Source organism: Cryptomeria japonica, chromosome 7, assembly GCF_030272615.1.
Source record: "Cryptomeria japonica chromosome 7, Sugi_1.0, whole genome shotgun sequence".
NCBI lineage: Eukaryota > Viridiplantae > Streptophyta > Pinopsida > Cupressales > Cupressaceae > Cryptomeria > Cryptomeria japonica.
The window spans coordinates 263871411-263943499 of NC_081411.1; the positions used below are offsets into that span (position 1 = coordinate 263871411).

At 36.3% G+C, this 72089-nt stretch overlaps 1 non-coding gene and 3 pseudogenes across 1 annotated transcript; 1 reads left to right on the forward strand and 3 right to left on the reverse strand.

The window, feature by feature from the left end:
• Positions 1 to 20571: 20571 nt before the first annotated feature.
• Positions 20572 to 22798, reverse strand: LOC131029999 (NAD(P)H-quinone oxidoreductase subunit 5, chloroplastic-like; annotated as a pseudogene).
• Positions 22799 to 35361: 12563 nt separating this feature from the next.
• On the reverse strand, positions 35362 to 45827 carry LOC131029994 (light-independent protochlorophyllide reductase iron-sulfur ATP-binding protein-like; annotated as a pseudogene).
• On the forward strand, positions 37241 to 37315 carry TRNAM-CAU (transfer RNA methionine (anticodon CAU)). Its single transcript has one exon. It is a non-coding gene; the product is annotated as a tRNA-Met (tRNA).
• Positions 37435 to 38541, reverse strand: LOC131030031 (photosystem II protein D1-like; annotated as a pseudogene).
• Positions 45828 to 72089: the final 26262 nt, after the last annotated feature.

A 72089-nucleotide genomic window follows, 5' to 3' on the forward strand; every position in this document is an offset into this window, starting at 1 on the left:
TATCAACATGCCCAAGTGCAACAGGAAGCTCATGAATTGTTACTGAATCATTAGTAGTTGTTGCAGGAACATCACCTGTTGTTGCAAGAACTTGTATTTCATTTTGAGGAGCAAACTGCTGCAGAAACTCTTCTCTAGTAGCTGGCTTGTGATAAAGTCGTAGTCAGTGTCCATTCACTAAGAGTTTAAATCAAATAGGATCTATTGTGGACAACCAAACTGCTTCATTGTGAAAAACTTCTTCTACCTCATAAGGACCCAACCACCTTGTTTGGAGTTTTCCCATAGCATCCTTATATCTGGAATCATACAAGAGTGCCCAATCACCAACTTTGAATTTCTTTTCTCTAGTATATTTATCATGCCATCTGGCTCTTTGGTTTTGAATCAACTCTGGTTGTTGAACAACTATCTTTCTCCATTCATCAAGAGCATTTAACTACTGAATGTGTTCCTTCTGTGCTTCAGACAATGTCATATTCAGTTGTAGGGCTGTTCTCAAGGTTTTATGCTCAAATTCAATAGGCATCATTGTTGTTTTTCCATAAACCATCTCAAAAGGTATGAATCCAATTAGTGTTTTCCATGTTGTTCTATATGCCCAAATTGCCTCTGAAAGTCGATTAGACCAATCTATCTTGTGGATAGACACTATTTTTGTAAGAATAGCCTCAAGCTCTCTGTTGGTAACCTCTACTTGGCCATTAGACTATGGATGGTATGGAGTAGATTTTTTGTGTCTTATATTATATTCATTGACCAAAGCTTTTATCAATGTTGATGTAAATTGAGGTCCCTGGTCTGAGACGATTTCCCTGGGTACTCCATACCTTGTAAATATTTCCTCATAGAAAAACTTAGCTACCTTATTATCTCTTGCATGTTGCATAGCTCTAGCTTCTACCCATTTTGTCACATAGTCTGTACATACCAAGATATAAGATTTGCCATTAGAAGGTGGATCAATGGGGCCAACAAAATCTAATCCCCATTTATCAAACGGTGTAACAGATATTTGAGGATATAGTGGCATCTCATCAGATTTTGTAGGTCTACCTATTCACTGACACCTGTCACACTTCCTTAGTACTGAGCTACATTCTTGTGTTGTGTAGGCCAATAATAACCAGTATTGAGTATTTTCAGTGCTATCCTTTTGGCAGCAAAATGACCTCCACATGGTTCATCATGACATGCATGCAAGATGCCATATGTTTGATCTTCTCTGACACATCTTCGCATAACTTGATCAGGTCCAGTATAAAATAGACAATCAGTAATCCATGAAAAGTTAAAACTTTTTTCAACTAGCAACCTTCTTTCCTTAGGAGAAAAAGAAATTGGCATCTTAGTTGCAGCTAAATAGTTGGCAATATTAGCATACCAAGGAGTATGAGCCTGTATGAGAAATAAATGCTCATCTGAAAAAGTGTCATCTATCATTGTAGAGTCTTCCTGTAATTGAAGACGTGAAAGATAATTTGCAACAACATTAGACTTCCTTGGCTTATCAACAACTGTGATATCAAATTCCTACATCAACAATAACCAGTGAGCTAGTCTACCGGTGATGGATGGCTTATTCATAAGATATCTAATTGCAGTATGATTTGTATGCACAAATATTGGATATCCAGTAATATAGTGTCTAAACTTGTTAAGGGCATATATAACAGCTAGCATTTCTTTTTCAGTAACTGTATAATTCAATTCAGGTCCTTGCAAATTCTTGCTGATATAATATATTGCATTTTCCAACTTGTCAACTTTTCGTCCTAACACTGCTCCTATAGCATAATCAGATGCATCTGTATGTATTTGAAATGGTAGAGACCAATTAGGTCCTTTAAGAACTGGTGCCTGAGTCAAAGCATGTTTAAGCTTTAAAAAAGTTTCATTGCATGCTAAGGTCCATTTAAATTGTGCATCTTTAGTAAGCACTGTATATAAGGGACTTGCAATTTTACTGAAATCTTTAAGGAACCTTTTGTAGTATCCAACATGGCCAAGACAACTTCTCACATCTTTCTGCTTCACAGGGTCATTAATTTGCTGAATAACCTCAATCTTTGCTAGATCCACTTGTATGCCTTGTATAGATATATGATGACTAAGGACTATTCCTTCTTCCATCAAAATAAAACACTTTTCACTGTTTAGAGACAAGTTGTAGTCTTCACACCACTGCAAAACTTTCTTCAAATTATCCAATGCTTAATCAAATTCAGAACTATAGGTTGTAAAGTCATCCATGTAAATTTCCATTATGTCTTGAGAAATATCAGAAAAAATACTGATGACTGCCCTTTGAAAAGTGGCTGGAGCATTACACAACCCAAAAGGAAGAACAAAATATGCATAAGTGCCCCATGGACAAGTAAATGTTGTTTTCTCCTGATCCTCAGGAGCTATCTGTATCTGATTATAGCCACTGAATCCATCCAAAAATGAAAAATATCTCTTACCAACAAGAGAATCCAATACCTGATCTATGAATGGCAGTGGAAAATGATCCTTCCTTGTGGCTAAGTTCAAGGCTCTATAATCAACACATACTCTCCATTTGTCTCCCTTTTTAGGAACTATCACCAAGGGTGATACCCATTGACTATCAGAAATAGGATAGATAAATCCAGCTTTTAACAATTTCTGCAATTCTTCTTTAACTATCTCCTTCAGGGTAGGATTGACTCTTCTTTGAAGTTGTCTGAGGGGACAACACTCATCCTTTATGTAAATGCGATGAGTACAAACTGCTGGATCAATTCCATTCATATCCTTGTAATCTCATGCAAAGGCATTTCTATGGAGTTTTAGCAAGTCTACCAAGCTATCCTTTTGAGTATCTGCTATATTCTTGTTGATGTTCAAATATTTATTCAATGCAACCTCTATCTTGATAGTAAGATCAATCTGATTTATATTAGAAACATGAGAATATGATAATTCCTGCAGCAACAAGGTATGCAAGATATCAGTGGCTGCAGAAAAATCCAATCCTACAATGTTCGGAACCAATTCCTACAATTCTTGGTCTTCTATTAATTGATTTGTCAGAACCTTATAAAGGATTAATTCTTCATCATATAACTGCATGAGTGGCACTTGATTAATCATCATAAGATGATTAATAGAGTCAATCTCTTCAGATTCCTCTCCCAAAATAGGCCAAATAGCCTGCTGCTACTCAAGCTGAGGTTGTGCAGAGTAATACAAGGCCAATGTTTTTTGTGGAACTGCCATCTGAAATAGTCATGTCTTCTGATCTACACCCAATATATGCATCAGCCATGGCTAGCCATGGTCTTCCCAAAATGACTGGATATCCCCCCATTGTTGCTTTTGGGGATAAAATCATAAAGTCTTTAGGGTATTCCCAGGAATCTAGAATGACCACTATATCTTCTATCATACCATCAGGTCTTACTGCAGAGCCATCAACAAGTTGAAGAACTATGGGTGTAGCCCTTAAACTATCTATCTCTAGATGTTTCATTACTTCCCTTGTCATTACATTAATGGCTGCCCCTAGATCAACTAAAAAATTCTTTATTTGACTGCCATTAATGACTATACTCACAATAGGACTGTCTGGATCAGAATACTTTGGAATAGCAATTTTTCCTAACATAATATCAGCTAATTGACCCATAACATGAACTATTTGTGGATCCTTTTTCTTTCTACCAGGTTTCTTTAGGCATGCCTCTCTCAATGCCTTACCATATATTGGAACATCCTTTATTACTGGCAGCAATGGAATTTTAACACAAATGTGCTTCAATTGATCAAGAATATCAAAGCTTGGTTGTTGATCAGTTGAAACTTCTTTGTCTTTCAATCTTTGGGGAAATGGTGGTAATATTTGATTCTGAGGTATTACATCATTAGAATCAAAGATTGGCTACTCTTCTTGTACCTCAGTAATAACTAGTTGAGAGGGATTAGGTAGTGTTGTTCTAGATCAGAGGTGAATATCATCTAGTGATAAAGAATAGGCTGGGTATTGATTAGCATTAGCTGAATAAGCTTGTTGTTGTTGTTGAGATTTGATATTTGGATTAGGCAATGGTTGAGTAGGCAGCTATGTTGGCTTGGGAGGTGGTGCTGTGGCTACAGGAGGTGGCATTAAAACAGGAGGTTGTGGATGCTGAGTAGGAGGTTGATATCCAGAAGATTGGGATGACCATGATGGGTTTCCCCTCCATTGAGAGGTTGGTTGCCAATTCCCTTGAAACTAGTTCCCTGCACCCTAAGGTGGATACCAGTTTCCCTGTGGTTGCTGCCACTAGGGTATCTGATTAGCAAATTGTTGTCCTTGGCCTTGTGATCCATACCAATGTGGATAATTGCCAAAATTTTGAGAATACTGTGGTTGCCATTGGTTATTTGGTGCATAGGAATTACCACTATAACCAGAAAAGGAAAGTGGATCAGGTGGCATACCTTGTCTTGAAAAATTTGGTCTTCTTTGAGCAACATAGAAGACTTGTTCATCCTCCCCTTGAATTGGTTTGAAATCAGGTACTTCAACATTTGCAACCATCTTACATCTACAATCTTTCTTCCACTGCTTACAATGAGGACAAAATTTTGCAGGAAATGCATCAGCTTCCTCATGCTTCTTCTTAGCTGCCAATGTATCCAACTAAGTAGCCATATTGTTTATAATGTCCTCCTTGAAATATTTTAACAAATTTCTAAGTTCCAACCTAGAAACTCCATTTCCAGATGATGATGATGGTGCTCCTGGCTTAAAACTCCTATTCTTCTTAGAAGTAGATCTGAAATACTTCTTGCAAATTTGTTCTATTTCAACCCAAGTAGATTGTGTAATGTCACCCCCCCCATTAGATCTAAGGAATCAGTTCATTCATCACTAATGCCCCTCAAGAATATCAATTTGAGGGAATCTTCATTCAAAGTACTATGCTTGGACTTCTTGACACTAAACAAAAACCTTTCAAGATAATCCTCAAGGCTCTCATCTTCAGTTTGTGTCATTCTAAAGATATCATCCCCATGCTGATTAGTGCCTCCACAATAATCTTTATATTTTGCAAGAAACAACTATTTCATCTCATCCCATGTATTGATTGTGCTACTACCCAAGCTCATGAACCATCTCAAGGATGACTCCTTCAAAGTGGATGGAATTTTTTTGAGTCTATGGGCATCTGTAGTATAGTCAAAACTCCTACAAAGAACATCAAACTCAAACAGAAATGTATTTGGATCCTCTGTGACCAACCCATAGAAATTAGGAAGTGAAGACGATGGAATGTTCTTGAGGTTAGCATTATCACGCTGGTCAGAGATGGGAAACTCAAATGTTGGACCAGGTGGTGGTGGTGGATTATTTCCACCAGGAGGTGGGTTCCCTTGCATTGTACTTATGGGGGTTATTACAATAGGCAACTCTTCTTCTTGTGGACCAAAAAGGAGTTGAAGACCACCTTCTGGAAATTTAGACTCAGGGTGATTCAAATTTTGTGGGACTTGATACAGCTCAGAAAAAGGGTTTATATCTAAAGAACTATCTTTTGCTTGAGTAGTATGAGTGGGTAAAAATCTACCTCTGGCATCTCTTCTTCTATTATGCATGCAGATTCATGAAATTCAGACAATTAACTAGAAACTAAAATAATCATAAAAGGCTCTTAGCTTGACACCATCCCTGATAATGGCGCCAAAAATGTCTACCCCAACTATAATGACAATAATACCTCTAATTGAAATCTCAATCCGAAGTTTGGACATTCATATGGTAGAGTTTACTATTCTCATGGCTAGTGTTCATTTAGTTGTCAATCCAGGAACATAAAACTTGAAATGGGTTTGCAATATATATGCACTAAGCTCCTTAAATGATTATTCTTAATTACTATAAGAAAGGTAGGAATGGAAATCATAAAGACTAAATGAAAGCTTTTCAAAACTCTGCTGAAATGAACTAATGGAAATAACAGGAATCACACCGTTCTACCTTGGCTGCAAGAACAGTCAAAGGATCTATTTCTAGTGGCTACAAGAACAACCCAGTCATGAACTTTTACTGCAACTAAGTAAAAACTAACTTCAATAATCATAAACACGGGATCACTCAGCAAAGAATTCTTAATAGATCATAATAACATATTTTTATTCATTTCTTCCTGAAAGATGATTACATATTCAAAAAGAGAAAATTCAAAATACTTGACAAAAACTCTGCTCAATCCATTTCCATTATGTCTAACTCTCAGAAAAGAAGGAAGAGCTTATTATAAAGAAAAGACAGACTACAATGGATAACTCCAGTTATGACCAGAAGAAAAGGTGGATCACTATCAGATGAAGGGGATAATAGAGAGCTTGGCTACAGGAACTGTGGATTTGAAACTGAACCACAGTCTTTGCATGCCAAATAGATATTTTGCAGATTAAACATGCACCAGAGTTAAACTCCCATGGTGAAGTACAACTGCTCCGATTATGCCATAGATTGTGCTTGCTTGAATCTCCTTCAATTTGACCTCCAACTATCTGAACATAATTCTCTAGTCCTTAGGCGTGAAAGAGAATTATCCACCACCTCATCAATTATGATCTCACTAAAATAGAAACAATATACAAGGACATGCATATGTATCTTAACTAATACATTCATTAACTCACATATGAAATCATCCTAAATAATTCGCATATCACAAGGACAAACCATTTGGCTGCAGGAATAAATTGGTGTGGCTGTAGGAATTAACAGACAAGGTTCAAACATGATTTCTTAAGTTCAGTTTTAAAACATGGATTACATATAGTCAATTCACAATATTTTACTATCACAATGTAACCCAAAAGATACCAAAAACCTAAGAGTCTTGATAAAAAACATGTCAATACACCGACTTATCAACTATGACACCTAGGGAACCCTGGTCTAGAAATGAGTTCTCCAAGCACCCTTGTCCTCCCAAAATAAGGCAAACAAGAAGACAAATAGGAGGGCATAGTCCTAGGATAGGGTCCACTAAACAATGCAGCTAGGTGACATTAAATTTGGAGCCAAAAGGGCCAAAAGAAACCTAGGTGAGAACAATGATTGGACACACTATAGTACACATACACAAATGAGGTACGAATGTACTAGGTTATAATTTATGATGCTACAAAGTGAGTGAAATAGAATGGAGCTGTATCAATTTTGATCCCTTTCTAAATATTTCTAGTATTGGTTACTTTGATAGATCAACTCAAACCTTCATCCAAAATAATAAAGAGGAAAGGGGAGAGGGCATCCCATTAGTTTGCACCTTGTGTTGATGAAAAGAATCCACATGGAGAACTATTTACCAAGATTGAAAACTCATCTCTAGAGATACATGAAAGAATCCATTTAGACTAGCTCTATGACGAAAACCAAATTTCCTCAAAACCATCATTAGGAATTATAGTTTACCTTATCATATGCTTTCTATATATCTATCTTCAATATCACTGAGCTATGATTTTTTCCTTCCCTATGGAATGTAGAATTTCATGAGCCATGATTGCAAATTCTAGAGTTTCTCTACTTGGTAAAAACCCCCCTCCTCTTTCGATACTATTTGAGGAATTAGAGAAGCCAACCTTAAAGATATGGACTCAGTGAAGATCTTGTAGATGGTGTTACATAATGCAATCAAATGAAAATCAATAAAAGCAGCATACCTTTTCTTAGGAATATATCTATATGGGTAGTATTGAATTCCTTGAGAACACCTCTATTTCTACTAGCTTCCTCCAAAGACAAATGAGCATCCCTCCCAACAAAACTCCAACAGATCTAAAAAAATTGGATTGTATACCCATTTGGGTCAGGAGCCTTGTCAGAAGCTATTTAGAATACTAGTTTTCTAAATTCCTCTCTAGAAAATTTTGACATGAGAAATTTATTACGCTCTTCAGTCACCAGCTATGGAATATCATCTAGAATATTAGGAGCAACCAGTCTAAAAAGGAGGAGGGGAGAGAAGATTCTTAAATAATTGGATAGCTTCTACTATGATGTCTTCATAAGTGTCTAAATGTACAATAATTATTGAACACATTGAAGTAATTTATTGTACCACCTTCATAGTTTAGTGGAAGCATGAAAAAAATTTAAATTCGTATTGCCATCAGCTAACATCAGTTCTCTAGATTTTTGCTTCTAGTATTGTTATTCTTGGTAACAAGTTCCTCTAAATTAGAATTCATTTTTTTTCCTTCTCAAAGGATTCCTTATTCATACCATGGAAAATAATTGTTTCATCAAGACTTTCAACTCTTTTTGTACCATGTCCTTTTCAACAAAAATATTATTGAAATGATATTTTTTCCAATCTTTGATTTTACCCTACAAAAACTTAAGTTTCTTGCTCAATTGAAACTTTCTTGATCCATTAAAATATAGTGCATTTCTCCACCAATACTCCATCATTGGAACAAAAGAATTATCCCTAAACCACATTATTTTGAATTTAAAAGAAGCAGTACTTGAGGGTCTATTTATAGTTGTAGTGTCATAAAATCGTGACCCTTGCAATTGTCAACCATATTAGGGTCCTCACGCATGCGAACTGAATTCCTAGGCTTGTTTGGTGACCAAAGACTTTCTCGAAACATGAGAACTACATCTTTCTTGCCCTATGAACTGCCTAAACTGCATCCTATCTTGGAAAAAAGGGTAGGATAGGGGCATGGCACCCCTGTCCCCTACCCTATTTTGAGGCAGGACCCTTCAAATTGTGCTTTGGAGGTTGCACATTGAGTGGGAAAACTCCCCTAGAGTCAGCCTACGATGGAAAATCAGTCAATTAGCCCTAATTGACAAGTATATAAGTTGCATTTTCCTCTCATTTTCAAAAGTTCAACAAGTGGATAAGAAATAAAAAAGATACATGAGATCACACATTCAAGAATTCCTTTTCATCATTGAGCATTCTCAAGTCTATCTTCAAGGCTAGGTGTTGCATTCAAGTCAAGGATTCAAGAACATTAAGAGATAAATATTTACAATGGTATTTCTCTTTGCCTTCTTATTCCATCACTTCTTTTCAACAACTAGCAAATGCTTTCATCCAACAATTTCAAAATAACATTGGTCCTAAAATCACTTTGACTGATTTAATGCATTGTAAACAAGGTGTTAAAGAAAAAGTTATTGATTTCATTGGTAGATATAATAATTTGTGTGCTCAAATTTATTTTCATGTACTTGATAATGATATTCAAATAATTTTCATTTCTAATTTGCAAAAAGATATCAAGGAAAAACTCCTTTTGTCTGAGTTTACTTCCTTTCTGCAGTTGTGCGCAACACTCCACAATTATCAATTGGCTATGAGTCAAATGGAACAATCTACTCCTATGACTCTGAGTAATAAGGGGGAGAGTGTTCAATAACCATTTGTGAAGTTCAAACCAACAAAAAGCTTCATCAAGTTCAATGAGTCAAATGGAGCAATCTACTCCTATGGCTCTGAGTGATAAGAGGGAGAGTGCTCAATAACCATTTGTGAAGTTCAAACCAACAAAAAGCTTCATCAAGTTCAATGATACAATCAACAACAACAATGTGAATGCTACAACAACTATGCCTTCTATTTCTAAATTTTTCAAAAGAGAAAGACAATTTACTCCTTTAAATGAATCTTTACATAGTATTATGTCTCAGTTGTTGCAAAGAATGTTATCAAACTTCCTCCTATAAAACAATTTGATCCTTCTAAACTTGCATTCCCTTATTTTGATAACAATTCCTTTTGCCAATTTCATCGTCAACTTGGTCATGATACTAAGAAATGTTTCACATTGAACAATAAGATTCAAGATTTGATTGATAACAATACTATATCTATGGCAGGTGTGAATGATAAGAGAAATAAATTGGTAGCTCCTCCTAATCAAAATATTAAAATGTTTACTAATCCTTTTCCTTCTCATATCTCTAACGTGATTGAGACTGAGTATACTTCTTTTTCCTCTGAGGAATTCACTTCTATATCTCTGAATTTTGTAAATATGGTAGAAAAATAAGATACGCCTAAGGATTATTATATTACATTTGACCCTAGTGAGACAATTAGAGCACCCGATGGCCCTTTATACATAATTGCAAAGGTTAAGGATATCCCTTTCCATGGTGATTTTGTTGATCCCTCTTGCATGGTTAACATCATCACTGAGGAGTATCTTTTTACTTTATGATTGCATAAACCAATTTATGATACCTCTAATATAGTTGTGAAGTTATTTGATGGTTTCTCTTGTCCAACCATTGGCTCTATCACCCTTCCTATTGAAGTTCATACTAAATCTATGAATGTTGACTTTGTTATCATACCCTCTTTTGAGCAATTCCATGTGAAGTTGGTCTATCCTTGTCCATCTTCCATGAAGGCTATTGCTTCTCCAATCCATAAGTTTTTAAAATTTCCTCACAATGGTGAAATCATAACTATGAACCATAGCTTATTTGATCCATTCAAAAAAATTCCTAGTGTTTCTATTAATTTCTTTTGGCCTAAGCAATTTCAATCTCTTCCATCAAGGAGCGATTCTCTTTCTCAATCTTATAAAAAATGGAAGAAAGATATGATCTTATCCTTAAGTCAACCTAGATCCCCAAAAATTTATATTCCTATCATAGTTGAAGATGAAGTTCTTCCCCTCACAGATAGAACTAATCTCCCTCCTAAGGAAGATCTTCAACCTATTCCTATGAATGTGACTATACCTTCTCCTAAGAAGAACAACAATATTCTTCCTAAGGTTAGACCTTTACCTCTTCCTCATGATGGACTTGGTCTTCTTCCTACACCTAACATTCCTCCTTTATATGGCACAATTCCACCTCCTTCCTATTATAGAGAGAAGAGGCCTGCTTCTCCTCTTTTCCAACCTAAAAGATCCCAACCTAAACCTTCAACTATGAAAGATAAAAACATTCCTACTTTTTCAAATGTTCTTCCTCCTTCTTTGCCTTCCACTAAGACTCGATGAAGTCATTGCGTGAGAGAACACTGACGAAGATGCCATGTGTGAGCTCATGAAGTTGTCCCTCAAACTATTCCATCTCCTAAACCTCCAATAGTTGACATGATTCCCTTTTCTCCTAAGCAAGATGTTTGACCTACATCTCCAAATCATAAGTTGCACAAAACATGTGATGGTTTTTATGCCTATTCATGTACTTTCTCCTCTTTCTCTAATTTTTATTGAGGAAATGAGTGAATATGTCATTCATGATGGCGATACACCTCCTAATGCTTCTGATAGTGATTACAAATATGTTGATGTGGACAAGCATTTATGAACTGATTTTTCACAAACCCTAATCCCAGCTCCTAGAATTGAACAAAGTGACTTACCACATGAGCATAGTCCTTGTTTGGATCTTGTGATAGATCCATCTACTATGCTCGATTTCGCTCCTCTAGCATGTTGCTCGCCTTCCCAAAATAGTGATCAGCAAGATTGGGAGGTGAATTTTGTGCTAGATTAGCAATATTAGCACTATAGATCTTCTCTCTCTCTCTCTCTCTCTCTCTTTCTCTCCTTTCTTTCTCTTTTGTGATGATTCTTCTATGTGTATCCCTATTTTTTTATTTTTCCCTCAATGTCTACTTGAGGATGATGCAAAGCATTTAGATCTCTTTTGGTTTCTTTCATGTTGATTTGAAAGACATCCTCTCCTCCCTTTCTTCTAAGGTAGTGTCCTTTCTTTGGGGAATGATGATTATTATATGCACATATACATATATGATATACATGAGTTAGCATACAACATACTGACCCTGAGCTAGGGGTATTCAAGGTGATCGGTATTTCATGGTCTTTACTGATGATTGCTCAAGAATGATGTGGGTCACATTCTTGAAGGACAAAACATAATTTCTTAGCAAGTTTAAGGCATTTAGAGTCTTAGTTGAAAATGAAAGTGGAAGAAAGCTTAAGTTCTTAAGAATTGATCAAGGTGGTGAATTTAATGCAAAGGAATTCACTAGATACTATCACTAGTTGAATCTGTAAGGACTATGCTAATTCAAGGAGGTGTAGCTAATACATTTTGGAGAGAAGCTGTCAGCACAACTATTTACACAATGAATTGGATACTGGTTAAAAGAGGCGAGGATAAAACACCCTATGAGTATTGGTATGGTAGATCACCTAATTTCAGATACTTTAATATTTTTGGTAGAAGATTTTTATCAAAAGAGGTGATTAAGGAGATAAATGTTGAGCTAAGAGCATCTTCGAGTCATAATAGTGGATGCCATAATTCACAGAACTAATCATGTCATTCAAGTTTCACGTTGCTTTCTACCACATGCTTTTAGACTAATTTTTATCATAAGATAGATCTCTGATCTGATACAAAATGGATATGTAATTATGAATAGTCAATAACTCAATTTCTATAATACATTTTGAATATATATATGTATATATTCATTTCTCTAGTGAGATAGGTATTCAATGCTTCTTTAGCTGCGTACATTACTTCGACAGTAATGGTTTCAATCCCCTTTTGTCATGCAAATTTCTCAGTATTTCTTTCTACCTTTTCTCTAGCAAAATGAGGAATTTTACTTAATTCTAGTCGACTTTCAGGATTCCAAATTAGGCCTATATACATAGACAATGATTTGGATATTATTTCTTTAGTATCATGACCACCAAAAATATCTAGAAGATGGTCCTCCGTACCTAGAGCAAATGAGTTATAAACTAGATTAGCTATTTGATTAGTACCTTCGTAACCTAGAAAGGGTCGGTATCCCAAGGGAAAGTTTTGTATATGAACTGGTGCAGAAATAACTCTACAAGGAATATCAAGACATTTACCAATATGACGTTCCATTTGAGTACCAAATATTGTAGATGGTTCCATGTGAGCGATCATATCTCCTACCTCAGCATGATCATTTGTGATCAGTATTTCATCGCAGAAACCTTGAATTTTCTCTTTGAACCATTTCGCATCATGTTTGCAATAAGTACTTGCACAACTCACACGAATCCCCATTTCTTGAACAAGTATCTTAGTGATTGAAGTAGCGTGCGTTGTATCACCAAAAAAACTGTTTCTTTACCCATAAAATTCTGACAATCAATAGATCTTGAAAACCAAGCAGCTTGGGAAACAAATCGAGTTTGTCTGTCGATATAAGGTTCATAATCCAGTCTTTTACTCAATGAACTAAGAGCCAAGGTATTCACATTTTTTTGAATCTGGTGGATCCACTCTGCCATATCTACAACTCCCATGGGAGTTGTAGATATGTAAGGCATACCATATTCTTTATTTAAATACATTGCTGTCATCAAGCCCACTTCACGATAAGGAATTAAATTGAACCAAGCTTTTGGTAAATTTTTAAGCTCTTCTATAGATCCTCCTTCAGGAATTATTTGATTAATTTGGATGTCCAAATCTTGTAATAAACGTCTTAACTCATGACAATCGTGTTGATTATGAAAACCCAATGTAAAAATTCCAATTATATTGACAGAAGGCGCATCGGTTAGAAATTAATCCCATTTTTCTTGTCTATGACATCTATCTAAATAATATCAAACCACCTGTTCTAAAGTTCTATCTGCTGCTTGAATTTCATTTACTTGATAATGATCAACATCTGCAAAAATTACATCAGAATCAGAAATTATGGATGCTCTATTCACAAAGTTTTGTAAATCTTCTTGCAAAATACTAGAGGTACATGTAGGTGTCAATATGATAAGATCAGGATGTTCCTCTTTATCTTTCTAGAGAATATTATCCACAACTCTTTCTTGTGATCCACGTGATAGTACGTGATGATCTACTATGCTAGCAGTTGCAGCAGTAAAATCTCTTTCGTGTTCTAACATAGAATGCATTACATTGAAATAATCATCTCCTAGAGGAGCCTGCATAATGGCATGCACATTTTTGAAAGAACTAGCTACTCGTAGGGTTCCAATATGAGCATGACCAACGTACATACAATAGGATAATTTCATAAATTAGACTTTATCTCTATCTCAATTTGATCTGTATTCCCATCGTACATCACAAAAATATCCCTTTCTATATTTAGATCTTATTGAAATCATATTTCTATTCTATAAGTATAGTCTATGAAAGGATGAGAAATCAAAAAAGAATTTTTTTTCTTCTTATTTCTTTTTTCAATAATATTGTTCCACCTAGGACGGAAGGATTCGAACCTTTGGAATAATAGGACCAAAACCTGCCGCCTTACCGCTTGGCCACACCCCATTGTTGCTTGATTTTAATAAATTAATATCAATTGACACAATGCAATTCATTTTAATCTGAATTGCATTATTCTAATTCGATTCACTATAATTCTAGTGATTTCGAAGAGATTTTTGTATTTCAGCCAATAAGTATGTGACTACATACTGCATGCATATGAGCCTGCTTAGCTCAGAGGTTAGAGCATCACACTTGTAATGTGATGGTCATCGATTCAATCCTGATAGCTAGCTCATTTTTATTCTTTTCAGTAATGGGGGAAAGGACCGTAACATGCCACTGAAAGACTCTATTGAGATGAAGATAGACTATCAAGAACATAGAGAAGGTAGGGTGGGTAGTTGGTTAGATCTAGTATCGATCATACATGGCCCATAGTTGGAGTCGGTGGCTCTCCTAGGGATCCTTCTTCTAGGATCCTTGGGGAAGAGGATCAAGTTGGCCCTTGTGAACAACTTGATGTGCTATCTCCCTTCAACCCTTTTGAGCCCCAAAAATGGGGCAGATGGAAAAGTCATGCCATGGATCGACCCCATCATCTCCACCCTGTAGGAACTACAAGATTTCTCCAAGGATGCTTTCAGCATCCAGGGGTCATAGACTGACCACATACCCTGATTTGATAAGTGGAACACATTAGCTGTCCCTTCTGATTGGGTAGGAAGGGTTGGGGAACGACACTCTTTTTTAAGTCCAAAGAGTTGGGTGGAAAAAAGATGAGCTTTTTGTTCTTGGTTCTTCCAGAGTTTTAATTCTTCAGAACTTCAAGAATTCCTAGGGTCGACAACTTTTGCTTTTGGGAGGAGTTGCTCTTTGGAGAGCACAGTACAATGAAAATTGTGAGCTGTGTTCAGGGGGAAGGCTATTGTTGGTTGTTGACCTTCTATAGTAGACTTAATCAAGAGGGTCCAATAGATAGTGATTGATCTTGTGGTAGATGTTAGCCATTCAAGTCCACTTATCTCCATCTCGTGATGATTCTACAGAGCAGATTAGTCAGAATCGACAGTTTTATCTATTATTTATCATTCATGGATGTTGATAAGATACTTTCATGTCTTTACTATAGTAGCTCCTTAAGACGACCTTGATTGACAAGGTTCAAAAAACTAAAGGGCCTATGGTGGATACCTAAGCACCCAGAGATGAAGAAGGGAGTGGTAAGCGATGAAATGCTTCGGGGAGTGGAAATTGAGCATAGATCCGAAGATCCCTGAATAGGTTAACCTTTTTAACTATCTGTTGAATCCATAGGCAGACAAGGGGCAACTTGGCGAACTGAAACATCTTAGTAGCCAGAGGAAGAGAAAGCAAAAATGATTCCTATAGTAGCGGTGAGCGAAATGGGATCAGCCTAAACTATTTAAATGGGGTTGTGGGAGAGCAATCTAAGCGTCATGCTGCTAGGTGAAGCAGTGGGTGGAATATCGCACCCTAGATGGTGACAGTCCAGTAGCCGAAAGCATCGTGATAGCTTACACTCTAACCCGAGTAGTATGGGGCATGTGGAATCCCTTGTGAATCAGCAAGGACCACCTTGTAAGGCTAAATACTCTTGGGTGACCGATAGCGAAATAGTACCGCGAGGGAAAGGTGAAAAGAACCCCCAGTGGGGATTGAAATAGAATATAAAACCGTGATGCTCTCAAGTAGTGGGAGGAGATCTGACTGCCTGTCTATTTCTCATCTCAAGTAGTGGGAGGAGATCTGACCGCGTGCCTATTGAAGAATGAGCCGATGACTTATAAGTAGTGGCTTGGTTAAGGGAACCCACTTGAACCATAGTGAGAGCGAGTCTTCATAGGGTAATTGAATTGTCACTGCTTATGGACCCAAACTTGGGTGATCTGTCCATGACTAGGATGAAGCTTAGGTGAAGCTAAGTAGAGGTCCAAACTGACTAATGTTGAAAAATCAGCGGATGAGTTGTGGTTAGGGGTGAAATGCCACTCAAACCCAGAGCTAGTTGGTTCTCCCCGAAATCTGTTGAGGCACAGTGGTTGACTGGATCTTCTAGGGGTAAAGCACTATTTTGGTGCGAGTTCCGTGAGCGGTACCAAATGGAGACAAACTCTGAATACTAGAGATAAACAAGGGTCAACCAGTGAGATGATGGGGGATAAGCTTCATCATCGAGAGCGAAACAACCCGGATCACCAGCTAAGGCCCCTAAATGATCGCTGAGTGATGAAGGAGGTAGGAGTGCAAAGATAGCCAAGAGGTTCGCCTAGAAGCAGCGATCCTTGAAAGAGTGCGTAATAGCTTACTGCTCGAGCGCTCTTGCAATGAAGATGATTGGGACTAAGTGATCTACCAAAGTTGTGGGATGTAATAAAAAATGCATCGATAGGGGAGAGTTCCACCTTAGAGGGAAGTGTCTACACGAGTAGATGTGGACGAAGTGGAAGAGAGAATGTCGGCTTGAGTAATGAAAACATTGGTGAGAATCCAATGCCCTGAAAACCTAAGGATTCCTTCGCAAGGTTTGTCCATGGAGGGTGAGTCAGGGCCTAAGATCAAGCTGAAAGGTGTAGTTGATGGACAACAAGTTAATATTCCTATACTGCCCTTTGTTGGTCCCGAGGGACAGAGTAGGCTAAGTTAGCCATCTTTCTGGTTTGCGGTTCAAGGTCAAAAGGTGACCCCAAAAAAGGAGGGTCAAAACGGGGCAGAGAAAATACCTTGAGTCAATGTCCAATGAATTCCAGTGTGTTTCCATGCTGGGTAACCCATGCCATACTCCCAGGAAAAGCTCGAACGACCTTCAACAAATGGGTACCTGTACCTGAAACTGACATAGGTAGGTAGGTAGAGAATACTTAGGGGCGCAAGATAACTCTCTCTAAGGAAATCAGCAAAATAGCTCTATAACTTCGGGAGAAGGGGTGCCTCCTTGTACAAAGGAGGTTGCAGTGACCAGGCCTGGGTGACTGTTTACCAAAAACACAGGTCTCCGCAAAGTTGTAAGATGATGTATGGGGGTTGATGCCTGCCCAGTGTTGGAAGGTTAAGGAAGTTGGTGACCTAATGACAGGGAAGCTAGCAACTGAAGCCTTGGTGAATGGCGGCCATAACTATAATGGTCCTAAGGTAGAAAAATTCCTTGTCGGGTAAGTTCTAACCTGTACGAAAGGCGTAATGATCTGGGCACTGTCTCAAAGAGAGACTCGGTGAAATAGACATGTCTATGAAGATGCGAACTACCTGCACCTGGACAGAAAGACCCTATGAAGCTTTACTATTCCCTAGGATTGACTTTGGGCTCTTGTTGCATAGCTTAGGTGGAAGGCAAAGAAGGCCCTCTTCCAGGGGGGCATGAGCCATAAGTGAGATACCACTCTAGAAGAGCTAGAAGTCTAACCTTGCGACTGAATCTACTTTCCAAGGGACAATCTCAGGTAGATAGTTTCTATGGGGTGTAGGCCTCCCAAAAGGTAATAGAGGCGTGCAAAGGTTTCCTTGGGTTGATTGGAAACTGGTCCTCGAGTGCAAAGGAAGAAGGGAGCTTGATTGTAAGATTGACCCATCGAGCAAGGACAAAAGTCGGCCTTAGTGATCTGACGGTGCTAAGTGGAAGGGTCGTTGCTCAATGGATAAAAGTTACTCTAGGGATAACAAGCTAATCTTCCCCAAGAGTTCACATCAACGAGAAGGTTTGGCACCTCAATGTCGGCTCTTCACCACCTGGGGTGGTAGTATGTTCCAAGGGTTGGGCTGTTTGCCCATTAAAGCGGTATGTGAGCTGGGTTTAGAATGTCATGAGATAGTTTGGTTCATACCCCGTGCAAGAGTTAGAGCATTGAGAGGACTTTTCCTTAGTATGAGAGGACCAGGAAGGACGCACCTCTGGTGTACCAGTTATTGTGCCCTCGATAGATGCTGGGTAGCCAAGTGCGGAGTGGATAATTGCTGAATGCCTATAAGTAAGAAGCCCACCTCAAGATAAGTGCTCTCATAAGGTCATGGAGAGATGAGCCGTTTATTAGATGATAGGTGTCAAGTGGAAGTGCAGTGATGCATGTAGCCAAGGCATCCTAAGAGACTAGAAGATTTGAACCTTGTTACTATATGACATGACCCGATTGATCTGATCGGGTACACAGAGTATGTTTTGATATAAAATTTTACTATAGATGTGATAAAGAATAAAAAAAGATCAATAAAGGGAATCGAGTCTTTTCGACTCCTAATCAATATGTTCTTTCCAAAAAATAAGCCAAAAAAATCCAAGAAGTTTTTATTGCATAGCTCCATTCGTATCATTCCGAGTTCTCTTCTGTACTTGGAAGGGCCCAAAAAAGGCGCCCCTGCCAAGCAGAGAACTCGACAAGTAATAACCAATATCTTGTCATCTTCTTCATTTATGGTTTGAAATTTTCGTGTCTCAGGCATAGGGGAACCACACCAATCCATCCCGAACTTGGTGGTTAAACTTTACTGTGGTGACGATACTGCAGGGGATGCCTTGTGGAAAAATAGCTTGATGCCAGAATAATAAAAAAGCTTACTTCTTTTTAAAAATAAACCCAACCCCGACATTCTTTTTTTCCCATTCCACACTGGGAAATGCAATATTTGTTATCTGGTGGAGATGGGGCCTATAGCTCAGAGGATTAGAGCATGTGGCTACGAACCATGGTGTCGGGGGTTCAAATCCCTCCTTGCCCACAACAATCCACACAGAGAGACTATGAGTATCTATAATAGATATATAGAATGAAATTCTCAAATTACAATGACTGCTCTCGAACTAGTAAGAGAACTGCAAATACCAATAGCTAAATTTGTGGTTTACTATAAATGTCCCTAGACCGCATATACATACTATTTTTCATATGTTCAAGATTATATTATATATATAGTTATTTGTGTATGACCTTCTTCTATAACTCTTTCTCATTGGTGCCAGGCGTATTGGTAAGAACTAAGGGCTCTTACTCATTCATTAAGACACCTGCTTATTCAAATTAGGGTCATCTTTTTATGAATTGTAGCTTCGAGTGCTACTATATCCACTCTATTTCACAGTTTAAAAAGAAAGGGGTAGTTGCTATAGGGTAACCAGTAGGCCAGGGATAGAGAGGTCTTTGTTGGACTTTCGACAAAGTGCAATTTCAATATACTTAGCTCACTGGTAGCTCTACAACACCGTATCGATCTATCAATATGTATCTCGGATGGAGGAGGGGAGGCAGCGAATAAGATTGTGGTGGTGATTGACCGCCGTCTCCAGAGAAACAAAGGAGGGATTGCTATCATAACCTATTAGGCTTATAATATAAGCCTATAATAGGCATAAGAAGGTGGAGGTGTTTTGAATAAACCTTTGCATTGAATTTTTCAATCGTTGATGCACTTGTTATAGGTTGTTTCATTTCAAAGATATATGGAAACTTCATACCTTCGTTATTCCTTAGTAGCTTACTGGTAGAGCAGTCGGCTGTTAACCGATTGGTCGTAGCTTCAAATCCTATTTGAGGAGAGCTATTTTCTTCAAGCACTTTTTTTTTATGAACAAATAGCAAATTATTGTTTCAAATTATGAATAAGATATCGTTGATAACAGAGATTGGACCATAAGAAGTGTAAAAAATTGTCCAATTTCTAGAGTTGAATTGGAGTAACCCTCTATTCGCCCCAACACATTTTTTTTCACTTTTTTTAATTTCATTGATAATTTTATCCCAGCAATGTTACCAACATCTCTGTGTAGATTGGGAATAATCTCAACCCCCGAGGCTAGCTCGCTCATTTATTTAAAATTATGAGCGAGCTAAGGTGATTTGTTACTAGAAGTTTTTTTGAAAATACATTCATCAATTCTCTCAAATTTATTTCCATCAAGTAGGCCTTTCATCTTTCTACCTTATGCAGACTGTATAGCCTTTGAATCATGGGCTAGTTGATAAGATATGTGAAATCTTATCCGATCCGCTCAGGAATTTTATTTTGGTAAATGAAGTATTGGAAAGTCGTAAAGTATGAAAATGGATCTTAGCGATCGTACCTTCATCGGATCAATGACTCACCTATTTGTCTTTGCAAGCATTTCAATAAGTTTTTTCATAATCTTTCATTTTTATTTTTATTTTTTATTTTTTTTATTTTTATTTTTTCTCTATCTATTTGTTCCATGTAAACCAGTTGATGAAATAACTGAATCATATTCATTCACAAAGAATATCAATTAACAATATTTTATTATTGAAAAAATAAATCTAGGGAATGATATTGAAAAAGGATGCTGTTATAGACATCAATGTTGATAAATAGCACGATATATATGTATATATTCTAGTTTTCTATGGATAGAATGAAAATGAATAGTAATATATTAATATAGATATTAATACACAAAATAAGGAAAAAAATATAGACGAAGATATACATCCCCCTCCTAAGCATCTCATTCCCTCTCCTACAAAAAGACCTAAAAAACCTATGCCATTTGGGATTCCATCAATTGCCCATTGATCAAATGAATGACTTGTTTCAGCTAATCCTCGTATACCTTTAATCAAGATTATGTCATAATATATGTCTATATAAGCTTGATAAAAAGACCAATTATATATAATATTAATTGATTGGTCAATAATAATCTTCATATGAGGTTTTGTTTTATGATATACATCCTGTGATAAGAAGTAAATAGGTCTATATAGAATACAGCCAATCAATATACTGAGAAATGCTATACCAACTGAGGGGATTGCGTCTATGAAAAATTCAGACCAATTCTCTAGATGTTTCTTATCAAAAGGGGCCATCGATGAAGCAAACCATTGAGATAATATGTCATACCTCATTCTGCTTTGAAAAAAAGGAACTCCTATTAATCCAACAAACAGAGTAAATATTCCCAATACAACTAAAGGAAATAGCATTGCCTTGCCCGATTCTTTCGGATATGAAAAAGATCCTTTATAAAAGAAAGGATAAGTGACAACCAAACCCTGTATTCTTTTTGTACAATCCTTCCATCTTATTCAAAATTTGAAATACTTCTTTGGAAAAGGAATTATTCCTTCCTATAATTTGATTCGACATAGAATCTACTCTCATTCTATTTAATATCCTGGATTCCTCCTCTCCCCACATAGAATTCGAATATAATGTAATATGGTTGTTATATGAATTAACTAAATTTACATGGAAGTCCCCTTCAAAAGTGAGTAAATACATATGAAACATGTAAAAGGCAGTTAATCCTGCTGTGAACCAAGTTATCCCCCCACAAATGGGAGAATATAACTTACTATCACTAAGAATTTGGTCTTTAGACCAAAAATAAGAAAAAGGTGGAATACCGGAAAGAGAAAGTGTCCCTAAAAGAAAAGTGATTCGTGTAATTGGCATATATTTCCTCAAACCACCCATAAGAGCCATATTCTGACTTTTATGGGGGCAATATCCAACAATGGGTTCCATGGAATGGATCACTTATCTGGATCCTAGGAACAATAATGCCTTGGAATAAGCATGTGTAATCAAATGGAACAGAGTGATTCAATAGGAATCTATCCCTAGAGCTAACAAAATGTAACCTAATTGAGACATAGTAGAATAAGCCAAGCCTCTTTTAAGATCTTTTTGGGTGAGAGCCATAGTAGCTCCCAATAGAGCTGTTATTCCCCCTATCCAAGAGATAAGATACATTATTAAAGGTAGAGCTTTAAAAAGAGGAAACAATCGAGCTACAAGAAAAATTCCTGCTGCTACCATAGTAGTGGCATATATAAGAGCTGAAATAGGAGTAGGCCCTTCCATAGCATCAAGTAACCATACATGAAGTGGGAATTGTGCAGATTTGGCTACTGGACCTAAAAGTAAGAGAAAAACACATGAAGTAACAAAAAATGAACCAACCCCATCAATGTTAGTCAATTCATTTAATTTTTTAGACAAATATTGAAATTCAAAACTACCTATTACTCAATAAAAACCTAGGATTCCTAATAAGAGTCCAAAATCCCTTGCACGGTTAGTTATAAATGCTTTTTGACAAGAATTAGCCGCACTGGGTTGCATAAACCAAAAACCTATCAATAAATAGGAACACATTCCTACTAATTCCCAAAATATATATATTTGTAAAAAATTAGGGCTAATAACTAGCCCCAACATAGAAGCATTAAAAAAATTAAGGTAAGCAAAAAACCTCACATATGTTTTATCATGAGACATATAATTATCATTGTAGATCATAACCATGGTTCCAACTATTGTGACTAAAACTAACATAATGGAAGTAAGTGGATCAATCAAATAGCCCAACTCTAATGAAAACTTATTATTGATAACCCAGGACCAGAAATATCGATAGATGGGACCAACGATAATCTGTTGCAAGAACAAATTGAAAGAAAGAAACATAGCTATGCTTAACAAAAAAATGCTAATAAGAGCCCATGTATGACGAACACTCTTAGTTGCTCCTGGAAAAAATGAGGAGCCTAATCCGATTGGTACAGAAGCTGAAAGCGGAAGGAAAGGCACGATCCAAGCATATTTGTATATAAATTCCATAGGAAGATTAAATGATTATTCTAAATATTTTTATATTCCACATTCTTGGTTTCCAATCCACTAGATCCTGAAGAGAACAAAATAAAAATGATAGATCATGAATAAAAAAGAACGATAGAATATGGGATGGAAGGGATGGAATCCTATCGATTTCATATTGATTGTGACCTTTTTTCATCTGTTTTCCGCAAATACCAGATTGGAACCGATCAATATTGATACTAATCAAATATTTGTAAGATGAGCAAGAAGGAACTCTTTTTCAGTCTAGGTACTGCGCTATTAGTCATGTACAGACACATTTTTATTTTATTAAATTTTCTATTGTAGATGAATAGTAGTATTAGGAATGGAACTTAATAGAAAATGAAACCAATTGGAATTCTTAAGATAAGAAATAATTGAATCTGTTAAAATGACATAGTGGGTTTTCATTTACTCAATATTCGTGAGTATATATGTATGTAAGAGTATTTTACCACACTCCTTCTTTTCTTCTTATTTCAAGATATTTTATTTTTCTCAATCTAATCTGATTATTTTATCTTATTCGGGGTTTTATTGCCGATCCAATTATGAAATTAAGCCAGATCTACTGATCCAGAATGATCCTATATATATATATACATATATTATGAATCATTTTTCGGTAAGAATGAATGGTACAAATTATATCATAATGACTATACTCAATATATTTTATGTTTTAGAATAAGTATGAACACACACGATCCTGATTTTATCAAAAGCAGAAAATTGACTCTTCACCAATTTACCATTTACTTGCTCGTTTGATCCTTGGGATCATGAGCAAACGAGTGCAATATTTCTTAAATTTGCATATATAGATATAAACATTGTCTAAAGTTCAATTTATTGTTCATCAATAAATTGAATGAACTCTTTCAAATATTCCCATTTTTTCTTTATTTAGAAAAAATGATAATGTTTACATATTTGCGATCGTAAGGAAATCCATTTATTATGCTATTGTGCATTGGAACATAATTTTGTTCATGGAATCATTTCCGTATGGGGAATAAAAAAAAAATTATCAAATTTATAATTGACTATGCCTAGATCTCAGAGAAATGACAATTTTATCGACAAGACTTTCACAATTGTAGCAGATATATTATTGTAGATAATCCCAATGGCTTCAGGGGAGAAAAAGGCATTTACCTATTACAGAGATGGTGTGATTTGATATTTTTTCTTTCTGCTTTTTCTCGTTTCATAGAATGGTGGAATATTTATTAAGTTAAGTTAAAGAAAACTTACACTTAGTGAAGGTGAGTTTTAGAAATAGAACAATTCTTTTTGTCATTTATGCTCGATTTATGCAGCCTTAGATGCTTTGATCTTCTGAGATTCTAGTATTAAGCGAAAGGTTATATCTATTACATAGATGTTAATGATCAAATCTATATGATAGGTATGCATAGGGGAAAAAGAACTACATGTTAAAATTGACAACACAAATGCTTCGTTATAATACACAAAACCTTTTTAATGAAGGGCTAGTTAGAATTTTTGAGGCAACAAACATCCATCTCATTTGTATTTCGGATACCGCTAGAACCATCGGAGACTGTTGAAGTGAATAATCCCTATAAAATACAATGCGTTAAGGACAAAGAAATTGGTAGAGGTTATGTTTATAGTGCTAAGATAAAATACTTGGTATTTAGAAAAAAATCTTTGCAAGAAGGATAGCTAGAGATTCATTAGAAATATGCTAGTTCCTATTAATTCATAATATAAGAAACTATTTTTTTGTCCATTTAATGGATTACTTCCCTTATTCTATAAAAAAAGGAGGAGCAGGAATGAGGTGAAATTCTCATGTACGGTTTTGAAGCAGAGATCATTTCAATTGAATGAATGACCGTAATGAATGTCAGCTCAATCTGAAGGGAAATATGTGGAAGCTTTACAAAATTATTATGAAGCCATGCGACCTTAAATTGACCCCTATGACCGAAGTTATATATTATATAATATAGGTCTTATCCACATGAGTAATGGGGAACATACTAAGGCTTTGGAATATTATTTCCAGGCATTAGAACGAAACCCGTCTTTACCACAAGCTCTTAATAATATGGCCTTGATCTGTCATTACGTGCGGCTATCTGTACTATAGAATGATTTCATTTAGAACTACAGAAAAGAAAAAAAAAGAGGTTTTCTACATATGCACTGTCCAAAACAATGGTTTTTTATCAGCTGTAGTCAAAAGAATATCCCTCATAGGAGCCCAAATATGAATCGGTAAATATAGCCTGGATAGTCCATGGATAAAATAAAATCAATTCAATTGATGGAAAAAGCACCATAAAGATCAATTATTGAAAGTTTGGGCTGATACGATCAAATCTGCTCATGGGCCAAAAAAAGGATTCAATTTATGTAATGGGGTTGATTTACTAGGCTATTGAACAGCGGTGTAGCATCAGATCCTAAAGACGTGAAGTGCTTTCCTGGTAGGAAAGTATTCTTCAAAATTTCTATACAGAACATAGATAGTTACCTCTTAAAAAGATTTTAATCTGATCTAATTTGAAGTAGATCTCTTTATTTCTAATACTTCATCTTTTTTAGGGTGGGAGAAAGGAGAAAACCTAATCATTTATCGAAAGTGAAGTTTGAAACTCATGTCATTGACCCATTCTGTTCTTTCGGTTAACTTGAACGTATTTCTTCTATTTTGGAAGTTTGGGTAAAGGACTAAAGAATAGTTGATTGAGCCATATGAGGTAGGAAACTCTCAAGTACGGATCATGGAGAAATTAATTTCATTTGAGCATTAATAATTGTAATGGCTCTCACTTCCACAGGTTACTTTATCACTTGAATACACGCATATCATTTTAAGAAGATTAAGGAGTATCATTCATTATAAATACAACTCATTGAAAATATTATACTTTTTCTTTTTCTATTTTGTTTTTATGTTAGTAACACACATTAGAAATGAGAGAAATGACCCCGATATCTCTCATATAAGCATGGGGAGACTTGAAATTATTATAGAAATTATTTTTGGGATCTCTTGTAAAAATAAATCAATATTAGCTGTGGCTCACATCCACAAATAACATTCAAAATAATATGAATTTGAATCAATTTGGATCTTTATTTCACAAAATTATCTATATGTTGATATTTTCAATTACTAGAATTTCAACTTATTATTTTCTGACCAAAGTGGTTGGACCCAAGTCTTCTAAATTTTTCTAATGCCATAGAGGTCAGGTAACCAATTCAAGTACATCTCTTGCATTTGCAAACCCATGAATCTGAGCAAAAGTAAATTCAACTGACCATTTAGTACTAATTCCTCTTGCTTCTAGCGGGTTAGCATGAGCCATTCCCATGATAGCTAAATTGGGTTGTAATTTGCGTATACGTCATATTTGATTCAAGTTATCTAGTTTCTCCATAATTCATGTTATTGGTACAAGCATTTTCATACATGTATCTTGTAAAAGTGATAATTCAACAGCTTGATATCGTTTATCCATATATGGAATGCCAATTTCATGAACAATCATTCTGTAGTGTCGTAAAATTGTGACACTTGCAATTTTGACTGCATTTGGGTCTTCACGATGGTGGTGCAATGTTGAACCTGAATGGAGACCCCGAAACCTATCTACGACATCAAAAACTGCATCTTTTTGCACCTTGGCCTGATGCTCCTTGCACCTTGCTGTCCCGGTTGGTGGGACCATGGCGCCCAGTGCCCTGGTCCTTTAGGACCATGGCACCTAGCGCCCTGGTCCCTCAGGACCATGGCGCCCAGCGCCCTGGTCCCTGGCCCTATTTTGGGCCCGGTCTCTTGTTGTGCATCAGGTCTTCAAGTTTGCAATTTGGAAAATAATGTTCCTAGGTCAGCCTAAGGTCGGAAAAATTAGTCTCCTAACCCTAATTGACAAGTATATAAACTACATTTCCCCTCCCAGAAAAAGGTAGTAGTAGTAAAGAGGAAAAAAACATATATGTGCAAGAGGCAGAAACGATAGGCAAACATTCAAACATTCAAGCATTCAAGCATTCCTTGAAGCAATTGAGCATTCTAAGTCTCCATTCAAGGATAGGTGTTGCATTCAAGACAAGGATTCAACCATTGAAGAGGAGATCACCTACAACATATAACATACAACATCATTACACCTTCGCATGTAAGAATACAAACATTCTTACAACAAGGTATCAGTACTTGATTACATTACAAACATTTACATTTACAACATTCTCATTTCTTGGTTAATTCCAAAACCGGGGTTTGACCTAAAGGCAAACCCCTAATCCCTAACCCCCCAATTGCCCTCTCTTTTCTGTGTGTAGGTTGCAGGTATGCGGCTATAATTGAAGATCTGGAATCCTTGTGCAGAGACGAACAGATCCCCCTTCATTTCATGGATTTTTCGGAGGATTGTGTGCACTCCGGGTGCCATCATCCCATCAACTTTCTCTCAAATTTGCAGGACAAAATCGTCTCGACATTTTACTGCTAATTTCAGGTTCGCAGCTTCATCCCGTGTCCCTATCTCCATTTATAAGCGAATCTTTCTTACTTTACATGCACTCCTAGTTCCATCCTTCTATCTACATTCTTTACAAAAGAGGGTATCCTTGCTGTCTCAACCCTTGAAACTCATTTAGAATTCAATCTTGCATTATGTGGGATTGGATCTTGTGAGTTTCAACCCCTCTTTTGAATGTAAAGTCTCTCCTAAGTGAAAACCGTCAACCCTAGTGACCTCCTTTCTCTCTCCTTGGAGTGGGGGGAACACTTAGGGTTCGATTTTCCGCTTTACACTTTGGTGAACCCGATGTGAACATCCTAATTCTAATTATTCATGATTAGATCTGAAAAATTGGCTTCCTTAATTACATTTCCATGTTTGATCTTTTGCAAATTCTAGAGGTTAATTGCATAAAAACCCTAAATTTTCTTTTTAGTAATTGAGCTTGTGAAATGTTTAATTGTTAATGCTTGTTTCAGATCTACACTTCTATTGCAATTTGTCAATTCATATTTGTGCTTTAATTCTGAAAATTAAGTGGTTAAGTGTCAAAACCCTAATTTTCAAAACCCTCTTGATTTAACCTTTAACCAATGATTTCACTGATAAAAACACCTCCAAATCGGCTGTACCTTTGGATTCCGCAACAAAATCATAATATCTCTCATCCCTGAAAATTTTGAAAAAAGTTGCGAGGACCGTGTGCACCCCGAGCGCCATCGTCCCCGACATTTTTTCTGAAATTTCGGGAGCTAGATCTTATTGCATTTTTTTGCTAGAATCGAGAATCTTGGTTGATTTCATCAATTCTAACACTTTCAAAATTAAAGTCAAAGTTGGTCTAGTGATTGCTTGGATTAAGGCTTTTAATCATTCAAAAATTGTTGAAATTGAAATTTTGTGTTAAAATTGTGTTTCTTACTGTCCTAAATCTGAAAAGTGTGTTGGCATTCATTCGAAGTTTCAGTGCTTTATTCAAATTTTTGCGATTTGTGACTTTTGAAATTAAGTGTTTAATTGCAACAACTTTGATTTCCGCTTCCAAAATTGAATTTTGTGTGAAATTGAGTCAACTGTTAAATTTCAAAGCTTGCATTGCTTTTAGTATTCCCTCTAAAATCATAAAATTCAAAATTTCAGTTTCCCTCTCTTTTTCAAAATTCAAATTTTGTATTTTTCAACAATCTTGGTAGGGTTCAATTTTGAGATTGCAACTTTAATTTAGCCTATCTACAGATCGTAAAATCACTCAATTTTTTCAGATTAGCTTTAAAATCATCATAACTTTCATCCCTGAAAATTTTGAAAAAAGTTGCGAGGATCGTGTGCACTCCGTTCGCCACGGTCCCCGACATTTTTTCTAAAATTTTGGGAGATTGTCATGATTGCATTTAACAGCTTAAATCTAGGAGATTGGCTGGTTTTATTGAAATTTGCTACCTCTAAATTCGAAAATAAATTCAAAATTCAAGATTTCAATTTTCAAGATAACAATTAAAATTAAGTGCTACCCCCTTGGCCCTAATTTTCAATTGTGCCTACCTTTCTTGGAAGTTATGTTTCCCTCTTCTTTCGCAAAGTTCAAATTGGATAATCATTATCTCATTGATCAATTTTGCCAACTTTATTTTTCAAAATTCAAAATTTTCTTTCTCCCTCTCTAGTGCATGAGTTTTACAACAATAAGCCCTACTTACACTATTCCCATTAGACGAAGCCTTAGAATTAAGTCTTTTCAAGGTTTAATTACTAAGGAGATGGAACCTAATTTGAATGGCCTTTTTAACGAGGACATGGGTAATTCCTCTAATCCTCTTAATGATGAAGAAGCTCTCCATGAGGTTTCTGTAGAACAAATTTCGAAATTGGATAACCAATTTGATGATTTTCAACAATGGATGTCTCAAGAATACCCTGATAGTGAAGCTCTTTCATTAATTAAGGGTCTAAAACATATGGTTCAAAGTGATAAGAATGGAATTGATATTTTGCATAGTATTGCACACATCGTGGATTCGAATGTGATGCCTATGAAGAGTTGTGCTGAAACTTTAGGTTATACACAACCTCCTACTCAAGTCAATCATTCTATTCCTATGACAACTTCTATTGCTAGTATACCTACTTTTACATCAAACATAATGACTACTTCAATACAAAACATTCCACCTATGATCACCAATCATGGGGGCAATCCTTCTTCTTCAATCAACCCTCTTCCTTCATTCAATCCAACTTCTTCATTCATTCCTTCAATGAGTGTCCCTATTACATCTCCACAAATGAACATGACGCAAGGGGGCAATTCATTTAACCATTCCATTCCTCCTTGTAGTGTTCCTTCTTTCCAATCATCTCCTATGACTAACTATCATAGTGTCCTACCACCTCACTCTCAATCAATACCTTCTTTTAATAACATAATACCTCCATCACAATCTAACATGTCTAATATGAACTCTTCGACTGAAGCGGCCATTAACAATCTTGCACAAACTGTCTCTTCTTTACAGCAACAAATTGCTTCTATGAATCAATCTAAGTTTAGTGTGCCCACATTTGATGTTGCGAGCCCACTTTCTCTTGACATTGTTCGAGCTATTCCCCCTAAGCATGTTGAAATCCCACAATTGGAGCTTTATAATGGTAAAGGTGATCCTCTAACACATGTTAAGACCTTTCAAACAATATGTATCGATTTTGCTCATGACCAAAGGTTGCTTGCAAAACTGTTTACTAGAACATTAAGAGATAAGGCTCTACAATGGTATTGCTCGTTGCCTTCTTATTCTATTACTTCTTTCCAACAACTTGCAAATGCTTTTATTCAACAATTTCAAAACAATATAGGTCCTAAAGTTACTTTGATTGATTTAATGCATTGTAAACAAGGTGTTAAAGAAAAAGTGACTGATTTCATTGGTAGATATAAGCATTTGTATGCTCAAATTTCTTTTCCAATACCTGACAATGATATTCAAAGAATCTTTATTTCTAATTTACAAAAAGATATTAGAGAAAAACTTTTGTTTTCTAAGTTTACTTCTTTCCAACAGTTGTGTGCAACTCTTCACAATTATCAACTGACTGTGAGTCAAATGGAACAAGAAAATCCTATGGCTCCGAGTGATAAGGGTGATAGTAGTCAACAACCATTTGGGAAGTTTAAACCGAATAGAGAGTTCATTAAGTTCAATGAAAACATCACCAACAACAATGTGAATGCAGCATCAGGTGTGCCTCCTATTTCTAAGTTTTTCAGGAAAGAAAGAGAGTTTACTCCTTTGAATGAATCATTGCATAGTATTATGAATAAGTTATTGGAATAAAATGTGCTTACTCTCCCTCCCATAAAGCAAATTGATCCTGCAAAGGTGAAGTCACCCTATTTTGATAACAAATCTTTTTGTCAATTTCATCGTCAACCTGGGCATGATACTAAAAAATGTTTTGCTTTAAAGGGTAAAATTCAAGATTTGATTGATAATAATACTATCTCTGTTTCAGGTGTGAATGATAAAGGCAACACATCTATAGCTCTTCCTAACCAAAATCTTAAGATTTTTACTGATCCATTACCTTCTCATACCTCTAATGTGATTGAGACTAATGATTCCTCTTTCTCACCTGATGGTCTTGTGTCTATGACTCTGAATGTGATTAACTTTGTAGAGCAGCAGAAAATCCCTAAAGAACCTTCCATCACATTTGATTCCAGTGAAACTATCAGGGCACTTGATGGTCCTTTATATATAGTTGCAAAAGTCAAGAATATACCTTTCCGTGGACTGCTTATTGATCCTTCTTGCATGGTTAATGTCATTACTGAAGAATTTCTTTTTACTTTGCAATTGAATCAAGTGATCTATGACAAAAAAAATGTGGTTGTGAAATTATTTGATGCATTTTCTTCTCCTGCAATTGGTTCTATTACACTACCTATTGAGGTCCATAACAAATCCCTTGATCTGAGATTTGCTATTATTCCATCATCCGAACAATTTCGTGTGAAGCTAGGCTATCCTTGGCTATCTTCCATGAAAGCTATTGCTTCTCCTATTCACAAGTGTTTGAAATTTCCCCATAATGGTGAAGTTGTTATTGTCAATCATAGTCTCTTTAAACCAGCTGAAAGAACTTCTAGCGTTCCTATTGATTATTTTTGGCCTAAACAATTCCAATCTCTTCCACCGCGAAGTGATCATCTTTTCAAATCTTATCAAAAGTGGAAAAAAGATATGATCCTATCTCTAAGTAAACCTAGAACACCCAAAATTGATATTCCCATCATTCTTGAGAAGGAAGTTCTTCCTTTGAAAGATAAAACTAATGTCTTTTCTCAAGAAGATTCCCAACCCATCCCTATGGATGTGACTATGTCTATGTCTAATAAACTTTCTAAAAGTAGACCTATACCTCCTCGTCATGATGGACCTGGTCTCCTTCCTAAACCAGATATTCCTCCTTTATATGGAGCAGTTCCTCCTCCTTCCTCTTATAGAGAGAAGAGACCTTCCTCTTCTCCTATTGTCCAACCTAAGAGACCACAACCCAAACACCCAAGTGATAAGGATGAGAACATTCCTCCTCCTCAATCTTCTCAACTTCCTACTAAGACTAGACGAAATCGTTCTACACATGAACGCCGACGAAAGCGTCGTCTTAGAGCTTGTACAACTGCTTCTCAAACTTTGCAATCCCTAAAGACACCTTCAGCTAGTATTATTCCATTTTCTCCTCAGCCAAAAATTGAGCCAAAATCTCCTAAACATAAGATGCATGATGGTTTTGATCCTGTGCGAGTTAAAGATCATATTTTTATAAATCTTGATGATGATATAAATGAAAATGTTATTCATGATGAAAATGTTACTCCTCTTCATTATGATAGTGAATATGAATATGTTGATGTTGATAACCATTTATCTAACGAATTTTCTAAAGCACTTATCCTAGCTCCTAGACAAGAACAATGTGGCTTGGAACATGAACATAGCCCTTGTTTGGATCTTGTGATAGCTCCATCCGCTATGTTGGATGTTCCTCCTCTAGTGTGTTTCCTGCCTTCTCGAAATATTGATCAGCAAGATCGGGGGGTGGATGATGTGCTAGACTAGTTTCATTAGCATAGCAGACTCTCTCCTCCTCTCTTGATCTCTTTTGTTACTTCTTCTATGTGTTATTCTCATTCTTTTATTTGTTGTCCTTAGTGTTGTCTACTTGAGGATGATGCAAAGCATTGAGATCTCTTTTGGTCTCTCTCATGTTGACTCAAAAGACATAGGTGTTCCCTTCTTCTAGGCGACTTTCCTTGATTGGGGAATGAAGAACAATTATGCATACATATATATGATATACATGAATTATCATACAGCATACTGACCCCAAGGAAAGTGAATTCACCTCGTGCTTTGTGTTTTGTGTCTATTATCCTTGGGTTTATCTCACACTTGGGGGCTAAATCTTTGTGATAACATGCTCCTCTCCCTTCTCATTTCTTATGTGTATCACTAACTTAAAGCAATCACCCTCGATGAGGCATGTGCGATCGCTTTAACGTAGCGAGGCATACACTCCGTTCATATCTCTTCAAGATTCTTAAAATTTTTTGGCGAACTTAGCTTTGCCTTGAAAATTTTTGGTATTATTCTTGCATGACTCATAGTGAGGGAACCTTACTACTGACAGTCATGGTTCTCCCTCGTGATCTTCCCTTTTACTTTGTCAATCAAAGTCGTAAGATCCTTAGTCCACTGGAGGCTTGGTGTATCTTGCCTCCTTGACGTGGTGAAAGTCTTTCAATGTTGTTTCCTTGTACTTTACCGGAAGTATGGGCGTACGCTTATACTCCCGCTAAAGTGGGGGCTAAATGTAGCATTGTAAAATTGTGACACTTCCAATTTTGATTGCATTTGGGTCTTCACGATGGCGGTGCAACGTTGAACCTAAATGGAGACCCCGAAACCTATCTATGACATCAAAACCTGCATCTTTCTGCACCTTGGCCTGATCCTCCTTGCACCTTGTTGTCCCAGGAGGTGGGACCATGGCACCCAGCGCCCTGGTCTCTTATTGGGCATTGGGTCTTCAAGTTTGCAATTTGGAAAATAATGTTCCTAGGTCGGCCTAAGGTTGGAAAAATCAGTCTCCTAACCCTAATTGACAAGTATATAAATTACATTTCCCCTCCTAGAAAAAGGTAGTTGTAGTAAAGAGGAAAAAAACATATATGTGCAAGAGGCGGAAATGATAGGCAAACATTCAAACATTCAAGCATTCAAGCATTCCTTCAAGCAATTGAGCATTCTAAGTCTCCATTCAAGGCTAGGTGTTGCATTCAAGATAAGGATTCAACCATTGAAGAGATCACCTACAACATATAACATACAACATCATTACACCTTCGCATGTAAGAATACAAACATTCTTACAACAAGGTATCAGTACTTGATTACATTACAAACATTTACATTTACAGCATTCTCATTTCTTGGTTAATTCCAAAACTGGGGTTTGACCTGAAGGCAAACCCCTAATCCCTAACCCCCCAATCGTCCTCTCTTTTCTGTGTGTAGGTTGTAGGTATGCGGCTATAATTGAAAATCTGGAATCCTTGTGCAGAGACGAACAGATCCCCCTTCATTTCGCGGATTTTTCGGAGGACCGTGTGCACTCTAGGCGCCATCGTCCCGTCAACTTTCTCTCAAATTTGCAAGACAGCATCATCTCGACATTTTACTACTAATTTTAGGTCCCCAGCTTCATCCCGTGTCCCTATTTCCATTTATAAGAGAATCTTTCTTACTTTACATGCACCCCTAGTTCCATCCTTCTATCTACATTCTTTACAAAAGAGGGTATCCTTGCTGTCTCAACCCTTAAAACTCATTTAGAATTCAATATTGCATTGTGTGGGATTGGATATTGTGAGTTTCAACCCCTCTTTTGAATGTAAAGTCTCTCCTAAGTGAAAACCGTCAACCCTAGTGACCTCCTTTCTCTCTCCTTGGAGTGGGGGGAACACCTAGGGTTCGATTTTCCGCTTTACACATTCCATGAAAAAGATAGACTTATCATGTACCAAATCAAGATAATCCTTTAAACTTTCCCATATCCGTTCATCCCTTTCCTCCAAACCTTGGGGTTCAATACCAAATATAGGACAAATCTTTTCAATCCAAGCACGCGTTCCATCTAGACCGATAGGAAAAGGAGCTTCAATTAATTGACATTTTTCGCATCTTATCAAAGTTGTAGTTGTCCAGCTCAAAAATGGGTTAACACCACAAACATAAACTCCATCACCCAATGATGGAAGATCAGTGTATTTTTGAGTAGGTAACCAACTTGATACCTTGATGGATTGACATTTTAATTCTAGATTTAGTTGAGAAGCCACATTGGATGACAAAGATCCAAAAAGAACTGAGGGGTGATTTGCATATTCAACCAATTCCTCTTTCTTTCTAGAATGAGAAATGAATTTTTTTTGTATAGTTTCTTTTCATTCATGAACAGAGAATTTCGGTTCTAGACAACAATGTGCCATTGCAGCTAACACATTATCTTCTCCTTGAGTAAAAACATAATCGAGTCCATTCGCTCTTGCCACTAGAATTGGGATTCCAATTTCCCATTCTAGCTTGGGTGCCATACCTTCCAAATCCATTTTGATTATCTCTGTAGTACGAGTACCTATCCATATGATCACGCTGGGTCTCTATCTTTTCTTATTCGAATACAAAGATTTTTTAATCCTTCATAATCATTCAATTGAGCCGAGATATCTCCTTCTTCCAATTCTACCATTGCATAGTGAGGTTCTACAAAAATAATTACTCCAAGTGCATTTTGCAGAAAATAACTGCATGTCTTTGTACCCAGAACTAAAAAGAAACTATCTTCAATCTTTTGATATAACCAAGATACATAGCTAATTGGACAAAAAGTATGATAATTACCTGTCTCACATTCGATAGTGAGAGTTTCATCAATTTTCACTGACATAAATGATTATAACTATGTTGATTAAATCGTCGTAAATCCAAGTAAATTTTCTCTATTATTTTTATGTTTCCCCTCATCAATAGGATTGAGATAAAGGTCAGAGAGCAAACTGAATAATTCCTGATCTAGAATCTCCTTTGGCACAATACCTTTTGGTTGGGACAATATTTGATCTGCTATGTCTAAATAATATTCACATACATAGTTAAGTGATGGTTTGGATCCAACCATATCAAATAAGGTTTTGCCCTTGACTCTCGAAACTCAAATATCTTCAATAAGAGGTAACACTTCTATTATGGGCATTGGACAAGCTTCTACATATTTATTTTTAAGATCTCTTTTAGATGTATGTTTTCCAGCCAAACCTGCTAATCGCAGTGGATGTGTACGAGCCTTTTCCCTGATAGTTGCAAATAATGCATCAAATCCATTATCTGTAATAATGACACAATACTCTGCATAGTTCAACGAAGCAACAAAACCTCCACAAACCACGTCACCCAATACATCAAATAATATTATATCATATTCATAAAATGCATTTAATTCTTTTAACAATTTCACAGTCTCTCCTACCACATATCCCCCGCATCCGGCTCCTGCAGGTGGCCCCCCAGCTTCCACACAATCTACCCCTCCATAACCTTTATGAATGACATCTTCGGACCAAACATCTTCATAATGATAATCTTTGGACTACAAAGTATCTATAATTATAGGTATCAAAAATCCTGTCAGAGTAAAAGTACTATCATGTTTGGGATCACATCCAATCTGTAACACTTTTTCACCACGTCTAGCTAGGGCAATTGAAATATTACAACTAGTGGTTGATTTACCAATTCTGCCTTTTCCATAAATTGCTATTTTCATCTTTTCATCTCCTTTTATTTCTTTTTTATCTAAACTTGTGATTTGTTTGATCTAATTTTGAGTTGAACTTTGCCTTATTTATATTATATAATTGTAGCATGTTACATTGTTTGACATTGTTTTTTTTTTAGCCCCCTCACATCTTAAACCTCATTCTCTCCTAAGTAAATGGAGGAAGCCAAGAAAAAGACCCTTCCTCCATTCCCAGATCAATGCAATTTTATTCATTAATTTGAAGCGGATGGAACTCCCTGCTAATTAAGAATTAGTTCTCTTTATTCAAATAATAGAATAAAAAAACCAATTGATTGCATGGCAAACGATAAGAGGAGAAGATAGGTTCGGGATTCGATTTGGTTACTGCCTCCAAATGAATGCTTTTGTTATGTTATATGTGATGTCGTGTATGGTTATTTCAATGAATCAATGCAAAACCAAGGAAATAGTTTTGGAAAGATCCCAATCCTCCCATCGATTCAGTTTGTTCTTTTTTCAAATATCTCTATTTTCTTATTAGATTTTGTTATATGTATATAGCAACATACATACATAACATTTGTTATATGTATATATATACATATACACATAACATAATGTATCGTCAATCACTCATCATTTGATTCATGATACCGGTCGATTTTTTTTACCGGGTGAATGACATGGATCGAACCCGCGCGTGGTGGATTCACAATCCATTGCCTTAGAACCACTTGGCTTTGTTCGCCCCAAACTAATTGACAGTCTTTGTCTACGGTCATTCCATTTCAAGAAGAATGGTTCTAAGCCCCGAAAATGAACTAATAATGAAACTATCATATTATTAGTTAGTTATGAACTCTTCAGTTTTGTTGGCAAGCTCTGACCAGACATCAAAGTGATGCATTGCAAGATAAATAACCTTCAATACAACTCTTGAGCAAGTTCGTTACATTTCTTTATTTGTTTGTTGAAAACAATAGTTTTGGGTATCCAATTTAAGATCTGAGCTGATACTTATTATTATTATTATTGTTATTATTAATATGAATCCATGGCTGAATGGTTAAAGCACCCAACTCATAATTGGGAAGTCGCAGGTTCAATTCCTGCTGGATGTACAATAAACAGTTATTGTGCTCTGCTCGCAATAACTTTTAGTTTTATGACAGAAAAATTAGATGCAAAAATGCAATACCAAACCTTTTGGTTTTGGTACTACTTTCATTTTTGCTTTTCAAGGATTGAAAGACACTAACAATTCATCAGATTGAGTAATTACCCGTCTATAGAATTAGCTTCAATAGCAGCTAGATCCAGAGGGAAGTTGTGAGCGTTATGCTTGTGCATCACTTCCATACCAAGGTTAGCACAATTAATGATATTGGCCCAAGTGTTAATTACATGAACTTGACTCTCAACAACAGATGGTTGAAATTGAATCCATTTAAGTTGAAATCCATAGTGTTGATGCCCAAAGCAGTAAACTAGATACCTACTACTAGCCAAGTAGCTAAAAAGAAATGTAGAGAACGGGAGTTGTTGAAACTAGCATATTGGAAGATCAATCAGCCAAAATAATCGTGAGCAGCTACAATATTGTAGGTTTCTTCTTCCTGACCAAATTTGTAACCTACATTAGCAGACTCATTTTTGGTAGTTTCCTTGATCAAACTAGAAGCTACCAAAGAACCATGCATAGCACTAAATAGAGAGCCACTAAATACGCTAGCTACACCTAACATGTGAAATGGATGCATAAGAATATTGTGTTCAGCCTGGAATACGATCATGAAATTGAAAGTACCAGAGATTCCTAGTGGCATACCATCAGAGAAACTTCCTTAACCAATAGGGTAAATCAAGAAAACAACAGTAGCTACTGCTACTAGAGCTGAATATGCAACAACAATCCAAGGAAACACCTAGACAAAAGCTAAGCTCCCACTCACGACCCATATAGCAAGCTACACCAAGTAGGAAGTGTAGAACGATTAGCTCATAGGGACCACCATTGTATATCCATTCATCAACAAAAGCTGCTTCCCAGATGGGATAGAAATTCAGACCCATGGCTACAGAGGTAGGAATAATAGCACTAGAAATAATATTGTTTCCATAAAGAAGAGAACCGGAAATAGGTTCATGAATACCATCAATATCTACTGGAGGAGCTGCAATGAAAGAGATAATGAATATAGAGGTTGCAGTTAATAGGGTAGGAATCATCAAGACACTGAACCATCCAATGTAAAGACGGTTTTCAGTGCTAGTGATCCAATTGCAAAAATGATTCCATAGGCTTGCGCTTTCACGTCTTTCTAAAATTGTAGTCATGGTTATAACTTGGTTTATTTAATCATTAGAAGCTCCCAAGCATACACATAAGGCTTGTTATTCAACAGTATAATATGAGACATATCTATATGTCAACCAATATTTATTTTGACATCTTTATGAATACTATAGAAATTCATGGTATCTTCCTTGATAAACTATATGCACATATAAGTTTGATGCTAAAAGTGATGAAGGCATATTTCTTGGTTACTCCACCAAGAGAAAAGATTACAAGTGTTGCAACAACCAAACTAAGAAATATTGAAATTGTTAATGTTCGAGTAGATGAGCTTCTCAAAGATTTAGGAGAAACCAACAAGGAGAAGGAAGAAGAAGAACCTTACATATTGTTTTTGGAACTAGAATTGGTAAAGCCAGAAGTTGGTGAACTGGATACTACAATCCCAGTTCAACCAAATCAGGTAGGTCCTGTAGAAGATGAAGAAAGTAAAGAAGAAGAAGAACCTGAAGGCTATAATCATGTTATTCGAAGGTATGTTAGAATCAATCATAACCCCGATCAGATTATTGGAGACATGAATGCATGAGTATTAACTAGAAGAGGGATAAGAGAGAAATCTTGTATGATCTCCACTATTGAGCCTAGAACAACAAAGGAAGCCTTTGAAGATGAACACTAGATCAAGGCAATGGAAGAAGAACTTGACCAGATTGAGAAGAACAATACATGGACACTAGTACCCAGACCAGAGAACAATAATGTAATAGGTACAAAATGGGTATTCAAAAATAAACTAAATGAACATGGAGTAGTAGTTAGAAATAAAGCCAGGCTGGTATGCAAAGGTTATGCACAAGAAGAAGGTGAAGACTATGGTGAGACATTTGCACCAGTTGCAAGATTGGAAGGAGTAAGGACTCTACTTGCATTTGCAGCATATAGAGGATTCAAGGTATATTAGATGGATGTGAAGTCAACATTTTTAAATGGAATATTGGAAGACAAAGTCTACATTGAACAACTAGATGGTTATGCATTGACTGAAGAAAAGGACATGGTGTGCAAATTACACAAGGCACTATATGGTTTGAAGCAAGCACCTAGGGAATGGTATGAAAGATTTCACTCTCACTTAGTGAGGATAGGCTTTCGTAGAACCAGTGAAGACAATAACATATATCTCAAGACAAAGGGAGATATGATACTAGTTAGTGAGGTATTTGTTGATGATATCATTTTTGGAGGTAATGATGACATGTGTGATGACTTTGCTAATGAGATGAAGAGTGAATTTGAGATGTCTCTAGTAGGTGAGATAAAAATTTTCATAGGTCTGCAAATTCAATAGATGAAGGAAGGAATTTTTATCACACAGTTCAAGTATGTGAAAGAAGTGTTGAAGACTTGTGGAATGAGAGACTATAAACCAGTTGGAACACCAATGGTTATAGGCTGTAAATTGTCTAAGGAAGATGATTCTGCATCAGTTGATGAAAAACAGTACAAGTCTATGATAGGGAAACTATATTATGTTGATCACAACAAACTAGATATTGCTCATGTAGTTGGATCGGTTGCCAGATTTTAGAAAAGTTTGAAGGAGATACACGTGGTTGTAACTTAAAGAATTTTCAGATATTTGTAAGGTATAATTGATTATGGATTATGGTGCCCATATGTAAGAGACTTTGATTTGAAATTCTATACGGATGTAGACTGGGCAAGCAATATTGATGACAGGAAGAGTACAACTAGAGGAGCATTTTTTCTTGGAGGTAGACTAGTGTCTTGGAGTAGCAAGAAACAGAGTTGTATCTCTCAATCAACTACAGAAGTTGAATATGTTGCAACATACATGAATTGCACACAAGAAATCTAGATGAAACATATTTTGGAAGGTTTCAAGTTGAAGATATGAGAACCGGTAAGAATTTTTTGTGATAACACAAGTTCTATAAACATTTCAAAGAACCCGGTGTTGCATGCTAGAACTAAGCATATTGAGATGAAGTATCATTTTCTGAGAGAGAAAGTGCAAAGTAAAACTAGAGCATGTTTCTTCAAAACAACAACTAGCTAATATCTTTACTAAACCTCTACCTAAGGCTATATTTGAGTATCTTAGAGGTAAGTTAGGGGTTGTACCCCTACATGAAGTTAATTAAGAAGATGTGGAAGACATCAGTCCCGGAGCCTATTGAAAATCTTGAAGAAGGATTGGTGTAGAGTGGAGCTACTCCACAGGGGGAGCAACTAGTTGTAGAATGGTGAAGTATGAAAACTGTAAGTTTTACCTTCACTTTGGCATTGCTATCAAAGGGGAAGAAGAACTGTATATGATCAATATCTAGTTAATTGCTGAAGACATGGAGATACAGTCACAAGAGAGTATATGGAAAAAATGTAAACTAGGATTCCTATTCTATGTATATGCTTTACTCTCAATCATCATAATCAAGTGGTATTGTTATTTGTATTGATATTTGTATTGCCATCAATGCCAAAGGGGGAGAATGATGGCATTTTATGAAGTATAGTGTTGTCAATGATGTCAATAGAAAATGGTAATGAAGTTGTATTGTAACTGGTAGTGATGTAGTAATATAACTAGTAATGAAGCAGTGATGGAAACTAGTATTACTATTGAAGGAGAGTGATAAACTGGTAACCCTAACCCATTGATATGCAAAACCCTACCTGATGGAGCTTGGAGAATCGGTTGTGTTGATCTATGGCTGAATGATGAGTGAAGATGAAGATGCCACACATGCATGATGCACGTGATGAGTTTCAAAGTGGATTTGGAATGTAGAGATAACTGTTTATCTTGGGAATGATCAATTTCTTATCATGGAGTGAAAAATGCGTGATGAGTTACATGATCCAATGTGCAGTGATCTAGGAGCGGTTGAAGTTGTCTTGAACAATGTGCAGTGGATTGCTATGTAATCTAATAGTCAAGATTGAACCGATATGTTTGTAATCTCTATGAGATCTTAGGTTTTGTGTCGTGTTACTGACCTATTGTATTTGTATTTAAGGTTGATGAAGTTGTTTGTAAATTGTGCTAGCAAATTTGGTTAAGTGTGAGTTGTTGTTGCCGAACCAAAAGGTGTATCTGCAGAATGTTGTGAAGGAAAAAAGGAGCATAAAAGTATTTGATTAAGAAGAGTAGTGCTATTACCAGATCAACAAAGACCATGTTGTTTTCTAACCATTACAATAGTTAAATCCCCTAACTAGGTAATCTTTAGTAGGCTTCTTGTTCAAATCTTCTAACTAGGTGATCCATTAGCTTGGATTTGAAATCCTCCACCGAGGTTACCTCTAACAAGGAATTACCTTTAACAAGGTATTGTAGTCAATCCCTTAACTAGGTGGTCCTTAACTAGATCTATTCTTAATGAGAAATTTTTGTAAAGCTTCTAACAAGGCTTGGTTCCTAACAGGGAAAACTTCAGAAGAGTTTAGAATACTTGTGGGTATCCATCCCCACCGTGGTTTTTCCCATTTGGGTTTCCACATGAAAAATCATTGTGTAAAGTGGTGAATGATTTTGTGACTGTGTTTTTGATATGATTGATATGAATAACTGATAAATCCACTTAGATAGGTTTGAATGACTAGAAGTGATATGAAATGAGCTATTACTGATGTTAGTAAAGTGGTTTAAGGTTTTGGTTAAATGATATTTGAGTTTCAGATCTGTTACACTGTATCATTGATTTTTTGGTCAACTGATAAGGCTTGATAGCGCAGTTGCAGTTTTAGATACAGAGACTAAACCAGATAAGTTTTGCAAGTTGTTTTTGAGTTTGAGTTAAGTTTGATGAAAGTTTAGTATATTTTCTATCTACTGATTCACTCCCCCCTCTCAATAGTTGACCAGATCATTATAGTTTCATCATATTATCAACCCGGTCAAGGGATTTTGCCTCAGCCCTGTTAGGAGCTCTACCCTATTAGGAGTAACCTTGTTAAAGGATTTCAAACTCAAGTTAATAAGCCACCCAGTGAAGGGATTTACAATATCAGACCTGTTAGGGTCTACTTGGTTAATTGATTTCAAACTACTTTAACTTTTAGGGAACAACAAGGAAAATGATCTAATTACAATGCTTCCTTGCTTGCTAGTATAGATCCTTTTATCACAACTCTTCTACACACATGCAGACACTTTAAACTAGTTTGATAATACCTTCTTCTCAAACCATTGACACCAAAACCTCTTCTGTAAATAGACCTAAATACACTTTTTAGTTAGAATGGCTACAAACCCTAATTACATCAACAAGATACAATGAATTTTCATTTAGCTCGATAAAAAACTCCACCAAAATACATTACAGATCATTACAACAAATTTCTAGATGATTTCCATTGTTGAATGATTACCGCACATCAATTAAATAAGCAATCAAACTCTTGTTTCATCCCTCTAAGCACTTCATTATTTCCTAAGAAATTTGATCCTTGTACATGCTCAAATACCATCTTATCATTACACAGGGATTATGAAACATCATCACTAAGTTATGATTATGATCAGATCCATTTCCAAACCTTAAATCATTACCAGTTAAAGATCTGATACTGGTATTCATTCTTCATCACAAAGTTGATAACAAACAATTATAAATGTGCTTTCTGGTTCACTAAACTTGATGCGATTTCAATCACACTCATGCCAATGTTATGAACACACATTCTAAACCGAATCACTTGAATCTTCTCCAATCATCCGTACCAATCTCTTGATCATCACTCTGTTCCTATTACTGATTAACAACAACTTAGCAGTTTTGTTGTTTAACTAATTTCACTACCGGTTGGTCTAGATGACCTAGATGACTAAACAAATATGGTTGCTATCAATGACAACAAATACCTGATCATATCAACTTTACCATTCATGTTCTCATCTCCTTATTTCCATCAGTTATGCCAACAATCATCATATCAACTTTACCGGTCATCATCTCTATCAGTTAAGCCAACAATCTCACTCTTTGGCATTGATGGAAACACCAAAATCTCACCACATAAAACTAGAACTCTAATTGTTATGATTGTTGTACTATTATTTTCTTCTTCTATCCCATGTCACATATTCTTCTCCCTTCACCAGTTCTTCTCTTTCTTCTCTTCACTATTCTTCTCCCCATTTACTTTTATTCTCCCCCTTTGACAATAATGCCAAAGATGAAAAGTGTCAAATTCATCTTCTATTGCTATTGTTTTCTTCATCTTTGCTGCTCCCCCTAAGGAGTAGCCCTTTTCTCATCAATCCATAGTGAAAGATCTTCAATTAGTTCACTGGATTGATGTTGTAACAACATTTTAGTTGACCTGTTGTAGGGGTATAACCCTTAGCTTGCCTCTGAGATACTCAAAGGTTTCTTTATGAAATGGCTTAGTGAAGATGTCAGCCAATTTCTCCTTGCTTGACACATGATCCATCCTAATTTTATTTTCCTACAATCTTTCTCTCAAATAATGATACTTCAGTTTAATATGCTTTGTTCTAGCATACAATACAAGATTATTTGAAATGTTTATTGCACTTGTATTATCAAAATATATGACCACTCGTTCTGTCATAGTCTTCTTGAACCATGTCTCATCCATATTGTTTGAGTATAGTTCATAGATGTAGCCACATAATCTACTTCTATTGTAGACTGAGAAATGCAACTTTTTTTCTTACTAGTCCAGGATACCAATCTTCATCCTAGAAAGATTGCACCACTGTTTGTGCTCTTTCGGTCATCTATATTACCTGTCCAATCAGCATCTATGAACACCTTCAAAGAGAAGTTCACTTTGTATGGATACCATAATCCATAATCAACATTTCATCTAAGATACCTAGAAATTCTCTTCACTGCCACTATATGAGTCTCTTTAGGACTTATCTGAAATCTAGCCACTCTACCAATTGCATGAGCAATGCCCAACCTGCTATGAATAAAATAGTGTGGTTTACCAATCATTGATCTATATTTAGTTTCATCCACTGGATCTGAATGATCTTCCTCAGAAAATCTGCAAGCAGTAACTATAGGGGTTCCAATTGGTTTAGAGTCTTCCATTCCAAAGGTTTTGAATACCTCCTTCACACATTTGGACTGGCTGATAAAGATTCCTCCTTTCATCTGTTGGACCTACAAACCAATGAAAAATTTGATTTCACCTATCAAAGACATTTAAAATTCCTTTTTCATTTCTTCTAAAAAAGTTAAACTCATCTCATCATCTCCTCCAAATATGATATCATCTACAAACACTTCTGCAATCAATAACTTGTCTCCTTCTATCTTCAAGTAATCTTTTTTGTCCTCATTGGTTCTTTGAAATCCAATATTTATCAAGTGTGAATGGAGTCTCTCATACCATACCCTTGAATCTTGCTTTAACCCATATAAAGCTTTATGAAGTTTACACACCATGTCCTTATCTTCTATCAATACAAACCCATTCGATTGTTCAATGTAAGCCTCTTCTTCTAGAATTCCATTAAAAAATGCAGACTTGACATCCATTTGTTATACCTTGAATCCTTTGAATGCTACAAATGCAAGTAGCATTCTTACTCCTTCAAGTCTAGCAACCAATTCAAATGTTTCTCCATAATCCTCACCTTCCTTTTGTGCATATCCTTTGCAAACTAGTCTAGCCTTGTTCCTTACCACTTCACCATCTTCATTCAATTTGTTCCTGAACACCCACTTAGTACCATTCACATTCTTATCAGCTAGTCTAGGGACAAGTGACCAAGTGTTGTTCTCTATTTGATGAAGCTCCTCCTACATAGCCTTTATCTAATCATCATCCTTGAGAGCTTCCCTCACTATCTTAGGTTCAATTGTGGAAATCAGACAAGCACTTTCTCTGATCTTTCTTCATGTTTGTACTCCAACATTTCCGTCTCCAATTATATAATCCGTTGAGTGATTCAACTTTACATATCTAGGTATAACCAGTTCCAATGTAGAAGCATCTTCTTCTTCTTCTTACTTTTCCATCGGTTGAGCAACATCCACCGCACTATTCTGCTCAACATCCTTTTGAACTTCTGGTTCAATTATCACCAACTTTTGTTCATCTACTGCATCAGACTTGTTGGTATCATCAGATTTTTCAGAATACTCATCAACTTTCACATTAACACTTTCCATATTCTCCTTGGTTCTTTTGTTAAAGCACTTGAATGCTTTGATTTTAGTTGAATAACTAGGGAAAGTTCCTTCATCACTTTTAGGATCAAAATTTTTGGTATACTCATCTCTCTTTATGTAACACTTGCTACCAAATATTTCAAAATCACTAACATTAGGAGTATGACCATACCATAATTCATAGGGAGTTTTGTCACTACCTTTCTTGACCAATATCTAGTTCATTGTGTATATTGCAGTGCTAACTGCTTCTCTCCAAAATATTTGAGGTACATCCCCTTGTATCAACATTGTTCATGCTACTTCAAGTATGGTTCGGTTCCTCCTTCCTACAATCCCATTCTGCTATGGTTTCCTTGGTGAAGATAGTTGTCTCTTGATTTCATTCTCATCACAATATTTCAAAAATTCAGCTGATGTGAATTCTCCACCCCGGTCAGATCTCAGGCACTTTAGATTCTTACCTATATCTTTCTCCACTAAGGCTTTGAATGCCTTAAACTTGCTGAAAGCATCATACTTCTCCTTCAAAAATGTAACCCACATAATTCTTGAATAATCATCAGTAAATATCATAAAATATTTATCACCTTGAAAACTCCTAGTCCTCATAGGACCAAATAAATTATTGTGCACCAAATCTAAAATATTTTCAGAAGAAAATGATTTTCTTTTGAAAGAGGAAGCAACCATCTTACCTAACTGACACTCCTTACAAATCACATTGTTTGGTTTGACTAGTTGTGGCATACCTCTAACCATACTTGACTTGCTGTCCTTGACCAAATTATCAAAATTTACATGACAAAATCTTGTATGACATAACCAATAGTCTTTAAATTTTGCAACCAAACAAATTTTAACATTAGTATTAAGATGGAATAAGTTACCTTTTGTCTGTTTATCGATAGAAATCACTTCTCCTTTGCTTCCTAAAATTTTGCACACTCTATTCTTGAAGTCAAGATGATAACCTTTATCATTTAGTTGACCAACACTCACAAAGTTATGCTTCAATCCTTCAACCCAATACACATCATCAACATTACTTTTTCCATTTAAAGAAATTGAACCTTTACCTTTTACCAACCATGGTGTATTGTTGCCAATCGCACTACTCCACCATCAAATTATTCAAGAGAGATGAACTTTCTCTTGTCACCGATCATGTGGTGTGAGAAACCACTATCAATGACCCACTCATGACTACTGTCAATATGGGACACTAAAGCTTTCTTGTCAGAGATATCTTCCTTAACTACTAAATAACAATTTCCTCATTATCTTCATCCTCTGATTCCTCATTGGTAACACCTTCATCTACTGTAACATAACATTGTTTCTTACCTTTTGTCTTAAACTCTCTAAACTTTTCTTTCTGATCACTATTAGGACAATTAGTAGCAATATGCCTTATTTTGTTACATGAGAAGCACTTAAGAGGAAACATATCTTTATACTCACTGGTGCCTGTAGGAAGTTTCTTTTCCAATAAAGCCTCAATTTCCATGATGTTATGTTCATCATCCACTCCTTCATTACCACCACCATGATGACTTGACCTATAGTCATGGTTATGATAGACATCCTTTCCTTTTCTTACTAGTGCATTAGATACTAATTCTTTGAAAGAAGATTCTTCTTTAGGTATACTATTGTCAAAGCTATTCAATCAAAAGCAATAAGATTTCCTATCAATGAATCAACCATAACTTTATCTTTGCTGACTGACCTCAATTCTTGGATAGTAGATACTCTAATAGCATAAGCAGGTAGTAAGGTTCTAAGCATTTTACTTACCACTATGTCTTCTACTATGGTTCCACCAACACTTTTGATTCCTCCAACTACTTCTTTTATTCTTTGTCCATACTAGGTGATGTTTTCACCTTCCATCATCCTCATGTCATCGTACTTGCCTCTTAGGCTTTCTTCTTTAGCTTTTGCACATGCTCATCTCCACCATAAATTAGCTTCAAATTTTTCCCAAACTTCATTAGCCGTTTCTAAACCATGAACATAAATATACCCTGAATCAGTAAGAGTACTTACAATGGTTTTCAATGCTTGAATATTCTCTTGTAGCTCCTTGACTTGATCTATAGTTAGAGTACCGGTAGGAGGTGTGTACTAATTAACCACATGCTCCCATAATTATGGCCCCATACCTTTGATGTAGATCTGCATTTTGTCGCTCCAGACTCCACAGTTATCCTTTGTGAACTTAGAATCCTCCTTCTTCATCTTGGATCTTTACCTCAAGCAGTTAAGCTTATGTAGAAAGAGGACCTAGTACTCTGATAACAATTGTTATTATAAGGATCCGGTTATTACTGAGAGGGGGAGGTGAATCAGTAATAAAACAAATATGCAACACTTCAAAAAATTGTACTAATAACTACTCAAACAATCTTCTAGATTTATTTAACAAACCATTCACTCAAGTGTTCATCAATATGAAAATAAAGTAAAGATATCAAATGCACAAATCAACAATGCATCCACCACATGAACACACTTTTTTTTGACATGGAAACCCAATTGGGAAAATCATGATGGGAATTTGTACCCACCAAATGTGTTTCCACTCTTTTGGAATATACCTGGTTAAAGGCCTACCCTAGTTAAGAGCTTAAAATATGCTCAGTTAAGAGAAGACCTTGTTAGGAGTCACTCGGTCAAAGGATTTTGCCTCAGCCCTGTTAGGAGTAACCTTGTTAGAGGATTTCAAACTCAAGTTACTGAGCTACCCGGTGAAGGGATTTACAATATAAGACCTGTTAGGGTCTACCCGGTTAAGGGATTTCAGACTGTTGTAACTGTTAGGGAGCACCAGGGCAAATGATCTGATTACATCACTTCCTTGCTTGGTAGTATAGTTCCTTTTTAGCAAAACTCTTCTACACACATGCAGACACTTTAAATTGGTTTGACAATACCTTCTTCTCAAACCACTCATACCAAAACCTCTTCTCCAACTAGCCCTAGATACACTTTTCAGTTAGGGAGGCTACAAAACCTAATTATATCAACAAGATACAATGACTTTTCATTTAGCACAAAAAAAACTCCACCAAAATACATTACAGATCATTACAAAAAATTTCTAGATGATTTCCACCATTGAATGATCACCTCAAATCGATTTGATAAGCAATCAAACTCTTGTTTCATTCTTCTAAGCACTTTGTTATTTTCCAAGAAATCTGATCCTTGTACTCGCTCAAATACCATCTTATCATTACACATGGATTATGACACATCATCACTAAGTTATGATCATGATAAGATCCACCACCAAACCTTAAATCATTACCAATTAAAGATCTGATACCGATATTCATTCTTCTTCACAGAGTTCATAATAGTCAATTATAAATGTGCTTTTTGGTTCACGAAACTTGATGTGATTTCAATCATAGACTCATGACAATGTTATGAACATATATTTTGAACCGCAACACCTGAATCTTCTCCAATCATCCATAACAGTCTCTTGATCATCGCTTTGTTCTTGTTTACTGGTTGACAACAACTTAGCACTTTTGTTTTCTAACCGATTCCACTACCAATTAGGCTATACGGGTTGGTCTAGATGACCTAGATGAAGAGGTAAAGAAGACTACAACATATGCTAGGGTAGTCAAGAAGTCCCCATCCTATAAATCTTTGCCTACAAAGAAGCCTAAAACTCAAGGTGAGCCATCTAGTAGAACCAAATCAAGTAAGAAAAAATCAAAACTTGATGAAGCTCTTAAATCAGATAAGATTGAAGGTTCTTATACTATCATGCCCCCAAAATATTTGGATGAGATTATGAATGAAATTGTAAAGGAAGGAAATCTCAATAATTTATTTGTATATAATGAAAATTCTGATGATAAAGATCAAAGAGCAATTGAAGAGGTTGTTGTACAGTATATGAATATTTTTAGTAAAGCATTGATAGGGTTGTCATCCATGATTCCTAAGGAATTATATGACATTCTAGATGCTTGAAGGTATATTGCTAGCCTAGAGGATGAGAGAATAAAGAAGTATGTACTAGTAAACTTATCCTCTGTCATCTCTACAGATAAAGTTATTAGATTATTGAAGCTTGCAAAAGAAATATTCTAAAGTAAAAAGAGGGTAAATAAGCTTACGCTCAACAAAATAGATGAGGTATGTGAGGAGATAGAAATAATTTTGAGATAATTTTTGATAGATCGAAGATATGATTTCAATTCGGTCATCTGACTTGGAGCAATCTCATGACACATTTGTTCTAGAAGTTAATCCAACTATTTTTGACAAGCAGAAAGACCAAATTATTTCAGAAGAGTAGCCCGGGGTGCATACCACAGTTGATGATGTTGATGGTGCTAATTATATCTCTAGTGAAGTTGTACAAGATCCTTCAGTAATTCAAGTTGTGTTAGACAAGGTTGTTGAGGAGTTATTTAATGTGGATAAGGATGAGAGTGCAGAGGAAGGAGCAAAGGAGAAAGGAGAGAAGAAGGAAGATCAGGCTCTGGTAACAGTGGCAAGAGACATTGTACCTGATAAAGAGAAACAAGTTGCTACTGATTCGGATGATTTTGGTCAAGGGCCTATCGATCTGAGCTCTTTATCTCCAATTCAAGCACTAAAGTTGACAACTCTCACACTATCTAAAGTCAATGAGGACTTACTTAAATCCCATTCTGCAAATAGAGAATTGATAACATTGCCAGGAGACATGTTGGAGAAAATTATGCCATCTTTCAAACTGGACATATTTGATCCCTCTGATAAGCTTAAGAGTTTATTGAATGTTGCAGGTTCTCATTTTGAGTCCTTGGAGAAGGCAACAAACACTAATATTTTGAATCAATTCAATGCTATGCGATTGAAACAATTTTGGAAAATGATTGAACATGATAGAGTCAATTTAGTTACTACACTAAAAGGTATTCAAGATGCACTTGATGAAGGTGGTAACATATACAAGTCATGTCTAATTTTACTAAAGTTAAATATAGACATTGACAAGAAAATTACAGAATGTGATGGGTAACTAGCTAGCATATCACAGTCATATGTACCCAAATAAGTCTCGACTAATAGTTTTGAACCACAAGTTTTGAGTTATTAGATAAGATTAAAATTCTAAATCAAGAAAAGGAAATAGTTTTGGATAGAGTAGGTGAAGTAAGGAGTCTTATCACTTCGCAAATAGATTGTTTGATGAGAAGCATATAGGATGCTAAGGTTGCACTGAGTAAGCCTATTCTGAAAGACAAAAGAGGAGAAAAGATGCATGCCTACCTTTTTAGTGGAATGATCAACATTTTGGAGAGTTTGAAGAAGGTATGGGATAACCATTTTTTGTCCCTTAAGACAATTTTTGCAAACATATTCAAATTTTGGGAGCAACTGTACATATATTTGTATATCAATTTTGGTGGACTCCTATCTTTGGCATTGTTGTCAAAGGGGGAGAGAGAAGAGTGAAAAATGGTGAATTATTTGGGGGAGCTTGTAGATTCTTGGTGAGTTTGAAATTTTGAAGTTTTGCATCTTTGAGTGTATAGTTCATTTTTCACAGTGTTTCCATCAATGCCAAAGGGGGAGATTGTTGGCAAGAGACACTGTCTAATGAAGATTGGTGCATGATAGATGCTTAGGGGTTTTCATTCATGGAAACTCAATTTGGCAATCACATCCAATGTACATATATTTGACTTAATGAAAGTCATTTTATTCATAAGGTATAAGTCTGGAAGGTGTAACTTAGTAACTGGTAGAGGATGAGATCATTGTGTACTTCTTGATTTTGGTGATGCAAATTTGGTCACAGTGATCAAGGCAACTAATTCTAGGTTTGAGACAAATTATTTCCTAAACCTGATATCTGGTGTTGATTCATGAGCAAGTCTAGAGATTTGGTATCTGATAATTTAGTTAGACTAGAGCTATTTTGGTGTGACGTGTATTGCAGTTTTGTTGGGATAATTTCGGTGATTGGTTTCATTTTCAAGGTGTTTGGGTTGACTTATGGGAATATTTTTATCATCTTATTTTGGTCCACATTTAGATTTGTGGTTGGATTGAGCCAACTTGGTGATACACATTTCATGTTGCATGTTATGCAGTTTTTGGAAGTCGACATGATATATGATTTCTTTTTGATGGTGCTAATATATAAGATTGAATTGGTTGAACATTTTGATGATGTAGAGAGAAAGGGAAGTCTATAAGAGTGAATTTACAAGTTTGGTGAATGTAATTGAAGGTTTTGATGCTCTGGTGTGTGAATGAGTAGGAAAACATAGTAGAAAGACATATCAGTTGTAGAAGATAATCTGAGCCTAACCAAAACTACATTTTGGCATAGTTAGATGCTATACTCTACTACATTAATCATTGCAATCAATTATAATAGATTGTAAGGCAGTGAGCCTTCATTTTGATTGTAGCCCTTTTTGTAAATGAGCAGTGGGCTCTAGGTAGTGTGCCTGAATGGAAGTGCATGCCCCTTATGTAATATTATCATATTTCTGGTCATAGTATAATAATATTGTGGGTACTCAATCCCACTGTGGTTTTTCCCTTTCTGGATTTCCACATAAAAATTCTAGTGTTATGGTTGTTTGGTTGTTTTCTTTGAGCTTCTACATTTTACTTTCTTTCTTATGCATCTGGTGGATTGAGAATCAATGAAATAAGTTTGCAAATTACAAAACACTGATTCACCCCCCCTCTCAGTGTTCATTGATTCCAACACTATTCTCAATATATGAATACTTGTTAGGGTCACACAAGTTGAGGTGGTTTTTACAAAGAAAGGTTCACTACTAGAGGCTCATTGCTAAGAGGCTCATTGACTGAAAGAAAGAAAAAAAGACATACTACAGGAGGGCTCATTGCCTAGATGAAGAAGAATAAAAGAGAAAGAATCCACCACTGATAAACCTTTGCAACCGTATGATCTATAGATACCTTCAACTCACTACCAAAGGGACCACTTCATATATGAAGAAGAATAAAAGAGAAAGAATCCACCACTGATACACCTTTGCAACCATATGATCTATAGATACCTTTGGCTCAGTGCTTCCAATAGCTAACACATGAGAGTCCACACTACTCAACATTTTTCACCAACTCAAACAACACTTATTGCCAACTAAAATGATCAGGAAGATAGGTCTTGTTTCACACACCTTCATCACATACATTGATACATATTTGCCACAACTCACATTTTCTTGCCCATTGCACACACTCAGATGTCATCCTCAACAAATAATCCTTTATTTATACCATCCTTACATATACAAAATCTCCCAAGCTGAGCTAATAATCTTTGCCAAACACAATTAAAAATAGGTTATCACTAAAAATTCTTGTGATGGAAAAGAATATAAATCAGACCACAACACGTCTTAACTGAGACCAAGATAGTCATCATATTGAGAAACAATGTGAAGTGTAAACACCCAAGGTTGGTCAAACTTGGAGTAAAAACCATCGAAGTTTGAAACCATGCCTCTAAAGCTCAAGAAATTGTGCCAACTGAATAGAATGAAGCTAAGGACATTACCAACTTATCTCTATAACTACAACACCAGAAACCATAAAGAGGAGAAATGTGGAGCATGCATTACACACAAAAACACTGTCAAACACCATCACACACTGGTGAAAAAAGATTCCTTAGCACTAAAATCCAAAGCACCAAATCCCGAATCTAACATCTCTAAATAATACTTAACAAAATATCCAAACCACATGAATAGATGTACAATATGGAAGAAATGTGGATCAAATCTCTCAACACAACTGCATAGGAAGCTCAACATCAACTGTACCAGCCAGTCACTAATGACAACCAAAGCATATTGACATCAATGAAAACAACAATATTAATAAATCTCATATCAAAATTTTAATGCTTTTAAATGCACTATTGTCCTCTTTTGTCAATCACACTCTAACATTTAAAATTCAAGTATACTATTCTCCAATTCACCAAAACTCTAATTATCCCCATTTTGCAATCAAGGACAAAGACCCAAAATAAAAAACTGTTAGCTTATTCTGCTTAGCTCTTCAAAAACTCACAACAACACTTAGCTCCCCATAAGAGGAAGTCCCAATCATTAGTCCAAAATAATGATAGTCACAAAGTGTATTGGACTAATTCACCTCTATATGCATCTATTTCTGAAAAGGAGGGGGAATAACTCATATTCTTATGGAGAAACTCAAAAGTATCCTTAGAGAGTTCTTTATTAAAGATATCAACAATTTGTTCTTTTGTAGGTACATAATCAAGCTTCACCTCCTTCTCCAAAAATTGAAATCCCTCAAGAAGTGATGCCAGATTGAAATGTGTTTTGTCCTTGAACACAACACTATATTCTTATGAATATTAATTACATTGGTTGTTGGAAATTGACACTCATTTGGGCTCATGGTGTTGTCATTGATGGCAAAACACATCATTTTGGGTTGGATACTTATTTGGTATCCACCAGTATTCAAGGATTGACATCTGACATTTAAGGAAACCAATAGGCAAGGGCAACCGACAAACTAGGAACTGGTATTTGGAGGCTAACATAGAAGATAGATCCAATAAAAGGTCAAGCGGTAATGATCATGAAGATTAATGTTTATATTTTTTTTGGGGATGACATGTATTTATCTTTTATAATATGATTGTAAGTTGACATAAGGAATTCATGTATGTAAGGGTATATAAGTCAGTCTATTAGGTCATTTTGATATATAGAATTTATGCAATTGTGTGAGCGAGATCTTGATTGACATTATGTGAATGTAATGATATGTACTTGGTCTTGGTTGTTTGTCAAGAGGATTGGAAAGAGAATTAGGTTACCGATAAGGAAGGTTTCAGTGTTAACCAGTACAGTCTATGCTTAAACTGGAACTCATCTAGCATATCAGATGCACACTCAGAGTTTAGATTTTTTTATTGTAATTCAATATTTTGTATCTATAGTCAGTGAGGCTCATTTGTGATGATCAATGTGCTCTAGGTAGTGTTCCTTCCTACATGTGCAGGCCCCTTTCATGTAATATTTATTTATTTAGCTAGTGGATAGATATTGTGGGTCACAAATCCCACTGTGGTTTTCCTCTTTAAGGTTTTCCATGTATAAATTTATGGTGTTATGGTGTTATTTCCTGTGGTTGTTTTGTTCTTCATTATAATTTGTTTATATGCTTACTGGTTGTTAATTGGATAAGTATCTAAATGAATTAAATTTTTATTCACTGGTAGAACACTGATTCAACCCCCCTCTCAATTTTCTTGGATTCCAACAATTGGTATCAGAGAAAAGTTCCTCAGAATAAGTATAACACCTTAAGGAAGATCCTAAATCTAGAATCCATGGAGACGATTTTTAGGAAAGAACTTGAAGTAGCACTTGAGGACTTTGATGCTAAAAGATTGAAGAAAATGAAGCTGCAAGATGAGCTAAATTTTACAAAAGATGAGATGGGATATGCAAAGGAATTCATCCTTACTTTGCAACATAAGTTATCATTTGCACAAGCCAAAAGGAAATAACTCTATGATCAATTACAAAATTAGGATGATGAAGAGAAGAATTCTCTAAAGGAACTATGCCAAAAGTTGAGTCAAGAGAATGGTGTGATAAAGAATGAAATGCAAGCCCTAACCATGTGGATGTCCAAGGAGATTGAAGATTGGAAGAAGAATGAAGAAAATCTTGCCAAATCTTTGAAAGATAGATTTGAAGAATGCATTAGGTTGGCACATGAGAATGATATGTTGAGAAATGAATTAGTGCAATCTCAGAACAATGACCAAGAGTTGGAAAGAATGATGATAGTCCTAAGAGGTGATCTAGATACTAGAAATGAGTACAAAGACAAGTTCAAGGCCAGTTCTGCAAAGCTTGATGAATTATTGAAGGATCAAAGGCACAACGAAGATACTAGAGGTCTTGGATTTGAGCATGGAGAAAACTTCAGTACTGCAAATCAAGATGATGTATCAGGTTAGAAGAATAATCAGAAAAATCCACCAGACAACCAAAATTAGAGTTCATCGGCCGGTAAGACAACCCAATGGACATAAATTTAATAGTAAATGCATTGTTTTCAATAATTTTGGTCAGATTGCAAGTCAATGTGGAAATAGAGTCAAGTAGAACAACAATTCATTTATTGGTCAGTGTTTCAATAGCAAAAAGTATGGTCATAAGATAAAAGATTGTAGAATGAATGTAAAATGTTATGCATGTGGAGAGTTTGGACATATGGCTAATCAATGTAGGTCAAGAAATAATCAAGGCTACAACAAGGCAATCCAAAAGAATAATGTCACTTGTTATGCATGCAACAAAGTAGGACACGTTGTTAAATTTTGTAGAAGCAAGAACCTACCGATAAGAAATTATAAATCCAATGAGAACAAAAAGCAAAAAGTTGATGATATCCAGAAGGAGCATGATAGGAAGTGGATTTGAATGTCTAAGGATCAACAGACAAAATCAAATACCTTAGATGGTCATCTGACAAAACAAGGTATTCGTCCACTGATAGTAGGAAATGCATCCGGTAACTAAGGCATTAGCCTTAGGGGGAGGAAAATCGATGATAAACCTTGCATAACCCCTTATTATCATCTGCAAACTTGTTTTAGACATTGGAGAAGTCATTTTGAAGTTTTATTGATGCATACATGATGGATCTTGTATCTGGTATGATATGGCAACAAACATTTATGTCAATGAGGAATTAGGGTTTCACAGGTTAAAAGGAAAAAAAGTGACTCATTTATCACCACCAAGCACTCAGAGCTAGTCTAAGAAAGTTAAAGGCAAACCAAGGTGATTCAGAGAGATCTTGAGTATTTTAAAGTGAGTTCAAGTGCATTCAGAATGATTTTTCAAGGGCTTTTCACCTACGAATTTTTTAAGGTATTTATAGGTTTCTAAGCTATCTTTTGTTAATTCTATGAGGATTTGGTTAATACTGAGAGGGGGGTGAATCAATATTAATAACAATTTGAAACTTTAAACCCAAATCAAACATACAACACATCCAAATTCATTTACCACATATGCCAATTCATTAAACAGTACCGGTAATCATTGATAAATCTCTAAAAATTTGCTATAACCTATGTATTCAAAAATAATGAATAAACTAAAGATAATCAATAACATCACATGAAAATCATTCCTCACATGAACACCATATTTTTGACGTGGAAACCCAAATAGGGAAAAAACCATGGTGGGAGTTAGTATCCATAAATATTTGTACTCTTTTGAAGTACACCTTGTTAGGAGGTTACAATACACCCTGTTAGGAGAAAACCCTATCAGGAGTCACCCGATTAAGGGATTTGGATGTGCAGCCCGGTTAGGAGATTAATGACTTGTTAAGATCAACCTCGTGAGAGGAGTTACCACTCATTTTGAGAGCTACCCTATTAGGGGATTTTACAATATAAGGCCTGTCAGGACCTACCAAGTTAAAGGATTTTAGCTGCTGTAATTGTTAGAGAACAACAGTGAAAAAGTGATCTATTACTTTCACTTTTCAACTTGCTAAATCAAATCTAGTTATGCTTCACTATCTGCAACTCTCATGCATATCTCACTCTTCTGTGGTACAACTTTTCACTCTTCTCTAAGACCACCAACACTTCAAAACATCAACCTTACCGACATAAATAACCTTTAAAACTAGGTCGGCATCAAAACCCTAAGACTTACTACATAGATCATCACATATATTTCCAACTCATTACATATCCATGTATGGATCATGATAATCAATTAAAAATCAATATTATCCATTAAATGATCATAAGTCATCACAACAAGTCGATCTAGAGCAAATTCAAACCCCTAGCTCATCTTGCTAAGCACTTTGCACATTCCCAAGAAATTCACTTTTCAAATGTACCAGAATATCTTTCAAACACTTGACGCAGTTTGTGCCATGTTACCATCAACATGTAGGCTCAATGTCTATCACCGCCATACCAAAAATCATTACCGGTTTGATGATATCTTCACCAGTTCTAAAACCCTGGCAAAAATTCATCAAAAATTAGAAACATACCTTTCGATAATCATCACAAGATATGGTTCCGGTTAGATACTCATTTCCATGATAAAAGCTTACATTCCAAACTGTAAATCACCAATCATCACCAATCATCCACTTCAAGTAAAAAATATTTTCATATACCGGTTAAAGTCCTATTTCACAGTCTTCAATCTGTATATTGGCGATAAACCTTGTCTCCAGTAGACTAAATCACTTAAATGAAAAAACCAAACATCAGAAAACATCAGTAATCATAAGTTGCCATCAATGACAACACAACTAGCTAATCAAGTCATCTAATCTCAAAATCTCAATCTCTTCATCACAAATAGTCTTCTATCCTCTACCAGTTTAGTCATCAATGTATAACTGCATCACCTCATATGCATTAGTTATGCCAATCATGCCAACATTCTCCCCCTTTTTCATTCATGGCAACACTAATCAGATATAACAATCAGATTGTAACACCATCACTGCTACTTGCTGCCGATATTGATAATATGATGAAACTATAATGATCTGGTCAACTATTGAGAGGGGGGGTGGTGAATCAGTAGATAGAAAATATACTTAAATTTCACCAAACTTAATTCAAACTAAGAAACAACTTTCTAAACTAACTAGTTTAGTCACTGTACCAAAACCACAGCTACACTATCAAACTTTACCGGTTGACTGAAATATAATTGATACAATGCAACAGATCTAAAACTCAAATACCATTTAACCAAAACATTAAACCACTTTACTAATATCAGTAATAGCACATTTCAGATCACTTCTAGTCATTCAAACATATCTAAGTGGATTTACCAGTCATTCAAATTAACCACATCAAAAACACATCCACAAAATCATTCACCACTTGACACAATGATTTTTCATGTGGAAACCCAAATGGAAAAAATCATGGTGGGGATGGATACCCACAATTATTTTGAACTCTTCTAAAGTTCGCCCTGTTAGGAACCAAGCCTTGTTAGAAGATTTTAAAATAATGTCCTGTTAAGAACAGATCTGATTAAGGACCACCCGGTTAAGGGATTGACTACAATACCTTGTTAAAGGTAATACCCTTTTAAAGGTAACCTCGATGTAGGATTTCAAATCCAAGCTAATGGATCATCTGGTTATAGGATCTTAAAAAGAAGCTTGTTAAAGCTTACCCATGTAGGGGATTTAAACTATTGTAATGGTTAGAGAACAATAGGTTCTTTCCTGATCTGGTAATAGCACTACTTTGATTAATTAGGTCCTTTTATGCTCCTATCTGCCTTCACAACATTTTGCAGATACACCTTCTAGTTCAACAACAACAACTCACACACCTAGCCAAATTTACCAACACAATTATAAACAATTTGTCAACCTTAAATAAAAATATAATAGGTTGGTAACCCAACACAAAACCTAGAGATCTCATAGAGATTACAAACATATCAGTTCAATCTTGATCATTAGATTACATAGAAAATAACTACACATTGTTCAAGATAATTTCAGTTGCTCCTGGATCACTCCTAGATCACTGCACATTGGATCTTGTAGCTCATCACACATTTGTCACTCCATACTAAGAAATTGATCGTTCCCAAGATAAACGATTATCTCTACGTGCCAAATCCACTTCAAAACTCATCACGTGCAACATGCATACATTGCATCTTCATTTCTTATCACCATTCGGTCATAGATCATCACAACTGATTCTCCAAGCTCCATCAGGTTAGGGTTACTAGTTGATGACTCTACTTCAATAATAATATCAGTTGCCTTCATAGCTTTACTACTGGTTGCTTTCCTACATCATTACCAGTTGCAATACATCTTCATTACCAGTTGCAACAGATGTCAATGACAATACTATACTTCATCAATGTAATCTTCATGGAATACCAACATTCTCCCCCTTTGGTATTGATGACAATATAAATATTAATACCACTTGATTATGTTGATTGAGAGTAAAGAATATACATAGGTATATGAATCTTGGTTTATATTTTCACCATATACTCTCCTTCAACTATACCTTCATGTCTTCAACAATCAATCATATACCTTTCTCCCCTTTGATAGAAAGGCCAAAGTGAAGGTAAATCATACGGTTTCATGCTTCACTAATCTACAACTAGCTGCTCCCCCTATGGAGTAGATCCATTCTACATCAATCCTTCTTCAATATTTTCAATAGGCTCCGGGACTGATGTCTTCCACATCTACTTAATTGACTTCATGTAGGGGTACAACCCCTAACTAACCTCTAAGATATTCAAATGTAGCCTTAGGTAGAGGTTTAGTAAAGATATCAGCTTGCTATTCTTTTGTAGATACATGCTCTAGTGACACATCTTTACTTTGCACTTTCTCTCTCAGAAAATGATATTTCAGCTCTATATGCTTTGTTCTAGCATGCAACACTGGGTTCCTAGAAATGTGTATAGCACTTGTGTTATCACAAAAAAATCTTACCAGTTTAGATATCTTCAACTTGAAACCTTCCAAAATGTGTTTCATCCATATTGCTTGGGTACAATTCATGTAAGCTACAACATATTCAACTTCTGTGGTTGATTGAGAGATATAACTCTGTTTCTTGCTGCTCCAAGACACTAGTCTGCCTCCAAGGAAAAATGATCCTCCAACTGTACTCTTCTTGTCATCAACATTGCTTCCCAATCTTCATCTGTATAGAATTTTAAATCAAAGTCTCTTGCATATGGATACCATAATCCATAATCAATTGTGCCTTTTAGGTATCTGAAAATTCTTTTGATTGAAACAATGTGTGTCTCCTTTAGACTTTTCTAAAATATGGCAACCAATCATATTGCATGAGAAATCTCTAGTATGTTGTGGATAACATAATGTTGTTTACCTATCATGGACCTATACTCTTTTTCATCAACTGATGCAGAATCTATTGGCACTATGTGAACCGGTATGAAGACATAATGATATTGTATGTTGTCATTAATGTCAATATGTGATATGATGTGAACCAGCATATGTGATATGTGAGAAGAGAGAACCAGCTGATGTGTGAACTGGTATACATGCCAAAGTGAAGCGATATATTTGCTCAAGGTGAACTGACATGTAATTATGGGAACCGGCACATGGAAGAATTGTATGACTACCGGTTGGTAGGTAGTTTCCACTTCAGGATTTCTAGTTAGAGTACCTCAAGCCTATGTGACTCAATCGGTTATCTTTGTGTGATGAGTTAGCAGTATAACGGAGAATAGATCATGTTGCCATGTAAGCCCTGTGGGCATTAAGGATCTTGCATGAAGAAGACTATCCCTATCCACCTTGGGAATGTGCGAAGTTTGTCAAACGGTGATAACATGTGATGGATTATCAGCTGCCATGAAATCGGTGGGTAATGGACGATGGAAAATGTCTTGAGATTGATTCAAGATTGTTGCATTTTATGCAATATGATTCAACAGTCAGGATTGAACCATTTTGAATTGCTTAACCCAACAGGTTTAGGGTTTAGGGTTTTTGCTACCGACCTGTCTGTTTCCTATAAGGGCGATGTTGTGTTCCTTTCTAAAGTTGTTGGCAAAAGTTGTATGTGTGTATCCAAGGGAAGTGATACGTGATTCTTTCCAGACCAAAGGAGAGAAGAGATACCTGCAAAGTGAATGTGCAGAAAGTGAAGAGGAGCCAAAACGGATCTGCATTAGCATTGAGTGCTACTACCAGATCATTGTAATTCTTGTTGATCTTTTACCACTTCAACAGTTGTGAAATCCCTTAACAAGGTAGCCTTAACCGGCTTGATACAAATCCTTTAACAAGGTAACTCGAAGTTATTGAGTTCTGGGAAGCTATAGAGCTCTGGAGATCCTTTAGCTATTGAGTTCTTGAAATCCTCTAACAAGGTAACCCTAACCGGGTTTAACCCTTAACCGGGTATTATAGCCATCCCTTAACCTGGTGATCCCTAACAGGATTGGTTCCTAGCAGAACCTATTGTAATGTCTTTAATCAGACAAGGCTCCTAATAGAGTGGACTTCTAAAGAGTTCAAAAAGTAGCTTGTGGGTATTCATGACCACCCTGGTTTTTCCCAGTTGGGTTTCCATGTGAAAAATATGTGTGTCATGTGTGATGCTTTGTTAATACCTATTGAGCATATGATGGTTTTGTGTTTTATGCCTATCTATAAAACATATTGAACTAACTACTATGAAGATCTGATGATAGTTTACCTGTTCATGCATAAGGGTGTGATGGTACTATAGTTTTGAGCTAAAAGGAAAGCTTAGTGAGTGTATATGGTGAAAATGGATAACAATAATAACAATATTGAAAGGCTAAATGAATCCAACCACAAAACCCTAGCCTAACAACAACAAAGATCCACCATAACATATGAAGATTACCTAAGACAATGCAAATCAAATGAAATCACAAAGATTATACCATCACATGTCCAATAGGGTTTGGATCTCCATTCTTCCTATCTCCATTGATCTTGCTTGATATATTTGCTCTCAGATTTTATATGCACAAGAGCTCAACAAAGAATGGAATGTGGTTGCAAGTAGGATCGTAAGTGTAGTCGAGTCCTCCAAATTGTCGATTAGGGTATTCGGATGCATTTGGGTTTGATAATGAAGAAGTCATCTCCTTAAATAGAAGACACAATATGAAATGGAGGGATAAGATTGAGAGGTGTAAAAGGAGGTCGGCTAGGATTAGAGGGTAGGTAAAAGAAATAGTAAAATAATGAAAGAGGTAGGTAGTGTAGGAATTAAGAGATGAATGACATGTGTCATGGGTAGAAAAGGTTAATGAATTAATTAAATAAATAAAGATTTATTTAATTAATAGAAAAAATGAGATCAATTAAATAAATAAATATTTATTTAATTTAGGAAAAGGATAATTTAAATAAATAAATGTATTTATTTAAATGAGAAATAAGGCTAGAAGAGGATAAATGAATTAATTAAATAAATAAAGATTTATTTAATTAATAGAAGAATTAAGCTTAGATAATTAAATAAATAAAATATTTATTTAATTAGACTGGACCATTTTAGGTGTCTACATTTTGCCCCTCTTTGAGACAATGCGGCTTGTCACGTTGTTTCAAAGAAGATAAGATGAACTGATACAGAGTTGCCCCATAATGGGAATGATATGCCCCCTCGAGAGATTGGATGAAAATGTTTGAAAAGATTGCAGACAATCTCTCGATAAGAAAGAAAGGCTAGAATGGATTGACTGGATAAAGTGACAAAGTCACGGGATAATGAAGACTGACTCGGAAAATGAAGGCAAGGGCTAGGGTAGGCTATAAGATAGACCATGGGGGAAAATACATCCTCATTGTCATGTACACATCCACGAGATTAGAGTGCAGAGAGAGAGAAAAAAGAAGTAGCAGTCAGCAGCGATAGCTTTTGTTCATAGATTCGACCGTGTTCGCCGATTCTAGAGGTCAACGGAGGCAGGAGAGCCGGTGAGTACCACAAAACCTCCTCGTACTTTGATGCATTTATTGTTGTCATTAATGCATACTAGGTAATGTAATAAATGCACGTTTATGTCAGGAAAGCACGTTTGTGTCATGTAAGCGCGTTTGCGTTTGAAAAGTATGAATTTGCATCTTCTAGGTCAAATCGGCAGTTCTGTGATGAACATATGCTGTCGATTGGATAAGCAGCTGAGGGGATACACTCAAGTAGGTCCTCTAGGAAGACTAGGATAGATCAAGGCACTTTGTGATGAACAGTGAGTACCAAGATAGAGTACTTTGTGATGAATAGGGAGAACTAAAATATGAGCAGCACTTTGTGATGAATAGGGAGTGCAAACGTGAGTAACACTTTGTGATGAACAGGGAGTGTCACACACGTAGTACTTTGTGATGAACAATGAGTACCACTAGGATAAATAGCAAAACTTTGTGATGAACAGTGAGTGTCACTAGGATAGATAGCAATATGCATTTAGATAGCGAGTAGCATTTTGTGATAAACAGCGAATGCCACTATAACTGACATGATTGAGTTATTTGACTGCAGGAGTATTTGCCTATGCTGGAGTCATGAGAGAGATTCCCGTCGACACAGAGGTTGCGACCTGAGTTGTCATTTGAGGACAGAGCTACCATCGAGGAAATGGGTTTGAGACATGTACTGTATGTGCCTGAGTTTCGGGCAAACATGGGTTTGCTGACTGCGCTAGCTGAGAGATGGCACTCTGAGACGTGCACATTCCATTTGCCTATGGGTGAGATGACAGTCACCCTGGAGGATGTATACAGGATTCTGTGGGTGCCGATCGATGGGGAGCTGATTCCGTACGATCGAGATGGAGACAGGGATGCCCTTAGATGAGTGTTCTAGGATCCAAGACTGGAGATGAGGGTGGGACATGTGGCATGGGATACCATGACATGGATAGGATTAGCACTACCAATAGTGTTGGCAGGAGTGATCAGTGAGTTCCTCTGTATCAGTTTTGTACCATTTTGTATAATGATGTAGACACCTGCGGGTGATTGTAGCCATATGATTTTGACATCATTGTATCATGACACTTTATATATATATATGAGATGATTCATCTTTGCAGCAGCTATATGCATGTGTACCTATGTGATGTATGTTTCTATGTGATGCTTATGATATGGATGCAAATATGTATATGAGGAAATGCAATGTTTTTGTTCTTTTATGTTTTTATATGTGTATGCATGATGCAAATGTGAATGTATGTAATGCAGATGAATATGATAATGCAAATGTAAATTGTGCTAACAGGTGTTGTGTGCAGGATGTGATGCAATTGTGATATCTATATGTATGTATGAAATGCTTAATATGTGGAAATGCAGGTGCAACTACATGAGATGCAAATGTTTTTGGTGTGTCATTATACTTAGTCATGTGATAGTAGGCTACGCGGACTCAAGAAGGACTATGGAGGTCAATCAAGAAAGGGGGATGGAAGACATAAGATATGAAAGTGAAAGAGCTTCTTGTGCATTGTCATCATTGAGCTTTATTATGGCAAAATAGGTTATGACAATCGAGGCATATGTTTGACCTAGAAAGTCATTGTACCTGTTTGCATGGAGATAAGACAGTCACAAACAAGGAATGCCCCAATTCATACTAGACTCACAATGTCCTCATATCCTTGGACAAGTCATAGCATTACTAAGAGACAATCCACAAATAGAAAATACAAATAGGTGACGATACCCCATCCTCGCCTTTCTAGTCAAAGACATCCTGGAGATAGAATCTCTAGTCAGAAACATCCCGGAAAAGCTAAAAGACATGTCACCAAAAGATAAAATCAAAAGAAAACCAAGACTCGACACCAACATCCACTGTAGTCCTCAAGTTTGTGTCTCTTGTCACTTGTATAAGTTGTATTTGATTGTGGTCACAATGTTTACTTTCACAAAAAGGATAGATAGCACTGAACCATATGTTGTCTGAGTCTGTTGAAAGATTTGATTTGTTGAAGCCCATTGTTTTTGCTGTTGTGTCTCATCTGAAACTGACTGAATCCATGAAATTGTTACTTTATTGCGGATCTGTGATGCAAATGTTGCTTTATTGCGGATTGTGCACGGATAGACTGAAGGAAGCTAGAAGAAACTGTACTCCTCGAAAACATGTGATGTTCTTAGTTCCACACCCATCACTAGACGTAGGATTTTGACTTAGCCACATATAGGATCTGATTTATTATGGATGGAAAGGGATGAAAGGGAATGTTTATTATGAATGGCTAACCAATCTTGGGTAGATCAATAACAAGCCATGATGGGAATGGGTAAGTTTATTATGAACGAATAGGTTGTGAGTGTGTGCAAAGTGAAATGATGAAAGAGAATCCTGAAGGAGGGAGGAGCAATGTCTCTACGCATGGCGCTGGGAACCCAGTTTTCACCATGGTACTTGCCCAGGGCGCCACCGAAGTGGTTTTCACCGTTGGACGAAATTATTTCTCTTTACTTTTTTTTTTTTTTTGATTTTTCAATGTTTTTTGTGTCAGAAGGTGCCTGTTTGCCAGGTTTTCACCAAGTAACGATTTTTTTTGTATTTTTGAAATTTTTGATGTTTTTTGTATTTTTCGAATTACGATACTCTGAAGAGCTTATGTGTAGAACCTGCGAAGGTGCATGCTGTTGATAGGATCCTCCAAAGGTTCACCCTCTGTAGTTGAGAGCTGATATGCACCAGATCCATATGCTGCTGTAATAATGTAAGGACCATGCCAGTTTGGTTCAAACTTGCCCTTCTTCTCTCTGTCTTGTTGATTTTTGAGGTTTTCTTTGAGAACCAAGTCACCTACCTCAAATGTGTGAGGCTTGACTTTATGATTGTAACTGTATTGTTCCTTGACTGAATGATATGTTGCTTGAGTGACTGTCTTCCTTGATAAAGGAATTGAGATAGAATTGCTAGCATGTGGACTACACCAGCCCATATGCGTGTCACCTAAAGAAGTTTGGGCATCCCTGATAACAAAGTCCTTCAAGGAAGCTCCATTAAAGGTCCATGATGTATTGCCAAAAGGGAAAGGATGTGCAGAACAAGTGAATGAGTGATGAAGGCTTATGATAGTGAAAAGAAGTGAAAGTAGGATAGCATGATGGAGACTCAGGATCAACAAGTATGATTTTTGACTTAAAATTGTAGAACTTTTGCCCCCAGTTATTTTGATATTAGGGGAGATCAACTCTTGTTCTTTTTCTTTCATAGGATTTTTATTCTTGACTTTGATTTTTGTAGAGTCCAATAGCTTTTGATTTTGATTTGAACTAAAGGACTTCTCTCTATTTTTGACTTTTAGATTTTTCTTTTCAAAGCTTGATTTTTGATCCCCAATGAGTGAGGGCTTTTGTGATTCTTGTTGATCCAAGTCTAGGAGCGGAGTGGAAATGGAATGAGTAGATGAAATGGTAAGGCTATGTGAGTTATCAAGAGGGTTGGCAATAGACTCAATAGATTCTTTGTTGGAACCACTCTTAGGACTATTGATATCAGGAGATGCTTGCACCACTAGAGGAGATTTGCATTCAGACTTAGTAGCCACAACACTAGGTGGTTCACACCCAATTCCTTGGCATTGCAAATTGTTTATAGATTGTTCCTGTCGACTGAATGTCTTAGAAGATAGTGGGAGTTGATCAACATGAATGATATACTCACCACATCCCATGTCTTTAATCTTTAACTTTTCTTTTAGCTCTGTTTGCTTTGATGTAGAAGCTTTTAAGGATTCTAGATCAACATATGCTGAAGAAGGAACAGCTTGGCGATTGACTGGGATTGTTATTTTTGATCTAGGTTGTAGATTGTTGCAATATATGAATGGATTTGGATCCGCTTTGACGGTCACTTCAACTCCATTGTGTGGAAACTTGACGCATCGATGATATGTAGATGGGACTGCACTCATTTCATGAATCCAAGGACGTCCTAGCAATATGTTGTATGTGAGATTTAAATCCAGGACTTGACAAACCACATCCTTTGTAACTAGCCCAACTCTGAGAGGTAAGATGACTGTACCCTTGGATGAACGTTCTTCATCATCATATGCCTTAATGGTGATCTTGTTTGTAGAATTTACAGCTTTATCAGAATATCCCAATTGTGTGATAGTGCTTAATGTGCAAATGTTTAGACCTGCTCCTCCATCTATCAGGACTCATTTTATTCGATGTTTGTGTATGAAGGCTTCAATGTGTAATGGCGCATTATGTGGTTGACTTACGGAGGCGTCATCAGCTTCCGTGAAAGTAAGTGAATGTGGAATGGAAAGGTATCCCACCATGGTGTGAAACTGGTCCACATTCAGATTTGTAGGAACAGCAGTATCTCTCAAGATTTTATCAAGAATGGCTTTATGTGCGGGAGATATGCGTAATAGTTCAAGGATTGAAATGAGTGCGGGTGTCTTCCCTAATTGTTCTACAAGGTCATACTCAGGCTTGGTTGATGAAGAAGTGGTGTTTTTAGTTGGAGCACCTTGCAAAGTTATTTTACCTCGGCGGGTTGTAACATGACATTCAGAGGTAGGTTTAGAAGAAGATCCAACACCTTTTAGGACAATCTTGGGTCTCTAGGTAGAATTCTCAGACACTTTGTCCTTTATGATAATAGTAGAGATGTAATTGTCCATTGAGATGTGATTGATGGTTGAATCATAGTTGCAGGATGCTCTGGTATAGTTGGTTTGATCCTCTATGGCTTTAGCTTTTCCCTTGTCATGTTTTGGGAATGGTTCCTTAAACATCTCATGTTCTTGATTGGAGGAATGTCCCTCAATCTCAATATCACCTCTATCAATGAGATCTTGTATGATGTTCTTCAGTTGATGACAATTTCCTATCTTATGACCCTTTCTCTTATGAAATTCACAATACTCATCATCATTCCACCAATTTGGTTTGACCTTTGGTTCATATGGAGGAAAATCTGGAACTGTAATTACCTTGTTTGCCACTAGCTTCTTGAAGACTGACTCAAGTGGTTCTCCCAATGGAGTGTACTTCCTTCGTGATTTGGGAGTTGTTTGAGTATTCACTTGATTGTTTGTAGAACTTGATCCTGAAAATATGACTTTGGGTCGTACTGTGTTGGAATCAACAACACCATCATTGACTGTGTTCTTGTTTTTATTCCAAAATCTTGGCTTGTCTTTTCCTTTAAAGTCATCTTTGTTTTCCTTGAATATCTTAATGACTCCTTGTTCAATTAGGACCTTTTCTGTTGCTAAGCCTTTTTCAATAATGTCCTTGAAGGTAGACAAACAAGATTTCCTTAGATCATAGCCAATGTCTTTGTTAACATTTTGTGTGAACATCTCTACCATTTGTTTTTGTGGAATTTCACAAGAGAATCTGCTAGCTAGATTTCTCCATCTTTGTAAGAACGATGCAAAATATTCTCCCTCTTTTTCCTTGGTGTTGCACAAAGTAGTGACTGATATGTCTGTCTCTATATTGTAGGAGAAATGTTGAATAAATGCCTCTGCTAAGTCACCCCATGACTTAATACCAGGTGGGAGTTGGGAGAACCATTCCATAGCTTGATCGCCTAAGCTTTGTGGGAATAATCTCATCAAGTATGTTTCTTCTGCTGCTACCTCAATGCAAGCTATGAAAAATTGTCTTATGTGTGCCTTAGGATCCCCTTTTCCTCTATACTTATCAAATTTAGGCGTCACAAAGTGTGTAGGAAAAGGAGGCATTGGAATGCTCTTGTCAAATGGATAAGGACATATGTCTCTCATTGTATATGTTGGCTTTTGTGTATTTATGTCCTCCATTTTCTTTTGTAAGTCCCTGATTTGCTGCTCCAAATTGCTCTTAGGTGGAGATCAACTTCTTGGACCATACCCCATGCTTGAGGCACCAATTGGAGGAGGAGCATGTTGCATATATGGATGATATTGATCATACACATGTTCATATGGAGGAGGTCTGTAATGATGCTGTGTATATGGACCACTTGGTATAGATTCATGTTGAGGAACCCCATATCTATTTTGTGCATGTATACCATATTCTACAGGCATGTCATGTTCCATTGTGTTGCCCCCAAATTTGACATGAGGTTTCCTTGTGTCCAAATTTTGAGCATGCCTTTGAACATCGAATTGTTTTGGTGGTTGTTCCTTAGCATTGGTATGTGATTGAACATATCTGTCTACATAAGACTTCCATAATGTTCTACGAAAGTGAGTATCATATATTTGACCATGTGTATGTGGGACCTCTAGTTTTTGAAGCAAAGCTGATGGTGATTCAGGTACCATGTGTGGTCCTCTATTTCCTCCACTATTAGGTCTCCTTTGATCAATGTTGGAGTGAGGTTGTTGCAAAGGTCGATTTTCCATTATTTGAGACATGTCAAAATCATGAGGTATCTTGGCTCCACTTTGTGCCATCATTTGTAAGAAGTATTGTCTATCCCTCCTCATTATTTCCTCAACCAATCGATTGAAATGGGGGTTCATGATGGATTCTTCCACATCTGTTGAATGTATTGATAAGTTGTCCAAATTGTCATTGTGTGTAACATTGTTGTTTGTAGTGCCTGTGTTTTCAACATTTGGAATGTTTCTATAGATATCCATGTCAGGTAATGTAGTATGATCAGAATTGAAAAAGATATCATTGTCATACTCATAAGAACTCATGTTTGCGGACTCTTGAGCCTCTTTAGTTTCTCTCCTAGATTTTTGAAGACGGGTTTCAACCATGAACTAGGTATTGACCAAGATGTGTGAGACTAGATGAAAATGTAAAAAGTATGGAAGACCAAGAGTTGTATGGAGTGTAAATGAATCTGAGGTGTACTTGCAATGCCCAAAGTGTAAGACCAAGTATGTATGTAGTAGAGTAGGTGTGACTTCCAAAGAGAGGATAGTTTTTCTTGATGAGGTAAGTTGACCTTGACTCTAAGTAAAACCAAATGAGACCCAAAGGTAAGAAACCTTGATGAGGGACCACTTAGCAAAGTGTTGTTGTATGTAGTGTGTTGACAAAGTATAGTGAGGACAAGCAAGTGACCTTTTGACTCAAGTTTAGACAAATGTGAATGTAATGTGAGATGTAAAGCAATGATGGACTTTGTGAGACCCAAAGACAAGTTGAATGCTAGATGAAAACCTGGAGAAACAACCTAGGAAGCTCAAGAATTCTGAAACTGACTGTGTTTACTTGCTGGACTATAACAGTTTTTTCAATTCTAAACACAGACGCTGCTTCCCGACATAGACGCTACTATGTTTAACACAGACGCGCCTCTGCAATTTTCTGTTAAATGTAGTGTTTGTTGTTGGAGCACAGATGCGATTCTGTCCTGCACAGACGTGACTAGACAACACAGACGCTATTATGCCCGACATAGACGCGTTTCTGCAAATTTTGTGCAATTTTTCCAATCTGTGAAGTTGTTTTGTTGTGACCAAATCTAACTGTTTGACTATTTTTCATGACAAAAGGACACAGTGTTGATGAGGACTCAATGTTTGCAAGTGTCTAGACTCCAAAATGACTCCAAGAAAGTGTGTTATTTGATGTAAAATTGTTTTGCATACACTTGAAGACACAAAAGACACAATGTTTTACTGTTTGGTCTTGAATGTTTTGAATGTTTAAAATAAGTCAAGCACAATTCTTATGGCTGGCCAAGACAATAGTTGTTGATCCCACATGGGGTTTTACCCCCGAGGCTACGCTATTCAAAGCGGATAATTAGATGCTTGACCTCACTGGCTCCACCCTTGGCACTCACTTCTCGGGTTAGCCAAGCATCAGTCCCCATGAAAAATCCCCATGATGAACTTTGTATCTCTACTAAGAACCGTATGTGTGTGGGCCGCTACCAGAGGTCCGACCTCCTGCCCCAACAACTAGAAGGATTTAGGCCTCTAAAACAAAAAGGTGCTAGTAAGGGCATCCGCTCGTGTGGCCATACATGCGGCACTTTCAGCTCTATAAATATAGAAGGCTCCCAGCCAGTAGGGGTCACGCCCTACAACTGATCAAATAAATTTGATCAAACGGGTTTATGGGGAGACATAGTGTCGGTATGAATTAATCAGCACACGTTATTCATAGTTTTCACCATGAATACATTTGATTATAGTGGTTCGGATGAGGTGGGTTTTCCTCGCTACCACTTGGGTCGTTCTCTTCTCACTAGTAGTCCTAATGACCACATGGGAAGATAGGCCCTCTAAAGATTAAACAAAAAGAGCCTATTGCTCAAGACACAAAAGACAATGATTGAATTTTAGTGCACCAATTGAAGTGTTTGCTAGTCTATGAAAACAAAGCACACAATAAAAATCCAAAACCCTCGCCAAGGATCTGTAACAAAGAGTTGTTAGTAGTTTGGATTTGTTTGAAATAATCATCCCTTCCTGCATGCACACAAGTTAGGTAAATTTTAAAACCCAAAAGACTTTGTGAAAATAGGGGCCTTCAACCAAACGATTTTGCTTCCAAGACAAGCTGCACCAATTTTGTTAGCTAGATCTGCAAATGTTAGCTCAAAATAAACCAGATCTGAAACCCTAAATGCAAAATCCAAAAACTGAATCAATAAAAATTTCAAAATTTTGAAACAAGCAATACACAGACGCGATTTCCCCCGACGCAGATGCGACTCTGAGACACAAACGCGGTTATGTGAGGCACAGATGTGGTTGCAGAACACAGACACGACCCTTGGTCACAGACGCGGCTAAAAACACCTCAGACGCGACTAAATAACACAAATGTGCTTTTCTAGAACCTACAAAATAAAATATTGCCAGTAATAC